Source organism: Pistacia vera, unplaced genomic scaffold (genome assembly GCF_008641045.1).
Source record: "Pistacia vera cultivar Batoury unplaced genomic scaffold, PisVer_v2 Contig105, whole genome shotgun sequence".
In the NCBI taxonomy this organism is placed as follows: Eukaryota; Viridiplantae; Streptophyta; class Magnoliopsida; order Sapindales; family Anacardiaceae; genus Pistacia; species Pistacia vera.
In genome coordinates, this window is record NW_022195082.1 from 46237 (window position 1) to 118325 (window position 72089).

The 72089-nt window shown below is 35.6% G+C and overlaps 2 protein-coding genes, 1 long non-coding RNA gene and 2 pseudogenes across 16 annotated transcripts in view; 4 read left to right on the top strand and 1 right to left on the bottom strand.

Moving 5' to 3' along the window:
• Positions 1-2840, top strand: part of LOC116128057 — a 3768-nt gene extending 928 nt beyond the window's left edge. For 2 of the 14 annotated variants that reach the window (XR_004127683.1, XR_004127680.1), the window contains exons 4-10: positions 167-403; positions 507-737; positions 936-1062; positions 1219-1448; positions 1765-1901; positions 2024-2546; positions 2620-2840. This is a non-coding gene — a long non-coding RNA (uncharacterized LOC116128057). The remainder of the gene's footprint in view (positions 1-166; positions 404-506; positions 738-935; positions 1063-1218; positions 1449-1764; positions 1902-2023; positions 2547-2619) is intronic. The other 12 variants (XR_004127685.1, XR_004127688.1, XR_004127691.1 and 9 more) reach the window with 12 other exon arrangements.
• Positions 2841-22373: 19533 nt separating this feature from the next.
• On the top strand, positions 22374-25234 carry LOC116127699 (aspartic proteinase Asp1-like). The gene is given in 9 exon segments (XM_031413338.1): positions 22374-22507; positions 22594-22711; positions 22864-23087; positions 23762-23790; positions 23793-23985; positions 24075-24213; positions 24428-24625; positions 24716-24788; positions 24893-25234. Coding segments are annotated over 9 exon segments (1218 nt in total). The 3' UTR covers positions 25003-25234.
• Positions 25235-25291: 57 nt separating this feature from the next.
• On the bottom strand, positions 25292-26855 carry LOC116127887 (NAC domain-containing protein 2-like). Its single transcript, XM_031413548.1, has 3 exons — positions 26601-26855; positions 26031-26305; positions 25292-25947 (listed from the first exon to the last, which is right to left on the bottom strand). Exons 1-3 carry the CDS (start codon positions 26764-26766, stop codon positions 25507-25509), a joined length of 882 nt encoding a protein of 293 aa, XP_031269408.1. The 5' UTR covers positions 26767-26855; the 3' UTR covers positions 25292-25506.
• A 2874-nt stretch (positions 26856-29729) lies between these two features.
• LOC116127706 lies at positions 29730-37520 on the top strand (annotated as a pseudogene).
• A 2992-nt stretch (positions 37521-40512) lies between these two features.
• On the top strand, positions 40513-45686 carry LOC116127715 (annotated as a pseudogene).
• Positions 45687-72089: the final 26403 nt, after the last annotated feature.

Consider the following 72089-nt stretch of genomic DNA (forward strand, 5'->3'; position numbering starts at 1 on the left):
AGGAGATACTAGAAAAAGGAAATGAACTTCAATTGGGTTTCTTTTAACGAACCAGTAGTTTTTAATTTGATATTTAGATGTGAACATTGGTTTGAGATGCTTAATTTTATCATCAGATCTCACAAACTTCATATGATGTTAATGATGGTTGAATTTATGTTTGCAGTAATTTGGGTGTGAGAGTTTACATAAACCTGCTTGCAGAAGTTCTGGTTAAAGAAGGAAAGAAAGAATGAGTCAACCTAAAATTAAATGCTGCGTCGGTAAATTTGAGGTGGGAAGAACAATTGGTGAGGGTACATTTGCAAAAGTGAAGTTTGCAAGAAATTCTGAGACTGGGGAACCTGTGACTCTTAATATCCTTGATGAAGAGAAAGTTCTCAAGCACAAGATGGTTGAACAGGTCTCTAAATTACTCTCTGGATGGTTACTGTTTCAACTATCTTCATAGCAATTTATTTCATGTTTTGTCAAGTTATTAATATGCTCTATGCATAATTTTGCAGATCAACCAGGATATTTCCACAATGAAGTTGATAAAGCATCCCAACGTCGTTCAATTATATGAGGTACCCACCCTTTATCACGTGTTTGGTCTGGTTGTTGCTCTTTTAATTTTATCAAGTCCTGATTAGAACCTTATAGAAAATCAGTTGAGTTATGAATTTCATTTGCAAAGAGTTTGGTTAATAATTTTGTTTGTTTTCAGGTGATTGGAAGCAAGACAAAGATTATAGGTATATTTTACAGTATGCCAAATATACCATAACTTTGTGGGTGCTTGACTGGCTACAGTTGAAGCCTGTGTTGTGTGGCTGATATGAATCATTCCTGCCATTATTGTTTTATATTCTCCTGAATATGCCTATGCAATCCTTTAACATGCTCAGAATCAAGTTTTATTTTTTCTTAACTGATATCCCATGATTTTCCAGGGGGCACAGAGTTTTGAGCTTATTTGAAGGTTGAGGTGGGTTAGTTTTTGGCTTGTTTTCATTTAGAGTCATGGCAGTTTGCTGTGATCTTGAAGTGGATGTCAATGGGGAAGAGACTTTGAAAAAGGTAATTTTTTTTTTCCTTTTGGTAGTAGAATTCCATGGCTGTTAAATTCTCATGTTCATGTAATTTGTTTTTCTGTTATTTTTCCATTCAATTTTTACATTAACCATGAATTTGTAACCTGTACCCTCCACCATTAAATTTGTACCTACATTGCAGCGAGGTGGGGCAAGGGTTTCATCCACTGACTTCTGTTCTTTTCCTCTGGCTACTATTGTCATCACAATTTTCGCGAGGTGATAGACAAGGCGTTTTTCGTGTCTTTTCTTCCATTTAGTGCTGTTGTTATGAGGCTTAGATGTTCATACCTCTTCATTTGCTCTATTCAGATCTTTTGAGAAGGACTAAAAGTTGCTTTTATTTCACATAAATTTTACCCTTCTTTGCTGGTATAGTAAATTCATTTTGTTTAATTACCATTCCACAATTTATTGTCCATAATGACCTGTCTTCTTTTTTTGCAGTTGTTATTGTTCATTCCTTCTTCATTTTTCCTTTCTTTGTTTCGTCTAATTCAATGAGTGCATTCTTTTATATCAAAATTTAAGTTCATTAGTTTCTTTATGCATTACAATGATCTAACAGTCTTAAATTTGAGCATGATTTTCATTACCTCAAAAAGGATACTAAATTGATGAATTTCTTGGGTTTTGTGATTGTTGATTTATTATTTATGCCAAGAGTGGATTGTGACTTGATTTCTAGATTATGCAGCTCACGTTCTCTGTCAAAAAAAGCAAATGAAGCTGACTTAGTGGAGCAGTGGAATGACTCAAGTGATGCTACACTAGCAGCAAGAACATGTTGGAGAGATTGAGATCTGCTCACGCTGTCTTTTAGCTGTAAGTGTAACAGTATCTTATCGTTTCATTGAGATTTTCTCTTTTGTTTTGCAAATATGATTACCTTCTTTGACAATATGCACATTGATACACAAATAAAATCTGATGTCAAAAAACAAAAGGAATTCATACATTTGTTGATCAAAGAGGTGGAATCAGCAAGCTTTTCAGAGATATCTGATGTGGAGACATTTGTTAGATGGCAAGATGGGGAGTTATCGTCCTTGATTGATGAAAGGGCAGTGTTGAAGCACTTCCCACAATGGCCAGAACAAAAAGTAGGTGCTTTAAGAGAAGCTGCTTTCATCATTTGAGGACAACCACAAAGAGTCTTTGGCTTAGGCAACAAGAAGGTTGCAAGCATTGCAAGACAGGGGAGCATGTATAAGCTGAATTACTAAAACGTAGTGATGAAATTTGATAGTATAAATTAATATTATTGCATGAATAAATATGAAACTTGCAAGTTGGCGCAAATTGTTAACAACACAGAAAGAACGAGAGAAAGTAGCAGTAAAAGATACAGGGATTTTCAGATCCCATGGGAATGGATGTTTGATACAGGACTCATTGGCTAGGTCCATTAACGAATGTTTGCAACAACTGTTACTTCAAGGAGTTGGATTTGCCAATAAAGTACACCAGGTAAACTCAAACTCCCTACATGTTAAATCCTTTCATTCTCATCATGTCTTTTACCAACAGTCAGAATGTTCAGTTTGCAGGTGGGTTTGACACAAAGATCATAAATGCATTTGAAGAGCTAAAGAAAGTGTTTGAATTTTCTAATGCTCTCCTTGCATTTAGGTTTTGGGGATTTCGAATGTTGAATTAGTAGGTCATCAATCTTAGATGATTTGTATAGACATCCACTACCATTGTACCAAACATTATATACCGAGTTACAGCAATAAAAAGTTTGACATGTCTTAGCTTCAAAAGCCAATATGAGAATATGTTTGTTAAATTTCAAATATGTTCATCAAAAAGGAAATCCTATGAAGACCAATTAAATTTATGAATCTATAATGAGTTGGAGGAGCGGATTCAATTAATATCGTGGGGTATTGTAATAGTATGAAGTTGAAATCAAAGAATAATGTGTAATGTAACAGAATAAAGATATGATCAAACCTAAAAGTCTACTAAATAAATTTAAAAAAAAAAAATTGATCTAACAACCATGCATAATATAGGAAACTTATAACATGGTTTAATTTCTAATATAAAATACTGAATAGTGGTAATTAAAGTCATAAGTAATGTAAAGCGTTAAACTTATACTTATAGGGCGTTTGGATTATATAATATTTTATTATGGGGTATATTATATTAACAGAAAGAAATATCACTTTGAAGATTACTCAGAATGTTTAGAAAATATGTTTGCTTGGTTCAAATAAATTAATGAATAATATGTTTGGTTGAGAGGATAAATGGGTGGGTATATTATATTGATTACTAAATTGCCCTCCTTTTTAAATATTAATATAATAGTATTTTTTATTATTTTTTGAATTATTTTTTTTAACTCCCTACATTTGCAATTTTGCTAAAACACCTAGCCATATAAAACTTTAATTTGTAGCAAAAGCACCCTTACACACCCCAAGCCACTACCGACAGCCAGTCACCATCGTCAGTTGTCGCCAAAAGTTGACGGAATGGCGCACGACTAGCCGTATATGGCCAGTCATGCGCCTGCAAAGCCTTAAATGGCGATGGATCACAAATCCATGACCAAAAAATAGCCAGATCTATGGCCATTTCACGGCCAAAGATTTGGCCTTTTCATGGCCAGATTTGGCTGTTTCTGGTGGTAAAGGCCTTATTAGCACATGATTGGCTAGATCTCGCCAGTTGTGCACCGTTACGGCGATTGACGCCAGCGGTAGTCTTGGGTGGTTAGGGGTATTTTGTTAACTTTTAAACTTTTTTGTGACTAAGGTGTTTTAGCTAATTTCTCAAATGTTGGGGGGGCCTAGGTATTTGTTATTTGGTAGACATTTGAGGCAATTGTGTCCGAAATGGTTTTTAATTAAAGGCAAAATGGGTAGAAAAATCAGATTACCCTAGTAATGTTTTAATAACACCCCCTAACAAGGTAATAAGATTATCCCCTACATTACCAACAATAAACACTATCTGCAATAAAAGATTACTGTAATAATTTATTACTTGCAAATCAAATACAAGAATTTTGTAAAATAAACAAAGTTACCCATGTTATCTTATTTACCCCCGATCCAAATGGTCCCATAGTAATAAATTTTTAGGTCAAAAAATTATATTTACTACTTCATTTTATAATAAATAGTATAATTTAATATAATTTTCTAATTAATGTTTTTAAAACTTTTCCTTTTATAAAAATTTAACATTTTAGTCTCTCTTATAGAAATGAAGGAGTTACCTTCCAACGTTTTTTTCTTCATAATATCATTCAAAACTATACATAGTCTTTATATAATCATTCTATTCATAATATGAATGCTATAAATCTCAAGACATTCCTAATTAATAATATTCAAATATATTATATATTAGTTGTCAAATCTAAAAATATATGAAATATAACAAAGTAAACATAACCCTATTTACATAGATATTGTCACATTAAATTCAATAACAATTTATAAAAAATAATAAATTATCGACAAACTTATTTACTAATTATATTTTACCACATGAAAAACAACAATAATTAAAATAAAATTATATAAACATACCCTCATCACGTGCAGGTTTTCCATCTAGTTAAAGTACAATAACTCAATCATTTAAAATAGAATTAAAAACATCAACCCGGGAGATTTGATTTAATAACAAAATCTCCTTTCCACAATACCAAAAATCCTCTTAACAACCTCTTCCCTTGTGGTTAAATAGTAAACCCCTTAGTCACTGTGTTAGCTATACTTAACTTAGGAGAGATACTTACCACATTTGTACAATTATCTTGCTCCATTGGATTATCCCAATGTGAGTCTAAATACTTCATATACCTAAAAAAAAAAAAAAAAAAACAAAACAAAAGAGGTCCTAACATTAGTAACTGTGAATGAGCCATTAGAGTTTATAATATTATGAATTAATAGAATTTTATGAAATTGTTCTTTTATTATTTATTTTAATATCTAAAATTTAACTATAAAATTATGTATGTTATTTCAGAAATTTAAATTTAACTATAAAAAATTTACGATGTATTATTATTTAAAATAATTTATGATAAAATTTAAATAGAAACTCTGACTCTATGTTGAGGTGGAGAACCAGAAAGATACTGAAGAGTGAAGATTCAGGAGTACATCATTCAAAATATTTGTATTTAACGCTTGAACCCGAAGAAGAAGAAATCAAAGACCCTAAGGGTCTACTTGAGAGTTTTTTTTCATTGGTTTTGAGGGGTTTTTAATTAGACCGGTTTTGAGGTGTTCTAAAACCATTACTTGCCAGATTTTTTATGCAATGGTTTTGACTGACTCAAAAACCCCCCAGAACCAATGTAGTGTATATTTTACGGGTTTATAAAATACTTCAAATCGGGATGTTTTGGTTGGTTTTAAACTTTTATTCCACAAATACTCTATCCATTATAAAACTATCTCAATTATATCCAAAAAAAAATTTAAACATATTACACGTGTCTCCAATCATATTAAATATAAAATAACTTTAAGCAATCATAAATAAATAAATTTATTAAAATCTCATTTTTAGATGCTTTCTTGGAGAAGTGGAGCTACAATTTTTTAATCATTCCAGATGTTGCAAAGAATGGCAGAGAAAGATAAGGAGACTTTATCACATTTGAAGTTATAAAATACCAATAAGTAGAAAACAAATAAAGAACTCTTACCTTGTAATTGAAAAAACAAAACTCTTAAGTACTGGTTGAAGTTGGGGTATTTTTATAAGCATATATGTAAATTTATCATTTTAAAAAACTGTCAGAATCCCTGGAAAATAAACTCTCAAGCACTAGTTGGGTGTTTAAAAAACTGCTACTAAAAACCCCTCAAAACCGTTACGATGGTTTACCTTCATAACTACTACCATGAAACTCCCAAGCGGACCCTAAATTCTCATGACAAAAACACCTTTGACTCTTAAATGGTTCTTTACAAGCTTGCTTCGTCTTTCTCTTTACACTTTTCTTTTTAATTTATATTTTTAATGTATCGATATAACTAACTTTTCAAGATTCAATCTTCAGTTGTTTATTAGGGCATGCACCCGTTAACATTATACTTTTTGTTCAACTTTTATTTCAGTTTTTTTTTTTTTTTTTTTTTTTGGTTTCATTGTAATTAATTGTTGCAGGATTCATTGAGAAGATTCGTTGAGAAGTAGTAGACAAGTCCAAGCTATGGAAATTGATACGTTTGCAAGTCTTAAAACACAACATGAGTGGACAAGGAATTACAAGTCCTAAAACACTTGCTAATTCAATTGAATTGAAGAATTTCACTCCAAGTCCTAAAACAGTTGGATTGTGGAATGTGGAAAGCAATGGAGGAAATTCCGCCCAAGCAAGTTTCAAGGAGGGAGAGAGTCCAAACATTTCGGCCCAAACCATTCCAAGCCCAAGCTCAACAAGGAAAGCGCAAGCCCACCAAGAAAGAAGCCCATGAAAGAATCAACATGAAGAGGTGGCGGAAATGTAGATTGAAAAACATGAAAGATTGGATTAATCGGATTCAAAAATTTCAAACAAAGTTTGAGAAACATCATACCTTCTCCTTTGCTTAAGGTTGATGAAGCCAAGACTCAAAGAGATGTGTCCTCCACACTTTAACACCACCTTGAGAGAGTAAGAGAGTGGCCGAACCCTAAGAGAGAGATATTGAATTTCCTTTTGAGTGAACAAAGTGAATGAATGACCTAAAATGCAAGCATTTGCATTTATATATACATGAGCCATTTTGCAATTAGTTGTTTTTCACTTCTATGCCCCAATAAAGTCTTATTTTAAAAGGAGCCCAAGAATTTATTAATTTACCCTTTGAATAATCAATATTATTCAAGGGCCCATGTAAACTAAACTAGTTTACATTAACAACCCATAAGTTTACCCCTTTTCCCTTTAACTATTAAAATGTTATTTTCGTTCATTTCATTTATCTTAACGCTTTAAGATATAATAATTAAATACTATTAATTATTGCTTGACCATTTTAACCCTTAAAATGTCACAAACAATTTTCTATGCAATTATTACCATAGAAATCCCGTCATTACCCTCAGAATGTGCTAGCCCTCTTCGGATAATCATTTCTCTCTCTTATCCTTCTCTAACTTCTTAAGGCTATTGGTGTGACTATGTAGGTCCACCGTGGATTAGCTGTGAGCCAATTTTGGATGAATCTGAAAACATGTCCGGAGGCCCAACGACTTTGGTAAACATCTAGCAATGTGTCATAGTCCCTAAACTAAGATGAAGAAATACTTCATCGAACCCATTTCATATCATATGTACTATGCAGGTAAAGTCATTCCATTGATATATCTTGATCGAGCACAGATTCATGGAGCGTCAAAATCCTAAACTCGATCTTCTACCGAATCGTCGATCAATATGTTCGAAACTCGTCATCACGAACTTGCTTTCGTATGACTAATAATAGACCCTGGCCAGAGATTCTGATTTTCGACATTTATCGATGTTCGACCAGGAACTCAAATCCGGATGGAGTCAACGGTACTCCTGATCCTATATTTCCGAGTCAATGGATCCCTTCTTGACCATCTTTCGTTTCCGCATATGAACAACGCATGACCAAATAGGTTTTATCATACGAAACATGACTAGTCTCGTACTTATACATCGTATGAATCACACGCATCTGTATCAAATTTGACCACAATGTCTCAGGTCAAAGGACTACATCGTACACTGATATTACCAAACAATAAATCATTGACTACATGCTTTTCCAAGTGATTTGTCGTTATTCGGCCACATTCGAAAAACCAGTTCACCAACCACAAATCCATACTAATGCCCGAGTGACATGACTATTATTGTCATCCGTACTTATATCAACTCATGATATATTTCGGAAGCATCCAATATGCCTACTATGCAATATAGTTTCCCAAATTATATTGCTTCCGTAGAGAACCTTTTTGATAATTCATTTACCGATTAAATGAATCATTTGGACAATTCATATATGTACTTTATTTTAAATGCATGACTGAATAAATGAAGCAATTTATATATATGAATTGAAGAACTATTTCTTCTATTATTTATGATATATTGATACAAGACAAAATGCTCTGAAACCGACAACACGAATGGTTTCTAGGGCATACACTAATATATTCTAACAGCCCAAGTGTTGAAGTGGTCCAATCCGGCCCAAGTCTCATTCCAAAGGGGAAGATCCACGTGAACCCTTATTAGATCCATTTGCATGATTCTCAAGGTCCAAACTCTTACACCCTTATTAGTAGACTTAATTAGGATCATTGATCAAATTTTGATCTAATGAAGTAAGCTTATTTTAACTAATGGGGTGGTTAAAGACATAGATCCTAGAATTAGGGAATTATGTCTCTTTGCATTAAATAGACATAGCCTTGCTTTTTGAATAAATGGCTTATAATATTAGTTAAGTTTATTTTCATTTTATTGTATTTATCAATTACTTGTTTATCCTTGTATTTCCCTATATAAGGGTAATTATTTCATTGTAACAATTAGCTTTTGAAATATATGAAATTGGTTTATCCATTTGAGAGAACTTTTTGTTCTTGAGTGTGAATTCTTTGTCCAAGTCTTGGCAAGGGATTTGGTGGTGAATTAAGTCAAGCTGGTGGAGCAATCCTTTAGACTTGAAGTGTTATTACTTGTCTTGGTCCAAAAATTGCAAGTAAGTGTTTTGAACTCTAATATTTGTGTTTTGCCGAATTTGCTTGGATTTGTGGTATGTTGTTGCGTTGTATTGGTTGGAAATGGATCAGAAACTCAAGATGACGATTCACTTGTTTGTCTTCTTAACTTCATCTTTATTTTCTTTAATGATTTTTTCATTTAATTTATCAAATAAAATTTTATTTTTGTTTACAATTAGCTGGATGATGAATGATGCTTTTTTTCTTTTCTTTTTTTTTTTTCGTTTTACACAGATTGGCAGAATTAGATTAGTGTTGAAAATTAAACCTTATGGCTGCGAGATTTGCTCAATTTAAGATTATTTTTGAGTTTTAACTGAAACTTTTTGAATTTTGTGAAGTTTGCAGTATTTTCTATTTTGATTAGTTGAAAAGGTTGATGATTCACTTAAATATTTAATGAGTGATGTATCACATAACTTGAATGAGTGGTGTTGCAAGGCCTTTTTTTAATAAGTAAAAGACCCTAATGATGAAGGTATTTCGAAAGATTTAAAAAATTTCAGATAATGTAAATTTGTGATAAATGCCATGGATACATTTTACTTAAACTACTCAAGAAAATTTTTAAAATAATTTCTCAAATTCTGGATTCTTGCTGTGTATCAGACAACTAGAGAGTAAATAGATAATCAATTTCTTAAATGTCTCTTAATTCAGGTGTGTAGTCATTTTTTCTTTCTTCCCAATAGTCATTCTAGCATTTTGGGTAATGTGCCAAGAAATTGAAGAAAAATGCTTTTGATATAATGCAATTAGCATGACATACACATTCCCATATTCCTGTCATGTATTTCTGATATTCAGCTACTGAGTTTCAAAAAAGTTTGTATACCTTTCTTGTCCAAGAAGAAAAGAGTGAGGGACTTGGAAGCATATTTTTATAGGTTTTTTCATTGATCCATATATGTTTTCAATTGCAAGTTCTTTGGTAACTTCTCGCAGTTGCTAAGATCGGTTTTAGCTTAGGGTTCTTTATCAACTTCCAGGATGTGTTTGATGAGTTTGTTGATTTATTGAGCACTTCATACCAGGGAAGAGCTTTGTATTGGAGAAGTTATAGGCACGCATTCATATAAAATGCTCACTTGTAATAAGCCAATGTTAACATTTACTTGGTGAGAAAGTGGCTTTCTGAAAAGGATTGATTGACAACCAATCATTAGTGAACTAAATTGCTCATTAGTCATTTCTAATCTCTGATTTAGGAATCAACTCTTGTATGTATTTATGATATCTAAACATATAGATTCTTTTATTATATCTGGATGTATGTGTGTATCTTGGATTGCTAACCGTCAGATTTGCTACTTCTAGTGTCATCTAATTCTCTTATTCAGTGTCCTGCTCCATAAGCATGTAACTGGACTCTAGTTTATGCATTCATGACAATTAGATGGTATATAGTTTAGTCTTTGGGCATTCCATTGATAACTCATTAAGTTTGTCTTAGGAGATTTCTGAATTCCATAGTGATGACACATTTTATTACGATGCACAGAGATCGAAATTTGAGAATCTAATGAGGCTAATTGAAAGTACTTACCCATCCTTACGCCTCCACAAGAAGGAAATTGAGAGACAGTTTAGCAACCTCAAGGGCATCCCTGATCACCCTTCTTATGCTTATGTACTTATTCTATCTTCTCATTTTAGATTTTTTTGGGAATTTTTCATGATTTTACTTTTCCCTATGTTATGTTGGGTTAAACAGATTTGTGGTCCATATTTTTGTAAGAAGTTGAGATTAGAGTGACAATAGAAGCAGTTGGACTGCCGAAGAATGCTTAGAAGAATTCTGGAGAGGCAAGAGAAGCAACACCCAGTTGCAGAGTATGCCAGAAAAGAAAAGAAGAGAGAAATACCTTCTTGTATTTGATATATCTTTTATGTAAAATGTTGTACAATTTATACAATTGTAACAGTAATATGTAAGGAAGTCAAATATACAAAAATAAATACAAATCAACATATAAAAGGAATGGAATAAATCCAGTAACACTATCCATACTTAGGCCATATCAAATATTTCCAATTGTCTAAATATGACGTTTATCATTATTCACATGTCAACACTCCCCCTCAAGCTCATGGTTTATAAATGTCATAAACTTCGAGCTTGCCTAATAAATGTGAATGTTGTCTTTGACATAAAGATTTTGTGAATATGTCTGCTGGTTGCTCTGTAGTCCAGATGTGTTCTGTTTGAATCATTTCTTCCTGTATTTTATCTCTAACAAAATGGCAGTAAATCTTTATATGTTTCATTCTTTCATGGAAGACTGGGTTGGCTGCGATGTCGTTTGTTGTCACAATATAGTTTGACTGGTGTTTCCACTTGAAGATTTAAATCCTTTAGTAAACCAAGAATCCATGTGATCTCACATGTAGTTTTGGTCATGGCTCTGTACTCAGCCTCTGCTGATGAGAGTGAAACAATGGTTTGCTTCTTTTTCTTCCACGAGATGAGACACTCTCCAAGTTTTATACAGAAACTAGTGAGAGATCTTCTTATCATTGGGCATGAACCCCAATTTGAGTCACAGTACGCGGTGATTGATAATCCGAGGATTATACTATTTCATTTAGGCTTTTTGGCCGGATTTTGGATACTTCTTATTTCGTTTGTGCCTGAATTGCAACTTAATTTCACATATTTTATGTTTCAGGCCAAAACATGCACTTTGACCAAATAATGAGCGGAATTGAGTTTCTGGACCCAGAAGCAAGCGAATCTCAGAATTTGAGAAAGTTTTGAAGCGGATTTGAAGCACTATAAAGCTTGTCCCCATTGGAGAGCATCGAAGATTGAAGATTCAAGCAAGGAAGCAAGCAGAAGGCAATTCCATAAATTCAGAATTTTTCAAGAAGGTTCACTGCGGCGATAGACTCTCGGCATGAGATTTCAACTTAACTCATTGCCGCGGCGAAGAATATTCTTTGTCGCGATGAAGTCTGCGATTTCCAATTTTATTCAAAACGCACAGTTTTATTTTAGGAAAGTTTTTAGGTTATTAGACCGACTATATAAGAAAAACTTAGCCATTTTTAGAGGGGTTGTCATTGTTTAGAGTAAGTTTGACATTTTGGGAGAAAAAGGAGAGAAGAATTGAGATTGAACCTTGTGGATTCATCAAATAGGGTAGATCTTTGCTCTCTTTTCTTTGTTTCAACATGTTGAATGCTGTGTTTCCTATTTTTATTGTGATTTGTGTTAATTTCATTATGAACTAACTCACTTTGGGTTAGGGTTTTGATGTAATTAAGATTTCTATGGTTAATCAATAGATTATTGTTGCTTTTACATTCTGTTGCATGGATTGTGTAATTATTCGTGTTTTTATTGAATTTATTTGTTGAACATGATGAGATTGAGAAATGAATCATGTATGAGCTTCTTAGGGTAATCACCATTGTTGTATCGAATGCTAGAGATAGGTTTGAGAATCAATGAAATCAATTTAGGATTCCATTAGCTTAACGAACTTGGATCCATTAATCTTCAAATTGTTGGGTGCGGAAGCTTAATAGGGAAAAGTAGGAAAACATAGCTTGAGAAGATATGTTTTACACAATAGGGAGTTTAATTTATAATCCGTGCATGTGAGTGTAGAAGTGGCATAATTCGTAGATTAATTCACAGAGTCCTAATGAAGTCGCAACCCTAACCGTTTGCCTTACTTGATATTACTCTTGTTTTAATCTTGCTTTCATTAATGAGCATTTTAAATACTTAGTAAATTTTGTTTCCATCTTAGTTTAAATTTCTCCCGTAAATCCAAACACCTTTCGGTTTCTCCAACTTGAGAACAATTAGGAAAAATCAGTGCTTAACAACCAATCCTCGTGGGAACGATGCTTTACTTATCACTTTATTACTTTTTGCTACTAGTGTACTTGCTATACATTGTATGTTGTAGTTACAACGCATCAGTGATATTCATATCTCATTTTCTAGGTAAGAGAAGTCCCAACCCTAGACAACCTTTTAAATACTTGAGTACCTTAATTGCTACATCCATGTGGGATTGTTTTGGAGCACGCATAAACTGGCTAAGAATTTGAACTGCATAGCTAATGTCTGGCCGCGTCATTGTGAGATATATGAGCCTTCTGACAAGTCACTGACAACTGGAACTATCTTTTAATAAGGGATCTAACTCAGAATTCTGATTTTTCTCATCATGCTCTTTTGTGGTGAGTTTAGCATTCTGTTCTATAGGAACAACGTTTGGTTTGCATGCTACTAGGCCTAAATCTGAAATGAGTTCCAGCACATACTTCCGTTGGTTGAGGGATAGTCCTTTTGAAGAGCGAGCAATCTCAATACCTAGGAAAAACTTTGGTGCTCCTAGATCTTTAATGTGGAATGTTTTGTGTAGATGTTCCTTAAATTCTGTGATTGCCTTCACATCGTTTCCTGTAATAAGAATGTCATCAACATAAACGATGAGACTAATAAAAGACATACCCTTGTGTTTGGAAAATAAGGCATAGTCATGTTTGGATTGGGTGAATCCAATAACTGTGAGAGCTTTTGTAAATTTTGCATTCCACTGCCTTGATGCTTGTTTTAGGCCATATAAAGATTTTCGTAATCTACATACAAGATTCTCCCTCCCCCTGATTGCAAAGGCCGGGAGGAATATCCATATAAATCTCCTCATCAAGATCCCCATGAAGGAAGGCGTTATGAACATCCATTTGGTAGAGTGGCCAATCATTGTGGCAAGCAACAGACAAGAATGCATGAATAGTGACATGTTTGGCCACTGGAGAAAAGGTCTCCTGATAGTCAAAGCCTTCCCATTGGGTGAAACCTTTTGCGACTAGTCGAGCTTTGTACCGTTCAATGGAGCCATCAGCCCGATGTTTGGTTTTGTAGACCCATTTGCAGCCAATAGGTTTCCTGTGTGAGGGCCGAGAAACATGATCCCATGTATGATTATTGACAAGAGCATTTAATTCTACCTCCATGGCCTGTCGCCAACAATCATGTTGTACGGCCTCAAAAAAGGAGTCTGGTTCCCGATCAGTGGAAATATTGCTCATGCAGGATTTGTACCTAGGGGATAATCTGTCAAAACTCACATACTTGGATATAGGATAAGGAATACCTTCCACATGAGAACAGATGTAGTCGGCTTGCCATACAGGAGGTCTGGAAACTCTGGAGGATCGCCGTAAGGGAATAACATCTAGTGATGGAATGTGGGGAATTGACTCTGCAGGTGGACAGCTGGAGAGGGATCTTAATCGGACATTTCAGTGATATAGAGAGATTCCTGAGGCTCATCTGAGTCGGTAGGGTCGTCATGCTGATCAGGAAGAATCGAAGGGTCAGAAGGTGGTGTGCTGTCGTAGGCAACCAAGATTAAAAACCTTCCTAACCTAACTACTGAACTGTAAATAGGGTAAGTAAGAGTCAATCCCACGAAGAGTGTCTAACCAAATTTTCTATGATGTGAATAAGGCTGGGGGGTTTTGAGTAAAACAGAAAACAATCTTAGCCAAAAACAAAAACAAAAACAAAAACAATTCAATTCGAAATCAATTAATATAACGAAACTTGGTCTCCATCAACATCCACCATTGGAATCTTACAACTGATCATTGATGCAAAAGTAAATCAATTCTTACTCTGAATATCCACCGTTGGAACTATTTTCCTATCTCTCCTTAATTGTAATTAATTAGGAAACAAGCGATCTTAATTAATCTTACCATTAAACAACCCTAGGCAAGCGCTAAAGATTTAATCTAATGGCAGCCTTAAGAATTAGAGAAATTGATGAAGCTAAACAACACAAACACAAGCGATTGTATTTAATTTAGTTGAATGTTCTTCTTAAGATTACTAATTCCTGACGCAGCAAATTATTAACCCTAATTGCTTCACAAGTTAGAGGGATCAAACAATTACGGATTTGATATCAAACTTAGCGGTAGATTGCAACAAATAATACACTAGTAGGCCTCCTAGTAATTAAATGCATCAATCATGAAGATATGCACAGAATAACATTCAATACTCAAACACGAAAATTGAACACTAAAATAAAATAGATTAGATCTCACAGTTGGTTGATTCCGAGGTCTCCGTTTCCGACGACCAAGTTACAAAAGTTTTAGCCGCTCATGGCCATAATCAAAACTCAAAAAAGAAAATTGCAGAGAAGAGAAAAGAGAGGCGTGGTCCCCCTCAAAAACCCTAATCTGATCTCTTTAACAAAAATCCAGTTCAAGTATTTGAATCCCACTAAATCTCCTAAAAGAAATATTCTAAAATCCTAAAATAACATTAATCCTAATTTGATTCTAATTAATTGAAAATAAGATAAAGTCCTAAAATAAAATAGGAAAGTGGTGATTCTGAGCTGTAACTTGCGTGCCACATGTCCTCAAATCTTCCAATAATAAACTGCCCAATTGATTTGCATGACAAGGCAGAATGCTCCAGGACGTCCAATGCAGATGCGTCAACTTCAAGCTCGATTACAACCTTGATGCAGTGAGTATCTCTCAAAACTCAAAACATGAAAGTTGTAGATATATTTCTTAGCGTTCCATAGAATTTTCAATCATCCTGATCGGAGCTCGGATGAGAGAGTTATTCCCAGATTACAAAACAACGTCGAAACTGTCCGAATTCACTTAATTAGTTCCGTTTTGCAATTAACGCCTCCATTTGCATCCTAAATCAAAATAGAATAATAATGAGTACATTTAGGCAACAAATACCTATAAAAGACTAAACATTAAGGGGGGTAAATATGACATTTTGCATTCCCATCAGAAGGCTGTTGAACAATGGGAATTGGAACCATGGTGATTGGAGTGTCAGGCAAGGACTCCAACAGTACAGGCGGTGATGTAGGAGAGGATGTGTCATTGTTGGAGAAGGGAAAAGTTTCCTTATGGAAAACAACATCTCTGCTAACAAAAAAATTATTAAGGTGGGGGTCATAAAGACAATACCTTTTCTGGAGTAGAGGATAGCCCATAAAAATACATTTCCTGCCACGAGCAGCAAACTTGTCATGGGGTCCCACAATTGTAGAGTAACACAAACAACCAAAGACTCGTAAGTGAGTGATATCAGGTTTCTTTCCAAACAATAATTCAAAAGGAGTTTTACCTCCAATAACCCGTGTAGGCATGCGATTAATGAGATAGGTGGTAGTCAGCACACATTCGCCCCAAAAGGTGGTTGGGATACAGGCTTGATGTTTTAGGGCTTTGGCAGCTTCTAGAAGGTGATGGTGTTTATGTTCAACAACCTCATTTTGTTAGGGGGTGTAAGTGCAAGAACTCTCATGTAAGATCCCGTGGGAAAGGAACAATGAAGAACACTGTTTATTAAAAAATTCCAAGGCATTATCACTCCTAACCCTTTGAACCCGTGTGTTGAATTGTGTTTGGACCATGGACAGGAAGTTAAAGATGTGACTAAAGGCTTGGGCTTTGGATTGCATAAGAAAGACCGAAGTCCCATGAGAGAAATCATCTAGTATAGTTAAGAAAAATCTGAATCCATCATGATTGGGCACAGAGTATGGTCCCCAAATATCGAGATGGATAAGGGCAAAAGGTTGCTTTGTGGAAGATGTGCTAATGGGAAATCTTATTCTTGGTTGTTTGGCAATCGGGCAAATTTGACAATTTAAGTAAGGAATAGAAGCACTATGACCCAATCTTTGATGCAAAATTAGAGAATTTTTATTAATATTGGCAGTACAAGAGGATACTTTATTGCTAAAAATAGTTGAAAGAGGCTCCCAGTAATAGAGACCATGATGGGCCTTACCCAAGCCCATATGTTTGCCAGTCGAAGGGTCCTGAAACGTATACAGATTAGGATGGAATTGTAGTATGCAGTTATTATCTGCGTAAAATTTTGAGACAAATATAAGGTTAAAGTTGAAAGCAGGGACGAACAGGACATTTCTAAGAGTTATGCCTTCATTTTATTGTACAACCCTTGTATAAGTGGCGGGAGCAATGCTACTATTAGGCATCCTAATAGGTAGATGTGATATGGTTTTTGTGTGTGTTTGAAAATATTTCGAGTCACAAATTATATGATCACTAGCCCCTTAATCAATAATCCATAAATCACGGGAAATTGAATTACTGAAACAGAAAGAAGTACCTGCATAACTGGCGGAAGCGTTGTTTGTTGGCATTTGGTTCAACCTCTGGATGAGTTGAGTAATTTGTTCAGGTTTGATCAATGGTAGTTGGGCTTTGGATCCAGATGTGGTGGTGACAGTCACATTGTTGGCGATTGGATTGCCGTTTTTAGGACGACCATGTAATTTCCAGCATGTCTCCTTATTGTGGTTTCTTCTCTTACAGTAATCACAGTACATTTTTGTACCTGATCGGAATGAACCAGATCCATTGGATTTATTTTGAAAATTGCTCAAAAAATGACCATTTGACGAATTCCCCGAAGGTTGACCCGGTTGATCCCACTAACTTGGTTGACCACCTATTGGCCATTGGATTGCTTAAGAAGATCTGGGCCATTAATCCCTGGATATAAAAAAATTTCGTTTTCTTTGTCATTAGCAAAACCTAGCCACACCTCCTTCTTTTCTTCCCTATTTGGAACGAAAGCTTTGTGATGATTCCATGGAGGCCAGCCTTTGACTCTCATCTTGGATGGCTAATTGATAGGCACGACGGAGTGATGGTGGTGAAGTTGTGGCGAGCATCTGCGTTCGAAAGGGCAGAAAATTGTCATTCAATCCGATTAAAAAATGGATTAACCTATCCCGTTCTTTGATTCTTTGGTACTACTGGAGTGTTTCTGGCGATCCTCGTATTCAACAACAGCATCGAGTTCATTCCACACGACGGAGAGGCGGTTGTAATAGACCGTGATGTGTTGTTGTGTTGCTTGATATCGGCGAGATTCTTGCAAAGTGTGAACAGTTTAGCCAAATCTAATTGTCCATACATCTCCTTGATGAATCGCTAGAGCTCCTCGGTGATCTCTATTGGCGGCAGACCTGTAGCAACCTCTTGGGTAAGGGAGTTGTTGATCCATGAACAAACCAACATATTGCATCTGGTCTAGTGTTTTTGGAGATAGGGATCAGCTGGTGGTGCGACGATGCCGTCGATGTAGCCATCTTTGTCCTTGGTGATGAGGGCTCACTGGAAATCGGGAGCCCATGTTGCATAGTTCTCGGTGCCAGTGAGAACTTGTTTGACTAGAACAAGTTCTGGTCCATCGGAGGGTGAGGAGTAAAGGGGATCACCGGGCTCCGATCGACGTTGGTTTGGCTGGACGATTTGGAATTGAAAGGGAAACGAGTTTGGGCCAGTTTGACCCAAAAACCTAAATGGATATGTGTTTGGGTTTGGTCCGATTTGGGGATCTGGGTTGGATTGCAAATTTGGGTTGTTTTGGTTATTTGGATTGGTTTGTGTATCTTGGTTGGGCTGTATGTGTGGGTTGGTTTGAGTATGTTGGTCAAGGCCCATTTATGGTGTAATCGACTCTATTGGGTTTGTTGTTGGGTTCTGGTTTGGATCCATTTTCTAATGAACTAATCCTAAGATCTGTTTTGCAGGGAAATCAATAACAGAGGAGAGGCAATGGATTAGTGAAGTTGAGAAGCAAGAAGAGGATCTGGCTAAGGAACCTGGCTCTGATACCATGTAAGAAGTTGGGATTAGAGTGGCAATAGAAGCAGTTGAACTGTCGAAGAATGCCTAGAAGAATTCTGGAGAGGCAAGAGAAGCAACACTCGGTTGCAAAGTATGCTAGAAAAGAAAAGAAGAGAGAAATACCTTTTTGTATTTGATATATCTTTTATGTAAAATGTTGTACAATTTATACAATTGTAACAGTGATATGTAAGGAAGTCAAATATACAGAAATAAATACAAATCAACATATAAAAGGAATGGAATAAATCTAGCAACACTATCCATACTTAGGCCATATCAAATATTTCCAATCTTCTAAATATGGCGCATATCATTATTCACATGTCAACAATTTTGTGTTGTGTGTTCCATTGATGATACAAAGAGCAATCATAGAGTTGAATGAGCTCGGTGGTTCAAGTGAGGAAACGATATCGAAGTTCATTGAGGCTGAGTATGAAGATTTGCCTTTTGCTCATGCAAGTCTATTGACTCATCACCCACAGAAGCTTGTTAAGAAAGGAGACATTGTTTGTACTTCCGGAAACTGTTGTATACTTACAAATGAGAGTTCTCATTTTTGTTATATGTTGAAGAAAGAACAGAAACATTTGAGGAGGTCTCAGAAGGGTTGGCAAAATGGCAGGCAGCATAAGGTCAAAGGAGTTAAATCACAGAAACAGAAAAAAAATTGAAGAAAGTCGGGAAAAGACTCAAGTGAATGGGACAATATGTAAAGGATTTGAAGAACAAAAGCCAGCTGAAGGACATATTGGACAACTGGAGAACAAGAAAACAAAGGGTATGCTGAATTGATTGAAAAACACAAGGAGGTTGAAGAAATACAATTTAAAGTGAATGACAAGCAAGTTGAAGCTGAACAATACAATGAAGGGAATGAAGAACATAATCAAAAGCAGGTGCAGCAGAAACAACAACAAAAAGAAATGAATTTACAGCAAATTCAAGTGCTAGTTGGTAGAAGAGAACAATCAAGCTGAAGATAAGAATCAGGCTGAAAATCATAGTGGAGTAGCTGAAGAAGAACAGAAGGAACTTAATAAAGAGGTAATGGAAGAAGAGCAGCAATAACAACAGCAAAAAGAGATGAATTTACTGCAAATTCAAGTGCTAGGGAAAACAATTGAAGTATTGGTAAAAGAGAACAACCAAGCTGAGGATAGGAATTAGGCTGAAAATCATACTGAAGTAGCTGAAGCACAGCATTTGAAGGAACTAGATAAAGAAGTAATGGAAGAACTGTGTCATGAAGAACAGAAAAATGAGAACCTTGAAGAGAAAAATAAAATTCAAGATCAAGAAAGCGAAGCTAGTGAAAAGCAGGCCCGATTACCAGAAATACAGATTGAAGGAGTGGTGGAACTGATTAATCCACAGCAGCGACTTTTGGATGTGCCTTGTGATTCATCATGTGGCGAGAATGAAAATAAACAGGTGCCGAATGAAAGGACAAAAACAGTACAAGAAGAGAATTCCCCTACTACAGAATCACACAGAAAGTTAAGTGGGGAGGCCAACATTTTCAAGCCAAAAGCAGGCCAATCTTATCTGGTAGGACTCGTTGAGCATTATCACAAATCAAAACGTGGTAGCCCAGAAAAGCCACCCAAATCTCCACCAGTTACAAGTTGTCTCAATGTTACAGGAGCTTAGCCTGGAGCATCAGCATCAAACTACTTTTAGTAATGAAGCTAAAGGACTTGAATACAAGGTAGCAATAGTGCTAGCTTCTATTACTTTCGTAGCCAATTCATTATTTATTAGCAAAGATGTCTCTAACACCGTAGTTACTAACTATAATATTGATGATTGGACACTAGCAACGACCAGAAAATTCAATTGAGGGAAGTCTTACAGCAGTGGAGCACCAATTTCAACCACAGTGGCAAATGCCATCAAATTCTCAACTAGCTGCAGATACTTGGTTGCAAAACAGATGCAGAAGCAACATCAACAGAGGGGAACAGGGCCATCCGAATGTGAACCAGTTCTTATGACTATTGAGGCTGATCATGATTTGACTCTTGCTTCCCTGAAATCTGAGTTGAAGCAAAAGTCAATGCCTTCTAATAAAAGAATGCTAGAACCAAATAAAGCATTTGTTTCTTGATGAACATGTATATTACTCTTGATAGTTATCCATTTTTATTTGTGTATGGTTTTTCTTTTGATGATAAATTTGAGATTTGGTTACAGTAAGAATTCACTTTCAAATGTGACCACTAAACCATAGAAATCATCTTCTATATAAAAACATTGCGGCTTAATCATTCAATTTCATCCATCTTATGTTGTAAAGTTATTTTTAGTGTATTATGAAGAATATAGCCCGTTTATGTTTTGGATTTACCATAACCTTTTTGAGAATTTGAATTTCAAAATTGAACCCATATGTTTGATATAAACAATTAATATATATTTGTTCTCTTTTTATTTATTCTTTTATCTCTCTTAAAATATAGATTTTTATCAAAATTAAGATTTATAATTTGATATAACCTTTTCGAGAAGCGAAATAAGTTGTAATTTGAAGATATTTTACAGGTGTATAAGTGATAATTTTTTTTTTTAATTTTCATTTCTTTTTATAGTATTTTCAAATAAAAATGTTGAACGCATTTTCATTTTTCATATTTTTAAATAATGTTTTCAAACAAATATATTGAATACTTTTTTATTTTTCACATTCCAAACATTTTCAATATTCCATAAAAAAAAAAAAGGAAACAATATACACCCATAGTTTTCTAAAATTCTCAAATCAATCAAATTTATATAAAAAAAAAAAAAAAAAGAGAGAAAGAGAAAGAGTATTATTAATACAAGGTCCCACGGAGCTAGATTTTGGCTGTATCATTTTCTTTATTAAAAATAACAATGGCTCTAAAGTCTTTTTATAATTTATTTGTATGATGTTATTAACTTATGATCCCACACCTTTTATCTTGTCAATCATCATTGAGTGACCTCATAGTAAAACCGTAAAATGAGGTTTTATGAGTTTTTGAGAAGTGATCGATGTGACTCTTATCTGACCGACAGTTTTAGAATATCTAAAAATTAATTGAAGTGCATACAAATTAACTCAAACACCTTGATAAAAAAAAAAAATAAATAAAAAATCTATCTTGTCTTAAAATGAACGAGTTCGGTGAACATGAAAAAGAGATTAAGTCAAGCTTCAAATTTTTCTACTATGCGACAACAGCCATATTTTTGTTGAAAATGTGTTCCAAAAGTTTCAAACATGCAAACCCAAGTGGGTAGGAAAATTCTAGGAAACTACTTAAATACCACCAAAATATGTTTGTCACAACTGTTTTTTATTTTACGAAAGAGTTATACGAAATTTTGAGTAGACCCAACCTTAGAAGTAGAGTTTTATCATCTTAAAAATCACTTAATTTCGCTAAATCGATTAGATTAAGTTGAATCCCAGTTCCCTCCCATTTATGTTTCCTCAAAAACCATAAAAGAATTCTAAAAATACTTGCTCAAAAGCGTTGAATTTTGATATAAAAATTAAAGAAAAGTTAGTTGACTTGTTCAAGTGGTTTATAAGATTCCAGTTCCAGTTTTGAGTGAAAATCCAAGAATAATAAACTACCCTTGACCTGAAGAAAAATGAATGAATGAATTATAAACTCAGTAGAAAGAAAAGGAACGTATATTAATTTAAACAAGCAAAGCAATACCCATGAATCCTTACTCTCCAAGTAACACCAGCCCCTGTTTGTATAATTATTCACCACAAAACCCCAAGACGAAAACTCCTATTTTGTTTCATTCACGCATTTCATCAAACACATATCATAAACCAAATTCATCCACAAAATCACTGAGAAAAAGAGAAATAGAAACTCAAACATGAGAAACGGGAAGATGGGGTTGGTTGTTTGGTTGATTTTATCTCTGGTTTTGAAGTTCTGTTCAGCTTCACCAACGTCCTCATCATTGATCAATAGAGTTGGGTCTTCCCTTTTGTTCCCAGTTCATGGGAATGTGTATCCTACAGGGTATGTCATTTTGAAACATAGAGTTTTCTTGAATTTAGCAATGTATTGATGTTGATGATATCAAAGAGGGTTTTTTATTTTTGCAGGTACTATAATGTCACCCTTTACATGGGACAGCCAGCAAAGCCTTACTTTCTTGATATTGACACTGGAAGTGATCTCACATGGCTCCAATGTGATGCACCCTGTGTGCATTGCACTGAGGTACTTGCTTCAATATGGCAACTTTTTATCAATCTAGATGAGTTCCAGGAGCCATTTTATATTGAATGCTGTGTTATATCATCATTGAAGCTTGTATTAGAAGTAGATAATTGGAGACCATGTCATAATTTTTCTTAACCAACTCTTTGTAGGCACCTCATCCTTATTACAAACCCAACAATGATCTTGTGGTCTGTAAGGACCCAATCTGTGCATCCTTACATGCACCAGGTGACCACAAATGTCCAGATCCAGGGCAATGCGACTATGAGGTTCAGTATGCAGATAGTGGTTCTTCTCTTGGTGTCCTTGTCAGAGATGCTTTTGCCTTCAATTATATAACCGGAGTCAGAATTAATCCCCGTCTAGCTCTCGGGTTGGTAACTTTGATTGTCTAAATTTTCTTTGTTAGAACTCAGATCATATTGTTGAACTCTTATCTAAGTTCTTTGGTCTAATAGTAATTTAATACTGTTTAAGAGCCAAGTTGACAAAGTGGTCTCCTGTTTGATCGTCCATTGCATCTTCAATTATAATGAATTGGTATTTGTGACTATGATTGTATTTTATTGTCTGTAATCTATGTGCCTTATCATAAGGAGATGTGTTCGTGCTAAAATATTACTATTGGGCATTTGTCTATCAATTTAAAATTCTGAATTTAGTGGCAGCTTAACAATCTCAAAATCATGGTATTTTTTTGGGCAAGTGCATGGAATTATATACCTTTGAATAGAACTTTCGTAGTAAACCTTTTATGCTGTCACTATAACTTGTGTGGATCTTTTGTAAATCATGTTGCTGTTGGGGTTGATGACCAACGGTTTTCTAATTGTTAAAAGGACTTAATTCGCCTATCTAGGTAGCCTGATTTCTTACCTATCAGATGGGAAGAAAACTTTGTCGTTCACCACTGAAATAACTCTTTTAAACTCCCAAAAAGGCGGCAGGGTAGCCTTTGTTTTACTGTTGTCCTTCAGATGCAATATAGGCAAGCAGAAATCATGGCTATCTTATTCTATAGTTTTTATCCTGATTTTTTGTATACAGTTGCGGATATGATCAACTTCCAGGTCCATCTATCATCCCTTGGATGGAATACTTGGTCTTGGCAAGGGAAGATCCAGCATTCTTGCACAGCTTCACAGTCAGAATTTAGTTCGAAATGTAATTGGCCACTGTTTAAGTGGACGAGGTGGAGGGTTCCTCTTCTTTGGAGATGACATTTATGATTCTTCACGTGTGGTTTGGACATCAATGTCACCTGATTATACGTAATTATCCCATACATGACCCCTTCATTGAGTTTCGTTATAATTCGTTTTCCTCCGCTTATAGCATCTTCTCTAATTATCAATGTCAGACAACACTACTCGCCTGGAGTTGCAGAACTCATTTTTGGTGGCAAAACTTCTTTGATAAAGAATCTACTTACAATCTTCGACAGTGGGAGCTCTTATACTTACTTCAATCATCTGGCATATCACGCTTTAACATCTGTGGTGAGTCGGAAGAACCTTCACTTCTTTTTAATGTGAAAACAAATATTTCGTATCAAGAATACGTAACAAGGCTTATACTATATGAGTCAATTACAAGTTTCTTTTATGTAATGATCGACTTCTCAGAAAATATATGATCAATAGTAGATATTTCTCTGCAATATTAAATTATCTTGACTTGAATCTTTTAGATGGATGTTTTATATGTTTATAGATGAAGAAAGAATTAAGTCGAAAGCCCTTGAAAGAAGCGCCGGAAGACCAGACGTTGCCACTTTGCTGGAAGGGCCAGAAACCATTTAAAAACGTACGTGATGTCAAGAAATACTTCAAGTCCCTGTCCCTGAGCTTCACACATGGGAAAACTAGAACTCTGTTTGAACTAACCCCTGAAGCATATCTCATAATATCAGTAAGAGACGCCTTCAACTATCTATAAACAGTTTTCTTGGTTTTTCAATGTTTGTTTAGTAATAACACTTGTTACAATGTGTTGTGTCAGTCCAATGGAAATGTTTGCTTAGGAATCCTAAATGGAAGTGAAATAGGGGTGCAAGATGTAAACCTCATTGGAGGTAAAGAGTTTCTATATGGTTATCATCTTCATAAACAGGGAGATAAATGTCATCATCTTACTGATGAACAACTGCATTTTTACATTGTGTTGTCCTATTAACAGATATTTCAATGCAAGACAAAATGGTGATTTACGACAACGAGAAGCAAATGATTGGATGGACCCCTGCCAACTGTGATCGGCTTCCCAGATCCAAATATGTTAATATTTGAAGGGGATGATGGTTGTATTCTCTTTGTATATATCAGCTATATTTATTTGAATTGGGGTTGTATGAATTGTATAAAGAAAGATAATTACCCCTAATAAGTCTAGAAAATGTAGATGATTTATGCAGATATCTATTTTCATTTGATTTATAAGTTGACAAGATTTCAGACTGTCAAATATACAACAGAAAGATTATGGCTAAAGTCCCCCAATAAAATATGAATACATTAATCTTGACTATATATCTATTGAAGTTTTGACATGTGGACCAATAATAACATAAAGAAAAGGTATTCTTAAAATCAACTATATTTATATTTCTATATAAAAAAATTTCTACTACAATGTTCCCACCAATTAAGAATTGAATGTCCTACCACTATTAACATGAGGAAAAGATCTCTCGAATCTGACATAGCCGATTTCTATGACTTTGAAAAGCCACCCCACACGTGCACATTCACAGACCAAGATTTCTGAATCCCAATTAATACTAAAAAATGTAATCAAAATGGTTTTTGAAGCAGCATGAACACGTCTTGTAATGGTGATAATTGCTCCATTTGATACTGCACTTGTGAACCAAATGGGTTATCCTGGAAGCTTTCCAAGTAATTGAATTGATAATCATCAAATGCGTTCTCTAACTCATTCCATTTAGCTTCACTTTGCACCTCCTTATCGCAGGTGATCTCTGGCGACGACAACACGTGCTCCGAGCAACTCGAATCCGTATGCAATCGCGGTAACGAGTCTGACGTGTCCATATGTAATAGGTCATTCATTGGTGATTGTTGTGGATGCATTGTCATATTTTGAGCTGAAAATTTAATGTCAGGCTTTTGTTCCTCCATTTCTGGTAGTTCCATTACTTTCCTATCCATAGGGTAATGCTTCTCCATCTTTCCCTTTTTGTTGTATAATCGACATAATACCCAATCATCAAGCTGCAATCAGTGGCAACAAAAACAATGTTAATCAATTCAATTTACTAATAAAAAACAAAAACAAAAAAAAAAAGATCAAGTACCCTTAAATTGTTCTTATTGGAAGGAGATCTATTAACATTAGCAGGGCGATATTCATGCATGATCCAATTAGTTTTGATTCCTCTAGGAGCTTTTCCAGCATAAAACACAAGTGCTTTTTTAATACCAACTGCTTTGGGCTTTCCAATGGGCTTATCCGCCCCGGTTGCCTTCCAATACCCGCTTCCCGCCGCCCGGTTCGGCCTTGACCCGTTTGGATATTTTCTGTCTCTTGGAGAAAAGAAATACCATTCTTTCTCCCCATAAGGCGCCATTTCTACCCACACAAAAAAATTCAACAAATTAATAAAACAAAATTAAAAAACCAACAACCCATGATTTCTAAATTAAAGGGTGTGTTTTAAAATATTCTTCAAAATAATTTAAAAAAAAAAAAAAAAACCACGAGGTCTTATTGTTTCCTGCTTCCCAAAGATTGCAGGTTTGGGAAGGGCACTTGACAAGCTCGGTGCTCCAACTCCGAAGCTGAGCTTGCGAAGCAAGTGTCTGGGGATTTCTGAATATCCCCCGGATTCTCAGGAAAAAAGAAAAAGAAAAAGAAAAAAAATTACCAGGAAGGTCCCATGGATTGAACTTGTAGAGATCAAGCTCAGCAATAATAGGCACAGCAATAGGCAAGCCGCCGCATTTTCTACACAAATAGTGATAAACTAACTCTTCATCAGTTGGGTGGAATCTAAACCCAGGTGGTAAAACAAGTTCTGAATATCCGTTCATCTTCTGCTATCGAACAAATATTTATTTTCTTTGCTTCTTCTCTTTCTTTCTTTCTTCTTCTCTGAAACTCTGGACGATGACCGAACATCAATTTGAAAGGCGTGATTATATAGGAGGTGTTTAACACAACACAAGACTGGTAATTTAGTCACGTGGGGATGGCGGGCCCCTGTGCGATGGGTTAATTGAATGAAAACGTGGAGAGGGTGAAGATAAAAAGAAGAGGAACAAGAACTTCTTACCATTTTCTTTTTCACAGCAAAGCTGACCGCAGCCTTTGGAAAGTGGCCACGTGTCTTCATTTTGATTAGGCGTGGGTATCCCACTTTGCCTTCTTCTGTCACTGCTTCCGTCACAAACTTTGTCTGTTTCTGTTGCTTAACATCTTTTGGTTGCCGCTGACTGTCGTCGTTTAGTCTTGGGTCAACACGTGATCCTCTGCATTTAGCTCTACGCTCTACTTTCTGTGGTTCCAATAATGGTCTGCCGCGTTGCTCTTATTATCCATTGAGACGAATGAAGATATCAGTAAAAGGATAAGAATTGACTTTTTGTGTCATGTCGAATTATTCAACTCAACTATTCAATATTCATCTTTTGACGCATTATATAATATTTTTAATTGAATTATAAAAAATTACTGTAATTGCGTTGGAGTTGAAAATGCAAAAGGAGGTTACTTGGATAACAAGAAATACGTCATGTTCAAAGGGATACACGTAATTAAAAAACGTCATCAATTGAGATGCGACTAAATGCATCGCATGAACTGAGTTTGGGTGGGCCATGCTTGTTTCCTCTTTGACGTGGGCCGTGACACTTTTTTTCGTTTTATTTATTTATTTATTTATTTTGTAAATATGCACTACTAGTAGAAGAATACACTGTGTTTTTGAATTGAAGTGTGTTTTAATAAGTTGTTAGATCAAAATAAGATTTGTAAAATATGATTGATCAGATGTGTTGTCTCGACTCCCGTAGTCCATTATGGAATGTTGACCGAATAAGAAATAGGCTGGGGGAACTAAAAGGGTGGTGACGTGGGGCATGAGGTATTTCATATTTAGAATTGGATAAGCATGGGGAAGGAAGTTCCTTTTAGTAATTAGTAGTGAAGGATTTATGTGGACAACAATGTCCCCATGTTCTGTCAAACTGCGCCGACAACAAATTGCTGCCTTATGTTTATTTTCTTCTCTTTTAGTTACATAGAGATGGACTTTATATTAAATTATCTTTTTAGATTCAGATTGATTTAATAAGAATGATAATATTGTTGATCTAACCCTATCTTTTACACGAGGAAGTGTTCTGGGCCCTACCCCTATGTAATTATATTATAGTCACGTGAGCAACGAATTCAATTCAATTTGGCAAATGGGATGAATTTGGATTGGACTGTCAAAAAGGCAAAGACTTATTTCATAATTGGTGGGTAATTAAAATAAACAATTTACCTCTTGTACATATCTCGACTCCTGAAAACGCAAGTTGAGATTTTATAAATAATATTAATAGTGTGGCCGCCGTCGTTTTAATGTCCAGTTAATGGTATAAAATCATAAAGGTCAGGATCACATAAGAATAATAAAACAAACAAGTTGAAATAATAAAATAAAAAGTAAAGAGTCCAAGTGAAATGAACTCAAGGAGGGCTCAGGGTGTCACTGTTGTTATGGTTTTCTAGGAAGCTTCTTATTATTAATGGTTCATGCTTCATAAACAGCTGTCAACCTTGACTTCAACATAGGGACATGCCAAACATCTTGGCTTGGATGCCTGCATCAATCACAATCAGGGCCTATTTATAAAGCTTAACAAAGTAAAGGTGCCCAATTTTCAAATAGTTAAACATTTATGTTCTCCAAAATTTTGTGGGCCTAGTGGCCGACGCCCCTTACATCTGACAAAATCTTAGGTTGGGTATTTGTTTTTAAACAACTAGCCCTAGCTCTGGTTTTTGTCGGCCCGGCCTGACTCACCGGGCTTTGAGCTCTGTTTTAAACCAGAATTGGGATTGGCCAACCCTTTTCTGCCATCCAATTGCAACTAGTACTAAGATTTTTTTTAGGTTATATTTTAAAAACAATATTATTAATTTACGTAATAACTTTTTCTTTTTAAAAAATAAAACCTAATTCTTGTAGAAGAGGTGTTCAAAGTCATTTCATCTTGACTATTTCAAAAATATTTTAGGGTTTATGATGTAGAAAATTTAAATTAGTAGCAAAAGATTTCGTCTAGATGGATTGTGCATAAAATACATTTGTGTCTTATTTAATAATTTTCATATAAGTATAAAATTATATTTAAGAAGAAAATTCAAAATAGTAATTAGGGTCAAATAAGATAAAAGGTAGGGTGTGTTTGGATCATATAATATTTTATTATAGAGAGATATTATATTAATGGAAAGATATATTATCTTGAAGATTATAAATGTTTTCTTTTTAAATACAATTTTATATTATATGAAAATTACTAAATAAGTTTAAGAAATGTATTTGATTGGTTCAAATAAATTAATGAGTAATATGTTTGGTTGGGAGGATAAATAGGTAGGTATGTTATATAGATTACTAAATTACCCTCATTTTAAATATTAATATAATAATATTTTTACTATTATTTTTTGAATCATTTCTTTTAACCTCCTACATTTAAAATTTTACTAAAACACCCCAACCATATAAAACTTTAATTTGTAGCAAAATCATCTCCACCCACCCCAAGCCACTATCGGTAGCCAGTTACCACCGTCGGCTGCCGCCGACAGTCGATGGAATGGTACACGACTAGCCATATATGGTCGGTCATGCACTGACAAAACCACCATTTCACGGCCAAATCTGGTCGTTTTTGGCAATTGATCACATATCTATAGTTGAAAAAGGCATTACCGACGCACAACTGGCCAGATCTCGTCGGTCGTGCACTATTACGGTGACTAACGCTGACAGCCAATGGTGGTGAGTAACGGCTGGCAGTGGTCTTGGGTGGTTAGTGATATTTTATTATTATTATTATTATTATTATTTTTTTTTTTTTTTTTTTTTGTGGCTAGAGTGTTTTAACTAAATTCTCAAATATAGAGGGGTTAGGCTAATGGTTATTTGGAAGACATTTGAGAGCAATTGTGTCCGAAATAGTATTTAATTAAGGGCAAAATCAGATTACCTAATAATCTTTTAATAACAACCTTAGGGGAGGGTATCAGATTACCCCAACCTTACCAACAGTAAATACTATTTATAATAAAAAATACTCGTAATATTTTATTATTTACAAACCAAACACCAAAATCTTGCAAAATAAACAAAGATTACCTTCGTTATCTTATATGCCTTCAATCCAAATGCACCTGTAAGGGCCAATAACATCACTCATTAATAAAATATTTTATTCAAAATAATGTGATGTACTCTACATTAAATAAAACTTACTAAAATCATTGCCTTAGTTAATGCAATGTTCCACAGCATTAGTTTCAAAAAAAATAAACATTACCAATTAATTTACTATTTATAACTTAAATATGAAATGGTCGATCAAACTATAATCAACACCAATCAATGGTGTTGATTATCATTACCATTGTTGACCGACATTGATCACCGTTAACCCGATGTTTGATTGGTGTTGACTAGTGTTTGATGGTGGTCGATCCACGTTGGCCAATGTTAGCCAATGTTGATTGGTGTTAGACTACTGTTTTGCCTTTCGTTGATCATATTGACCATTAATCCGCTCAACTTTTGAACTTCTTATTTTTTTAAAATGTATGAATTGGGTTCTTGCTTTCTACTCTTTAACTAACCTGACTAACTTGGAACCCCAGGCACGGTAACATTACTTGCAAAACAATTATGGGTTGGGTTGAGCCCATGAATTCTACATTTCACCAACTACAAATTTATCATAATAACTTTACAAATGAGTTTAATTATTTGAGACGAGTTATAATGTAGAGCTACTGATAGTATTAGGCTTTTCTCTCTACTCATTTTAGCCAAAAAGCTCACCAAACTCTCACAATCACACTAAATACGTTCTTCCAAAGTTTACACGCTTATATATTATAATATATATATATAATACACATTTTTTTTTTTTTGAGAGAGACAACAGAGAGATTGAGTTAATTGTTGAAGATATGTGGTGGTGGTGGGGGGGCAGCGTTGTGGTGGTGGGATAGTTGGAGGGGGAGAGAAGAGTGAATATGATAGAAGATCTCTCATTATTGGCCAAAGAAAAATTCTCTTTTCAGGTTCTACACTATCCCCGTAGTACTCCTCAGGTAACTTCTTTTTTGCATAACCTTTCTACTCCATTGTTGCTTAAATATGTCAATCATATACTCCTTAATTTCTATCATGCAAGTCTTGTTCTCTAACTACCAGAATATATAATCTCCAAATTCCCATTCTGTCTGTTAGCTGCTTCCTTTCATAAATGTGTATCAATATTTTCATTCTTTTCTACATTTATAGTCGTCTACCTTTGCATAAAATAATCAAAAAAACATATAAATAAAAAAACATTATTTCACAACAGAAAAAAAAAAAAAAAACAACATTAAATCTATAATAAGCTATTAACCATTCTTTACCATTAAAAATAGTAGACAATAAATGCATTTGAAGAAACATTTGCAGTCTGTTATGACAGAAATTTTAATATAAATTTTGTGTTTAGGTGTTAATTAGCACCTAATTTTTGGGCTCAGAATTTTGGTCATAATTTTTAACAGTTCATTCTTTGTTTTCCAAAAAAAAAAAAAAAAAAAGAGCATGCTTTAATCATAATATTCACGGGCAGCTGCATTTTCAACTCAATACTGATGCTCACAATCACATGCTTCTCAAAACTTTTTATTTATTTATTTATTATTATTTTCTTGAGTGAGATAATTACATCACCCTCTAGGTTTTGCTTCTAGTATTGTCTACATCTTGTATTTTAAATTATTAGGATAAACCCTTCTAAGCGTTAACTTATATAGGGACATAATGGATAATTCAACATGTAATTCACTTGTCTTTATATAAAAGATGTTAGTTTGAGAGGGAGATTTCCTAGCGAGAACAAAAAATTCTGAGTGAATAAAGTCTTTCTTGTGTTGGTTTGGATTATCAAAATACTATTAGGAATGTGAACCTCAAATCACTAAACTTTTTTTTTCTTTCGAATAGTTAAGTTAGCCCATAATCACTGTCCCTTTCATTTTGAATAATTCAAAACATACAAGCAGCTTTGTTTGCACATGGACATTGTCACGAGCTCTATTGAATTTTCTGGGCAGCTTTAATGAATTTTGTTTTCATTCCTTTTATATTTTAGCATAACAATCTGATTCCAAATATTTTGATGGATGTAGATGTGGCCAGCATTGATAGGCAAAGCCCAAGAGGGAGGACTGGATGTCATTCAAACTTATGTGTTTTGGAACCTTCACGAACCACAACCTGGCCAGGTTAGTTTTTTATTTTATATATTAATTAACCCCTTTTTCTCTTTTAACTAATTCATATTACTATACTATAGTATGATTTCAGTGGAAGATATGACTTGGTTAAATTCATCAAGGAAGTTCAAGAACAAGGCCTTTACGTTTGTCTCAGAATTGGACCCTTCATTGAGAGTGAATGGACTTATGGGTAACAATATCCAATTTTTCACCTTTAAGCTCCACATGCATATATAAATTCACTAATATTAACACAATACACAAAAATTAGTTAGATGAAAATTAATTTATTTAGGGTTAATGAAAGTTGTAATAATATCTGAATGTGATGATATCAGGGGGTTTCCATTCTGGTTGCATGATGTGCCTGACATTGTTTACCGATCTGATAATGAGCCATTCAAGGTTTGCCTCCCTGCCTTTCCCCTCTTAACTTAACATCAATTTCGGCTTCTGCAATTTTCAATATCATCAATGCATACCCATTCATCTTCAAATATATAATTTCACTTTTCACAAACTAATTTACATATTTAAAAATATATTTCTCACATGCTATCGAGGTATTTTAAGGCATTAGAGGATTTTCAATAACTATAATGAGTTTTCTAATAATTTTGCTGGAGATAAGCAGCAAGGATCTCTTGGAGCAGTATGCTAATTTTCCTTTTTGAGTTTCGAAATTCTGTTTGTTTCGGTGATTTAAATTTCCCACTTTGCATAATAATTTTGCAGTTTTACATGCAAAACTTTACCACCAAAATAGTGAACTTGATGAAGGCAGAGGGTTTATATGCTTCACAAGGAGGCCCTATTATACTCTCACAGGTAAAAAAAAAAAAATGAAGTTCAGTGGATTTTAAAATACATTCAAAACTTTCTATCATTGCAAAATCTGAAAACTAACATGTCATATAGATTGAGAATGAATATCAAAATATTGAAGCAGCTTTTGGTGAAAAAGGACCTTCATATGTTCACTGGGCAGCAAACATGGNATCCAACAACACAACCCAGCCCTTGTTCTACTCAAACACCAGAAAAACAAGACAAAATCCAAAACTCGTCCATCTTACTTCCTTAGTTAAGTGCAAATCCGTCTAGATTTCACCAATATAGTTTCACCTTATGAAGTTTCCTCTGAAATACAAATCCCAAGAATGAACGCCAAACCCAAACCCTTCCAAATACTAAAGGTCCTTAAAAATAAATAAATAAATAAAACACTCATCCCATCTTCCACCCAGCATCTGCCAAAAAACTACTCAAAAGAATGCCAAAATTATCTTTCACAAACTCAATACTTGTATTCAAGACCAACCCAATTTTTTTTTCTTCAAAAATCACCTCAGATTCATCCAAGAGTAGCCTAGGAAGTTTTAAGAGCATAAAAAGAACAGAGAAAAACAAAATGAAAGAATCAAGAGAAATCACTGTGGAATCTTTGGAGAAATCACCCACACCTTCGGCTGGAAAAAGTAAAACTTAAAAAGAGATTAAAAAAAAAAAAAAAAAAAGGGTACAGATGAGAAGAAAATTGATATATAAGAAAAGATTAATATCACATCACAAAGTTATTTTCTTTACTACTACTAGAAGCTAGAGGTGTATTTTGCAGTATAATAAGACTTGTAACTGCCATTTTGATATATACAGAAACACAATATTTGATATGTGAGGAAATAAACTATTAATAGATGATAATTAGAATCAAAACAGTATCAATATGCCAATGTCACAAAGCTAACTGATGCCTTTTCCTTTTGAAGCTATCAAGTATATGGAGGAGAACCATATATAAGATCTGCTGAAGACATAGCGTTTCATGTCATCCTTTTTATTGCAAAAAATGGAAGCTACATAAACTATTACATGGTATGAGTCTGAAAATACAATCTATCTTCTCTAGTTTAACAAAGTTTACCATTCCGCATCACAACATTGTATAAGCTTCCTTCACATGCAATCAAAACTTAAACTGAAAAAATACTTCAAAAAAGTTTCAACCATATTGATAAGATTATAATTTGTAACATTCTACTTCCAATCTAGTACCATGGAGGAACAAATTTCGGGAGAACAGCATCGGCATACGTCATAACAAGTTACTATGATCAAGCTCCATTAGATGAATACGGTAAGTTGTAATGTACTCATTATGGATCTGATTTGCTTTAAACACATAACAAATTCAATAACTTCAACAAATGCAGGCTTAACGAGGCAACCCAAATGGGGACATCTTAAGGAGCTGCATGCTGCAATTAAGTTATGTTCTACACCTTTACTGCAAGGAGTGCAAACTAATATCTCTATAGGCCAACTTCAAGAGGTGTAGTTCAATCATTTTTATTGCTTTTCTCAATTTAGATTCTTTCAAAGTAACACAAATTGTAACGATTATCAATCTGTTAAAACTTAGGCCTATGTTTATCAAGAAGCAGCTGGAGGATGTGTTGCATTTCTTGTCAACAACGACGGAAGAAATAATGCCAGTATACAATTTCGAAATGTCTCATATCAATTGCTTCCGAAATCCATAAGTATTTTATCTGATTGTGAAAATGTAATCTTCAACACTGCCAAGGTAAGTACAGAAGCTAAATGCAACTAATTATTTGTCATGATATATGCATTTGTGTTCACAACCATCCAATAAATGCATATAAAATGGCTGCTTATGAAGCATTTCCTTATAGCAAATGCCAGTTTTACACCGAATTCAATAAGACATAACTCAAAACTATCATGCATGACTAAAAGGCATTGTTTTCCTTTTCTAATATGTGTATGTAGATCATCATAAACAACAATTTAAATGAAATCTTATCAAAAGACTTTAGAGATTTTAAAGAAACTAAATATAAGTTCTTATGGTAGATAAGGTTATTGTTCACTTAGATAATGCTGTAATAGGTAAATACAGAGTACAATGAGAGAACTACGACCAGAAGTCAAACATTCGATGATGTAAACGGATGGGAAGAATTCAAAGACAGCACTCCAAACTTTTTAGATGCTCCACTCAAATCAGACACCCTATTAGAGCACATGAACACAACCAAAGACAAATCTGATTATCTCTGGTGTACTTTCAGGTAAATTCATTTCTGTTAAAACAGTATGCACACACAAGAAATAACTCAAATGGTACAGAGATTTTTTAAACATCCATTTATGGTAACAGCTTTCAACCCAATTCCTCTTGCACTGAACCAGTACTTCATGTTGAGTCCCTCGGACATGTTGCACATGCTTTTGTCAACAACATATACGCAGGTAAGTTACATCATTGCAGTGAAACTAAAGATTCTAACTCTGTTCACTTATATTTTCTATGTATTTTCTTAGTCATTCACATCAGCTGAGACACATTTTCAGGGGCTGCACATGGAAGTCATGATGTTAAGGGATTTACCTTGGAAATTCCAATCGAGTTAATTGATGGGATGAACAATATTTCCATACTCAGTGTGATGGTTGGGTTGCCGGTATAATTTATGCTGCACTTTGTAAGTTTCTTATCACTATATTGATGATCAGACATGAAACTTGACAAGTTTTGTTTTATATGTACTATATCAAGGATTCAGGAGCTTTTCTTGAGACAAGGTTTGCTGGCTTAAGAGAAGTAGAAATACAATGCACTGAAAAGGATTTGTATAATTTCACTAATTATACCTGGGGATATCAGGTAACTTTCTACTTAAAATGCTTAAGGAGTACTTATCTCATAAACTATTTCACAAGCATGTTTGAGTTCACAAAAGAGCATAACAACAACTCTCATTTATACTGGATAAATACAGGTTGGGCTATTGGGGGAGAAGTTACAGATATACAACAACCAAAATCTGGGAAATGCTGAGTGGAGTAAATTTAATCTCTCCAGCAAACAACCACTGACTTGGTACAAGGTAGAATTGATGTCTAATAGCATTAATTTAGCAATATCTTTTTAAATGATATAGACTCTTGATATATTTAATAATCTGAGCAGACTGTATTTGATGCACCTATGGGAAGTGATCCAATTGCCTTAGACCTCAGCACAATGGGGAAAGGTGAAGCTTGGGTGAATGGACAAAGCATTGGCCGTTACTGGGTTTCATTCCAAACTTCTAAAGGAAATTCTTCGCAAACTTTGTAAGTTTCCTCAGCCTTTATATATTCTACAGTATAGACATAACAACACAAAAATCACTAGTACTTGAGTCTAGTGTAAGCTGACACACTTGATACATTAAATAAAGGCAGCACACACACACACGTTCCTGCTCACTATTTCAACACTCAAAGTATTTGTGTTTCCTTAAAGTATCAGTAAAATCTCTTTCAACTATAATTAAGGGGTTTCAAAGTTACCATAAATTTTTTTGAAGGGGGTTCTCTTTCCACTGCAAATTTAATGATCTTAAAGTACAGCAAGTTATATATGACAGAATTTAAGAGCACCACTTTTTTTGTCACCAATTATGACAGAATTTTTGAGCCATTACATTAAGATACTTTAGATGATTGAGATTCAATGCAATTTGCATACTTAATGCCCATTGAAAATGATGTAACACAGCTGCAACCTCTACCCTTTGAATGCATTAATCCAATGGTTCAAAAAAATGACGAATTGAGAGAAAAACTGATAAAGGAAAACCAAAAAACAATAAGGTAGGGCAACTTAAGTTAGACTTTACTGTAAAAAGCAAGAGACTAAAGATTTGTTTGGTACATGTAAAGCTTTTGCAGTAGAGCTTTTACATGTCCCTGCTTCTCTTTAACATGAATCTAGCTGATGTTGCATAAGCTAAGTGTTGTACATATATTTTCTTTATCTTTTGAACTTAATTCTCACCGCGTCCTGATCTTAAAATGAGTCATGCTTGAGGATGTGAAATGTGTCTACATGATTAGTGTTATAAACTAGCCAATCACTCCTACAATATAAAGCTGAAGTGTCATGACATTTTGAATTCTTCTGAATCACATTGCAACAACATGAAACAATTATAATAATGGATTTTGTTTTCTTTAAAGTAATATATCAATATTTTGTACCATATTTTTATTGTAGGTATCATGTGCCGCGATCCTTCCTTCAAACCACTGGAAATCTTCTAGTTTTACTTGAAGAATTCCAAGGGGATCCACTCCAAATATCCTTAAATACCATTTCAGTAACCAACTTACATCAACCTATCTCCAACTATCCAATTCCTCAATAATATTTGTGTAAATTTGTATAGTATCTACTCAATAATTTATTTCAAACCTAGACATCTATTGAATATTCTCACCAGGGACTAATGTCAAAAGCAATACACTACTACTTAATTCTAATCCTCAGTTTAAATATAATTTGAAAAGAAATGAGCAAATATTGATGGAATTAATGCAGAAACTGAAAGGGAACAAGCCAATGATAAGAGGGATAAGAAGATAACTGACTTAATTTCTCAGTAGTCTCATAGATTTGCGTCTCGGAGGGACACCGATGGAGGCCCATATCTAGCCGCTCTGTTTTCTAATCTCATTCAAGGGAAGACGGCTGCAATGGGGTTAAATCTCAATATAATTAATTGAACATGGTGTCAGTTTTGCCGACAGATAAAACTTACGTCACTCTTTTACACAATTTTATTACATAATTTTTATTATATGCATATATATTATAACTACATAAATTTTTAATTATTTTAAAATTTTAATATTATAATAGAATTTGTGTAGTTGTAACATATATCATATTTATAAAATCGTATAAAAAAATAATATAAGTGTAACATTACTCAAAACTAATAAAATTATATAAGGAGAGAATTCATATTCAAAGTCGAGACCTCGAAAAAGCCTATTAGGATCAAATATTAAGTTTATTTCTCTGAAAAATAATATAATCATTGATGATAGTGTATCAAATTTATACATTAAATAACATAATAAAATCTTGACTATTTATTAATTTTAATTTAATATTAATCAATAATCAAGATTTTATCACGTTATTTAAGATATAAATTTGATACACTATCATCGGTGACGCCTAACAGTACCCTAAATTTTTTACTTCTAAGAGGGGGAGAACGACATGTTCCCAGCCAAGGTTGGGCGAGACGACCCTGTCCGAGTTTCAAAATGACCCTTCCCATCCACCGTCACATTTCGTTGGGAAAATCCGTTCTGAATAAGGATAGGATGGTCAATTTATATAAAACGCAAAAATCGAAATTTTAAAATTAAAATCTCGGTCAGTGTAACTTCGCCTGAATAGTTGCCATGTGTCCCACTAAAATTGAGTTACAAAAAAGAACAGGTTCCTTTTCTTTTCGTTCTCCTGAAGCTTAAGCAGTTAGGGTTGGTGATTGGCGACTGGTGACGATGACGACAGAGAAAAAAAGGGTTGAAAGCAGCGGCTAGCTACTGTTTACGACGACGAATGAGGAAAAAAAGGGTTGGAAGCGGTGACCAGCGACTGCTTACGACGATGACTGAGAAAAAAAATACTCGGGAAGGACAAGTGAAGGAACACTGGCGACAATGGATCATTGAAGGCTATTTGCGACCGAAGGAAGCGGCAAAACTAACTCATATTTAACCATGTTTCATTCATCCCAAAACCACCACCACGTATGTGTTGCTGTTTCGCAATCATTACTGTCCTCAAACGAATTGAAATTTTGTTGGGTTGTCACTTTAGCAAATCCCACGTTCACCTAACTGGGAAATATTTAATTTTTATTTAGTTGTAATATCCGTAAAATTGTATTTAAGAAAATAAGATAAAGTAGGGTGCGTTTGGATCATAAATATTTTATGATAAGAGATGTTACAGTAAAACCTCTTTATTGTGATACTCTATATAGGAATAAACTTACATAGTCATAAAAATTATATTTCCAATTTGTAATAGTTATAATAAGAATAACTCCCCTTGTAATAAGTTTATAATTTTTCTAATTCTTGTTTTAGGAATAAGTTGCCTCCACTATTAATATTATCTGTATATTGCAAAAATATATATGTATGTTACATTATGTTTAAGATGAATAAAATATTATCTAAATTGTTTGGGCAATAATTTATGTTTTATATGTTACTTACATGAACATTTTCTTGTTAAAACCAAAATATGTCTAGCTTCTTAAGTTGTCTAGCTTCTTTTTTTTTTTTTTTTTTTTTGTGCTATGGTTTTTAGCTAATTCTCAAATATAGAGGGGTTGGGCTAATAGTTATTTGATAGATATTTGAGAACAATTGTGTCCGAAATAGTATTTAATTAAGGGCAAAATCAGATTACCTAATAATCTTTTAATAATAGCCTTAGGGGAGGTATCGATTACCCCAACCTTATCAATAGTAAACACTATTTGTTATTACTTGCAAACCAAAAACTAGAATCTTACAAAGTAAACGAAGATTACTTTCGTTATCTTATATGCCTCTAATCCAAACGCACTCGTAAGAGCCAATAACATCAATGATTAATAAAATTTTTATTCAGAATAATGTGATATACTCTACATTAATAAACTTACTAAAATCATTGCATTAGTAAATGCATTTCCATAGCATTAGTTTCAAAAAATTAAACATTACCAATTAATTTACTATTTATAACTTAAATATGAAATGGTTGATCAAACTATAATCAACACCATCTTAATCATTGGTGTTGATTATCATTACCATCGTTGACCGACATTGATCACCGTTAACCGATGTTTTGATTGGTGTTGACTAGTGTTTGATGGTGTTGTATCCCCGTGGCCAATGTTGATCGGTGTATAGACTACTGTTTTTGTCTTTCGTTGCATATTGACCATTAACCCGATTAACTTTTGAACTTCTTATTTTTTTTAAATGTAATGAATTGGGCTCTGTTACAGAGTATGTGTTGGGTTCTTGCTTTCTACTCTTTAACTAACATAACTACCTTGGAACCCCAGCACGGTAACATTACTTGCAAAACAATTATGGTTGGGTTGAGCCCATGAATTCTACATTTCACCCAACTACAAATTTATCATAATAACTTTACAAATGAGTTTAATTATTTGAGACGAGTTATAATTAGGCTACTGAAGTATTAGGCTTTTCTCTCTCTACTCATAAATCAATATTAAGCCAAAAAGCTCACCAAACTCTCACAATCACACTAACATAAGTTTCTTACAAGTTACAAGCTTATATATATATATATATATTTTTATGAAGAGACACAGAGAGATTGAGTTAATTGTTGAAGATATGTGTGGTGGTGGGCAGCAGTTGTGGTGGTGGGAATGTTGGAGGGAGAAGAAGAAGTGAAATATGATAGAAGATCTCTCATTATTAATGGCCAAAGAAAAATTATCTTTTCAGGTTCTATTCACTATCCCCGTAGACTCCTCAGGTAATCCTTCTTCTTTTTGCATCCTTCTACTCCATTGTTGCTTAAATATACTCCATTAATTTCTATCATGCAAGTCTTGTTCTCTAACTACCAGAATATAATCTCCCAATTCCCATTCGTGTCAGTTAGCTGCTTCCTTTCATAAATGTGTATCAATATTTTCATTCTTTATAGTCGACTACCTTGTGCATAATAACCTATCTAACCATTCTATTACCATTAAAACATAAGTAGACAATAAATGCATTTGAAGATAACATTTTGCAGTCTTTGTTATGACAGAAATTTTTTATATAATTTTTGTGTTTAGGTGTTACTTAGCACCTAATTTTGGTCATAATTTTTAACAGTTAATTCTTTTGTTTTCAAAAAAAAAAAAAAAAAAAAAAAAAAAAAAACAACAAGAGCACGCTTTAATTGTAATATTCACGGGTGGGAGTCGGTATCAGAGCAGCTGCATTTTCAACTCAATACTGATGCTCACAATCACATGCTTCTCAAAACTTTTTATTTATTTATTTATTATTATTTTCTTGTGTGAGATAATTACATCACCCTCTAGGTTTTGCTTCTAGTATTGTTTACATCTTGTATTTTAAATTATTAGGATAACCCCTTCTAAGCGTTAACTTATATAGGGACATAAGGATAATTCAACATGTAATTCACTTGTCTTTATATAAAAGATGTTGTTTTAGAGTTGTTAGTTTGAGAGGGAGATTTCCTAGCGAGAACAAAAAATCTCTCTTTCTTGTGTTGGTTTGGATTATCAAAATACATTAGGAATTGAACCTCAAATCACTAAACTTTTTTTTTTTTTTTTTTTTTTTTCGAATAGTTAAGTTAGCCCATATCACTGTCCACTTTCATTTTGAATAATTCAAAACATACAGCAGCTTTGTTTGCACATGGACATTGTCACGAGCTCTATTGAATTTTCTGTGGCAGCTTTAATGAATTTTGTTTTCATTCCTTTTATATTTTAGCATAACAGTCTGATTCCAATATTTTGATGGATTATGATGTGGCCAGCATTGATAGGCAAAGCCCAAGAGGAGGACTGGCAATTCAAACTTATGTGTTTTGGAACCTTCACGAGCCACAACCTGGCGAGTTTATTTTTTATTTTATATATTAATTAACCCATCAACTCCCCTTTTTCTCTTTTAACTTATTCATATTACTATCTATAGTATGATTTCAGTGGAAGATATGACTTGTGTTAATTCATCAAGGAAGTTCAAGAACAAGGTCTTTACGTTTGTCCAGAATTGGACCCTTCATTGAGAGGAATGGACTTATGGGTAACAAAGCAAATATAAATTCACTAATATTTATTACACAATACACAAAAATTAATTATTTAGGGTTAATGAAAGTTGTAATAATATGTGAATGTGATGATATCAGGGGGTTTCCATTCTGGTTGCATGATGTGCCTGACATTGTTTACCGATCTGATAATGAGCCATTCAAGGTTTGCCTCCCTGCCTTTCCCCTCTTAACTTAACATCAATTTCGCTGTCTCTCATTATTTTCAATATCATCAATGCATACCCATTCATCTCTCAATATATAATTTCACTTTTCACAAACTAATTTACATATTTAAAAATATATTTCTCACATGCTATCGAGGTATTTTAAGGCATTAGAGGATTTTCAATAACTATAATGAGTTTTCTAATAATTTTGCTGGAGATAACAGCAAGGATCTCTTGGAGCAGTATGCTATTTTCCTTTTTGAGTTTCGAAATTCTGTTTGTTTCGGTGATTTAAATTCCACTTTGCATAATAATTTTGCAGTTTTACATAAAACTTTACCACCAAAATAGTGAACTTGATGAAGGCAAGGGTTTATATGCTTCACAAGGAGGCCCTATTATACTCTACAGGTAAAAAAAAAATGAAGTTCAGTGGATTTTAAAATCATTCAAAACTTTCTATCATTGCAAAATCTGAAAACTAACATGTCATATAGATTGAGAATGAATATCAAAATATTGAAGCAGCTTTTGGTGAAAAGGACCTTCATATGTTCACTGGGCACAAACATGGGATGGCGAGCTTCAAACTGGAGTGCCATGGTGATGTGCAAGCAAATGATGCTCCTGACCCAGTGTTGGTTCTTTTTCCTTTATCATCACTAGCAAACCATGTACAACCAAGCAATTTATTATGCAATTACCTCACTGTGTATGTGTTTAATGAGTTTGTGATTGCTCACAACATGCACAAATCTGCAAAACGGATGAATGTGGAGAAACTTATTGCGGGCCCACCTCACACATCATTGATTTGTGACAGTATGACTCTTTTTTATTTTCCAAACTTATAATTCTTATGATCTGCACAAAAAAAAAAAAAAAAAAAAAAAAAAAAAAAAAAAAAAGAAAAGAAAAAGGGTACAGATAGAAGAAAAAAATTGATATATAAGAAACGATTAATATCACATCACAAAGTTATTTTCTTCTTTACTACTACGAAGCTAGAGGTGTATTTTGCAGTATAATAAGACTTGTAACTGCCATTTTGATATATACAGAAACACAATATTTGATATGTGAAAATAAACTATATAGATGAATTAGAATCAAAACAGTATCAATATGCAATGTCACAAAGCTAACTGATGCCTTTTCCTTTTGAAGCTATCAAGTATATGGAGGAGAACCATATATAAGATCTGCTGAAGACATAGCGTTTCATGTCATCCTTTTTATTGCAAAAAATGGAAGCTACATAAACTATTACATGGTATGAGTCTGAAATACAATCTATCTTCTCTAGTTTAACAAAGTTTACCATTCCGCATCACAACATTGTATAAGCTCCTTCAGATGCAATCAAAACTTAAACTGAAAAAATACTTCAAAAAGTTTCAACCATATTGATAAGATTATAATTTGTAACATTCTACTTCCAATCTAGTACCATGGGAACCAATTTCGGGAGAACAGCATCGGCATACGTCATAAAACTTACTAGTCAAGCTCCTTATGAATACAATGTAATTATCTATTTATCATGACTATGATCTGATTTGCTTAAACACATAACAAATTCAATACCTTCAACAAATGCAGGCTTAACGAGGCAACCCAAATGGGGACATCTTAAGGAGCTGCATGCTGCAATTAAGTTATGTTCTACACCTTTACTGCAAGGAGTGCAAACTAATATCTCTATAGGCCACCTTCAGAGGTGTAGTTCAATCATTTTTATTGCTTTTCTTAATTTAATTCTTTCAAAATACAACAATTGTAACGATTATCAATCTGTTAAAACTTAGGCCTATGTTTATCAAGAAGCAGCTGGAGGATGTGTTGCATTTCTTGTCAACAACGACGGAAGAATAATGCCATTATACAATTTCGAATGTCTCATATCAATTGCTTCCGAAATCCATAAGTTTTTATCTGATTGTGAAAATGTAATCTTCAACACTGCCAAGGTAAGTCAGAAGCTAAATGCAACTAATTATTTGTCATGATATATGCATTTGTGTTCACAAACATCCATAAATGCATAATAAATGGCTGCTTATGAAGCATTTCCTTAAAGCAAATGCCATTTTTACACCCAATTCAATAAGACATAACTCAAAACCATCATGCATGACTAAAAGGCATTGTTTTCCTTTTCTAATATGTGTATGTAGATCATCATAAACAACAATTTAATGAAATCTTATCAAAAGACTTTAGAGATTTTAAAGAAACTAAATTAAGTTCTTATGGTAGATAAGGTTATTGTTCACTAGATAATGCTGTAATAGGTAAATACAGAGTACAATGAGAGAACTACGACCAGAAGTCAAACATTCGATGATGTAAACGGATGGAAGAATTCAAAGACAGCACTCCAAACTTTTTAGATGCTCCACTCAAATCAGACACCCTATTAGAGCACATGAACACAACCAAAGACAAATCTGATTATCTCTGGTGTACTTTCAGGTAAATTCATTTCTGTTAAAACAGTATGCCACACACAAGAAAACTCAAATGGTACAGAGATTTTTTAAACATCCATTTATGGTAACAGCTTTCACCCAATTCCTCTTGCACTGAACCAGTACTTCATGTGAGTCCCTCGGACATGTTGCACATGCTTTTGTCAACAACATATACAGGTAAGTTACATCATTGCAGTGAAACTAAAGATTCTAACTCTGTTCACTTATACTTTCTATGTATTTTCTTAGTCATTCACATCAGCTGAGACACATTTTCAGGGCTGCACATGGAAGTCATGATGTTAAGGGATTTACCTTGGAAATTCCAATCGAGTTAATTGATGGGATGAACAATATTTCCATACTCATGTGATGGTTGGGTTGCCGGTATAATTTATGCTGCACTTTGTAAGTTTCTTATCACTATATTGATGATCAGACATGAACTTGACAGGTTTTGTTTTATATGTACTATATCAAGGATTCAGGAGCTTTTCTTGAGACAAGGTTTGCTGGCTTAAGAGAAGTAGAAATACAATGCACTGAAAAGGTTTGTATAATTTCACTAATTATACCTGGGGATATCAGGTAACTTTCTACTTAAAATGCTTAAGGAGTACTTATCTCATAAACTATTTCACAAGCATGTTTGATTCACAAAAGAGCATAACAACAACTCTCCATTTATACTGGATAATACAGGTTGGGCTATTGGGGGAGAAGTTACAGATATACAAAAACCAAAATCTGGAAATGCTGAGTGGAGTAAATTTAATCTCTCCAGCAAACAACCACTGACTTGGTACAAGGTAGAATTGATGTCTAATAGCATTAAAATTTAGCAATATCTTTTTAAATGATATAGACTCTTGATATATTTAATAATCTGAGCAGACTGTATTTGATGCACCTATGGGAAGTGATCCAATTGCCTTAGACCTCAGCACAATGGGAAAGGTGAAGCTTGGGTGAATGGACAAAGCATTGGCCGTTACTGGGTTTCATTCCAAACTTCTAAAGGAAATTCTTCGCAAACTTTGTAAGTTCCCTCAGCCTTTATATATTCTACGTATAGACATAACAACACAAAAATCACTAGTACTTGAGTCTAGTGTAAGCTGACACACTTGATACATTAAATAAAGGCAGCACAAAAAGAAAAAGAAAAAAAATTACCAGGAAGGTCCCATGGATTGAACTTGTAGAGATCAAGCTCAGCAATAATAGGCACAGCAATAGGCAAGCCGCCGCATTTTCTACACAAATAGTGATAAACTAACTCTTCATCAGTTGGGTGGAATCTAAACCCAGGTGGTAAAACAAGCTCTGAAGATCCGTTCATCTTCCTGCAATCGAACAAATATTTATTTTCTTTGCTTCTTCTCTTTCGTTCTTTCTTTCTTCTTCTCTGAAACTCTGGACGATGACCAACCATCAATTTGAAAGGCGTGGTTATATAGGAGATGTTTAACACAACACAAGAATGGTAATTTAGTCACGTGGGGATGGCGGGCCCCTGTGCGATGGGTTAATTGAAAGAAAACGTGGAGAGGGTGAAGATAAAAAGAAGAGGAACAAGAACCTCTACCATTTTCTTTTTCACAGCAAAGCTGACCGCAGCCTTTGGAAAGTGGCCACGTGTCTTCGGTTTGATTAGGCGTGGGTGTCCCACTTTGCCTTCTTCTGTCACTGCTTCCGTCACAAACTTTGTCTGTTTCTGTTGCTTAACGTCTTTTGGTTACCGCTGACTGTCGTCGTTTAGTCTTGGGTCAACACGTGATCCTCTGCATTTAGCTCTACGCTCTACTTTCTGTGGTTCCAATAATGGTCTGCCGCGTTGCTCTTATTATCCATTGAGACGAATGAAGATATCAGTAAAAGGATAAGAATTGACTTTTTGTGTCATGTCGAATTATTCAACTCAACTATTCAATATTCATCTTTTGACGCATTATATAATATTTTTAATTGAATTATAAAAAATTACTGTAATTGCGTTGGAGTTGAAAATGCAAAAGGAGGTTACTTGGATAACAAGAAATACGTCATGTTCAAAGGGATACACGTGATTAAAAAACGTCATCAATTGAGATGCGACTAAATGCATCGCATGAACTGAGTTTGGGTGGGCCATGCTTGTTTCCTCTTTGACGTGGGCCGTGACACTTTTTTTCGTTTTATTTATTTATTTATTTATTTTGTAAATATGCACTACTAGTAGAAGAATACACTGTGTTTTTGAATTGAAGTGTGTTTTAATAAGTTGTTAGATCAAAATAAGATTTGTAAAATATAATTGATCAGATGTGTTGTCTCGACTCCCGTAGTCCATTATGGAATGTTGACCGAATAAGAAATAGGCTGGGGGAACTAAAAGGGTGGTGACGTGGGGCATGAGGTATTTCATATTTAGAATTGGATAAGCATGGGGAAGGAAGTTCCTTTTAGTAATTAGTAGTGAAGGATTTATGTGGACAACAATGTCCCCATGTTTTGTCAAACTGCGCCGACAACAAATTGCTGCCTTATGTTTATTTTCTTCTCTTTTAGTTACATAGAGATGGACTTTATATTAAATTATCTTTTTAGATTCAGATTGATTTAATAAGAATGATAATATTGTTGATCTAACCCTATCTTTTACACGAGGAAGTGTTCTGGGCCCTACCCCTATGTAATTATATTATAGTCACGTGAGCAACGAATTCAATTCAATTTGGCAAATGGGATGAATTTGGATTGGACTGTCAAAAAGGCAAAGACTTATTACATAATTGGTGGGTAATTAAAATAAACAATTTACCTCTTGTACATATCTCGACTCCTGAAAACGCAAGTTGAGATTTTATAAATAATATTAATAGTGTGGCCGCCGTCGTTTTAATGTCCAGTTAATGGTATAAAATCATAAAGGTCAGGATCACATAAAACAACAAACAAGTTGAAATAATAAAATAAAAAGTAAAGAGTCCAAGTGAAATGAACTCAAGGAGGGCTCAGGGTGTCACTGTTGTTATGGTTTTCTAGGAAGCTTCTTATTATTAATGGTTCATGCTTCATAAACAGCTGTCAACCTTGACTTCAACATAGGGACATGCCAAACATCTTGGCTTGGATGCCTGCATCAATCACAATCAGGGCCTATTTATAAAGCTTAACAAAGTAAAGGTGCCCAATTTTCAAATAGTTAAACATTTATGTTCTCCAAAATTTTGTGGGCCTACTGGCCGACGCCCCTTACATCTGACAAGATCTTAGGTTGGGTATTTGTTTTTAAACAACTAGCCCTAGCTCTGGTTTTTGTCGGCCCGGCCTGACTCACCGGGCTTTGAGCTCTGTTTTAAACCAGAATTGGGATTGGCCAACCCTTTTTCTGCCATCCAATTGCAACTAGTACTAAGATTTTGTTTAGGTTATATTTTAAAAACAATATTTATTAATTTAGGTAATAACTTTTTTCTTTAAAAAAATAAAACCTAATTCTTGTAGAAGAGGAGTTCAACGTCATTTCATCTTCACTATTTCAAAAATATTTTAGGGTTTATGATGTAGAAAAGGAAATAGAAAATTTAAATTAGTAGCAAAAGATTTCGTCTATATGGATTGTGTATAAAATACATTTGTGTCTTATTTAGTAATTTTCATATAGTATAAAATTGTATTTAAGAAGAATAAGATAAAAGGTAGGGTGCGTTTGGATCATATAATATTTTATGATAGAGAGATGTTACAGTAAAACCTCTTTATTGTGATACTCTATATAGGAATAAACTGTACATAGTCATAAAAAATTATATTTCCAATTTGTAATAGTTATAAATAAGAATAAACTCCACCTTGTAATAAGTTATAATTTTTCTAATTCTTGTTTTAAGGAAAGTTGCCTCCACATAGTAATAATTATCTGTATATTGCAAAAAAATATATGGTATGTTACATTAAATGTTTAAGATGAAATAAAATATTTATCTGAAATTGTTTGGGACAATAATTTATGTTTTATAGTTACTTAGCATGAACATTTTCTTGTTAAAACCAAAATATGTCTAGCTTCTTAAGTTGTCTAGCTTCTTTTTTTTTTTTTTTTTTTTTTGTTGGCCTATGGGGTTTTAGATAAATTCGCAAATATAGAGGGGTTGGGCTAATAGTTATTTGATCGTTATTTGAGAACAATTGTGTCCGAAATAGTATTTAATTAAGGGCAAAATCAGATTACCTAATAATCTTTTAATAATAGCCTTAGGGGAGGGTATCAGATTACCCCAACCTTATCAATAGTAAACACTATTTGTTATTACTTGCAAACCAAAAACTAGAATCTTACAAAGTAAACGAAGATTACTTTCGTTATCTTATATGCCTCTAATCCAAACGCACTCGTAAGAGCCAATAACATCAATGATTAATAAAATATTTTATTCAGAATAATGTGATATACTCTACATTAAATAAAACTTACTAAAATCATTGCATTAGTAAATGCAATGTTCCATAGCATTAGTTTCAAAAAATTAAACATTACCAATTAATTTACTATTTATAACTTAAATATGAAATGGTTGATCAAACTATAATCAACACCAATCATTAATCATTGGTGTTGATTATCATTACCATCGTTGACCGACATTGATCACCGTTAACCGATGTTTGATTGGTGTTGACTAGTGTTTGATGGTGTTGATCCCCGTTGGCCAATGTTGATCGGTGTTAGACTACTGTTTTGTCTTTCGTTGATCATATTGACCATTAACCCGATTAACTTTTGAACTTCTTATTTTTTTTAAATGTAATGAATTGGGCTCTGTTACAGAGTATGTGTTGGGTTCTTGCTTTCTACTCTTTAACTAACATAACTAACTTGGAACCCCAGGCACGGTAACATTACTTGCAAAACAATTATGGGTTGGGTTGAGCCCATGAATTCTACATTTCACCAACTACAAATTTATCATAATAACTTTACAAATGAGTTTAATTATTTGAGACGAGTTATAATATAGAGCTACTGATAGTATTAGGCTTTTCTCTCTACTCATTTTAGCCAAAAAGCTCACCAAACTCTCACAATCACACTAACATAAGTTCTTACAAGTTACAAGCTTATATATATATATATATATATATATATACACATTTTTTTTTTTTTTTTATGAGAGAGACAACAGAGAGATTGAGTTAATTGTTGAAGATATGTGGTGGTGGTGGGCAGCAGTTGTGGTGGTGGGAATAGTTGGAGGAGGAGAAGAAGAAGTGAAATATGATAGAAGATCTCTCATTATTAATGGCCAAAGAAAAATTCTCTTTTCAGGTTCTATTCACTATCCCCGTAGTACTCCTCAGGTAATCCTTCTTCTTTTTGCATAACCTTTCTACTCCATTGTTGCTTAAATAATGTCCAATCATATAATACTCCATTAATTTCTATCATGCAAGTCTTGTTCTCTAACTACCAGAATATATAATCTCCAAATTCCCATTCTGTCTGTTAGCTGCTTCCTTTCATAAATGTGTATCAATATTTTCATTCTTTTATAGTCGACTACCTTGTGCATAATAACCTATCTAACCATTCTATTACCATTAAAACATAAGTAGACAATAAATGCATTTGAAGATAACATTTTGCAGTCTTGTTATGACAGAAATTTTAATATAAATTTTGTGTTTAGGTGTTAATTAGCACCTAATTTTTGGGCTCAGAATTTTGGTCATAATTTTTAACAGTTAATTCTTTTGTTTTCAAAAAAAAAAAAAAAAAAAGAGCATGCTTTAATCATAATATTCACGGGCAGCTGCATTTTCAACTCAATACTGATGCTCACAATCACATGCTTCTCAAAACTTTTTATTTATTTATTTATTATTATTTTCTTGTGTGAGATAATTACATCACCCTCTAGGTTTTGCTTCTAGTATTGTTTACATCTTGTATTTTAAATTATTAGGATAATCCCTTCTAAGCGTTAACTTATATAGGGACATAATGGATAATTCAACATGTAATTCACTTGTCTTTATATAAAAGATGTTNGTTTTGAAGGAGTCGATTAGTTTGTTTCGTAATTCAGACAAATTGAGTTTTGAATTTGGTTTGATTGATAAATTTTAAGGAATTTTGGGGGTGTAACTATCATAATTGAAAACTATTAGAGGTGAAACTGCAAAAACTAAAACCTAGAGAGAGAAAAAATAAGTACCCGCAGGTCCACTTGTACCTGTATAGGGTAGGGTAGGGTAGGGTATAGGCCTAATTTTTTGGACCCGTATAACTCGACCCGTACCCGTGATGACCAAACCCCAACCTGGCCCACCCACCCGTTTTGCCAGGTCTACATGCCCACCCTTTTCCCTTCCAATGTGAGATCCTGATATTTCACCACGCTTTTGCAAGCAACGTCTACAACGGCCTCTTTAACCCTTGGGTGACTATGCAGATCCCCTTTCCCTTGGGCCTCTATGCCCTTTCTTAGGGTAGCAGCCCGAGCCCAAAGTCAACTTGCCATGGGTTAGCCTGCCACATAGGCAACGTCCACATTGGTGCAAAATCATACTATGATACCAATTGATAGAAACCCACTCTAATAACTCAACAATTGGGCTGGGCCATGGGTCTTTCATAGGTTTAGGTAAAACTCTCATTAGAAAACCGGCTTGCCAAAGGAGGGTGCCTAAGCCTTTTATAACCCACATGCCCACCATTTTCCCTTCTAATGTGGGATCCTAACAGTTTTGTTGTGTTTTGTATATAGTGTGATGTGAATTGTGTCTCAGAATTGGTTTTGGGGCACAATATAGGGATTATAGACATCCATTTGGGCGAATTAAAGTGGGTATTGCATATTGTGGAGGAATTTGGCTTGAATTTATGGTTTACATTTGTAACTTTGCCGTGTGGTTCAATTTTTGTAACAAGTGTTCGTGCAAATGGTTGATATTGCTGACTTACAAGAGGCAGTTGGTTCTAGATTTTCTTCGCGGGAGTTGATCTTTTGGGGATGTTTATAAAGCATAAGTGTTTTTATTGAGATTGTGATGGATACCGACTTTGAAAATGACACACACTCTCTACCTTCTCTCACACACAACAGCTCAAACACACACAACAATCCAAATAACAGTCAAGCCAAGCAATAAACTAAGAAGAATAGACAGAACAATCAACAAAAAATGAAGATAATGTTGATATTCAATGAAACAGTAAAATCAAACAAAGCCAAAAGAACAATTGGACTTCGAGGGCCAGAACCTCCTAGACAACACACACATAAATTTCAGAATACCCTATACACACTCACGTCCCTCTTTTATTCCTGACACTCTCAGATTTTACTAACCAACTCTGCCACTTGTTAACCTTAGTAATTACCCTTTTTACCCCTTTCTTTTATACCATTGAGACATCTTGGGTCCATCATTACCCTCCCCAAGAAGTGTCACCTTGTCCTCAAGATGGAAGAAAGGAAACTGGTGACAAATAGAGTCATAGCTCCTCTAAGTGTTATCCTAAGGTAGTAAGGTTTTTCCCCTTTATTAGAACCTCGTAGCTGCCATTCAACAACTGACACTTTTAGAGAGCTTGTTCAGGTTCCACATTGAGTACCAAGTTGCTGTCAAATCTGTAAGGAATTGAGTTGCCACAGGGTGGAAAGACACTTTCTTGAGTTGGGACACATGAAAGACATTGTGGATACAGGCTGTGATGGGTAATTGCAAGTGGTAAGCTACAAGACTGACTTTTTCAATAATTTGGAAGGGTCCATAGAACCAAGGACTGAGTTTTTCTTTGATTCAGCGAGCCAAGGACCTAAGGCAGTACGGTTGTAGCTTTAGGTACACTAAATCCCCTATTTCATAGTGAATTTCCCTCATCTTTCCATTAGCATACATTTTCATGGCATTCTGAGCCTTAGCTAAATTGGTTTTTAGCTTGTCCAGAATTAGGTTACATTCCGTTAGTTGTTCATCAATTGCCTCAACCATAGAACTATGTTTAGCATGCATAAGGAGCAATGGTGGATCATGACCATAAAGGGCTCGAAAAGGTGTCATTCCTGAAGACTGATTGTAGGTAGTTTTAAACTAGAATTTGCACAGCTCAACCATTTAGGCCACTGACGTGGTTGCTGTCACACAAAACACCTTAAGTAAGTTTCAAGGCACCTATTCATAACCTATGTTTGCCCATCTGATTGCGGATGATAAGCTGTACTTATATGCAAGTGAGTCTTGAATTGTTTAAACATTTTCCCCCAAAAAACTCTCATGAAAACCTTATCACGATTTGATATGATAGTGCGAGGTAAACCATGTAATTTCACAATCTCATTGATGAATAAGGTAGTTATCTCTTTGGTTGCAAACATATTTAACCTTGTTTCATTCATCCCAAACCACCACCACGTATGTGTTGCTGTTTCGCAATCATTACTGTCCTCAAACGAGTTGAAATTTTGTTGGGTTGTCACTTTAGCAAATCCCACGTTCACGTAACTGAGAAATATTTAATTTTTATTTAGTTGTAATATCCGGTTTGCTTGTGAGTGTAAAATTTCTTTGTGTAATGTGTGGTTAATTTTTTTTTTTTTCTATTTTATTGGGATCCTTGGATTGTTTTTTGATTTGAGTTTTTGATAGGAACCCACTCCAGTAACTCAACAATTGGGCTAGATTATATGTCTTTTATGGGCTTGGGTAAAACTTTTTTTGAAAAATCGATTTGCCAAGGGAGGGTGTTTAAGCTTTTTATAACCCACATGCCCATAGACCTGGCAAAACGGGTCCAGACCCCGGGTCGACCCGTATCCAAATAAAAAATATAGGATGCGGGTCTAATATATTAGACCCATTTTTTTAAACTCGTACTCGGCCTGACCCATATTATTAATGGGTTATATGGGTAAACCCGCGAGTATCCACAGGTACCTTTTTTTTGTTAAAAGAAAACAGGATTTCAAATGAAATCCCTAACTCTAAAACAAATTAACAATTCTCTCGACTCTCAATCTCTCATCATACTCATTCATTCTCTCAACTCTCAATCTCTCATCCGTCATCCCAGTCCCATCGTCACGGCGTCGCCATCTCTGAACTCCTCTCTCTCACAGACTACGTCGTCGGCTCGTCATCTCCTCTCTCTCACCTCGTCGGGCGTCAGCTCGTCATCTCCTCTCTCTCTCTGTCGCAAGACTCACGGCTCTCCTCCCTACCATTGCAGTCGCAAATCGGTGAGTTGGGTTTCTTAAATTTGTGTGTTGGGTTTCTAATCTAACTGTATATAGTCTAGCTAATTTCGGATTCTCCGTTATAGACAATCTGAATGTTTAGCTAATAAACTCAGGTACTTTCTTTTCTTGATCCTTCGTAGTTAACTTGTTTTTCTTATTTGAGATTTTTAAGATTTAGCTTGTTCGATTGACCTCTATTTTTGAAAAGAAATAAACTGAATGTCTATAGTTTTGTTGATTTCAGATTCTTCATTTTTTGAAAGAGATAATTTGAATGTGTTTAGGTTTCCGTGATTTCAGATTCTTCAAGATTTAGCTCGTTTTGCTTATTTATGTTTTTATTTCATTTTTGAAAGAGATTATTTCAACTTGAGGTTGTCAATTTGTCATTATTGTAGGTTTAGGGTTTAATTAGCCGAGTTTGAATGTTTATGGAAATTTAGTTTTGAATTTGGTTGTGTGGAAGTCAGTATCGATAAATTGTTTGTTTATGAGGAGAATTTGAGTTTTGAAGGAGTCGATTAGTTTGTTTCGTAATTCAGACAAATTGAGTTTTGAATTTGGTTTGATTGATAAATTTTAAGGAATTTTGGGGGTGTAACTATCATAATTGAAAACTATTAGAGGTGAAACTGCAAAAACTAAAACCTAGAGAGAGAAAAAATAAGTACCCGCAGGTCCACTTGTACCTGTATAGGGTAGGGTAGGGTAGGGTATAGGCCTAATTTTTTGGACCCGTATAACTCGACCCGTACCCGTGATGACCAAACCCCAACCTGGCCCACCCACCCGTTTTGCCAGGTCTACATGCCCACCCTTTTCCCTTCCAATGTGAGATCCTGATATTTCACCACGCTTTTGCAAGCAACGTCTACAACGGCCTCTTTAACCCTTGGGTGACTATGCAGATCCCCTTTCCCTTGGGCCTCTATGCCCTTTCTTAGGGTAGCAGCCCGAGCCCAAAGTCAACTTGCCATGGGTTAGCCTGCCACATAGGCAACGTCCACATTGGTGCAAAATCATACTATGATACCAATTGATAGAAACCCACTCTAATAACTCAACAATTGGGCTGGGCCATGGGTCTTTCATAGGTTTAGGTAAAACTCTCATTAGAAAACCGGCTTGCCAAAGGAGGGTGCCTAAGCCTTTTATAACCCACATGCCCACCATTTTCCCTTCTAATGTGGGATCCTAACAGTTTTGTTGTGTTTTGTATATAGTGTGATGTGAATTGTGTCTCAGAATTGGTTTTGGGGCACAATATAGGGATTATAGACATCCATTTGGGCGAATTAAAGTGGGTATTGCATATTGTGGAGGAATTTGGCTTGAATTTATGGTTTACATTTGTAACTTTGCCGTGTGGTTCAATTTTTGTAACAAGTGTTCGTGCAAATGGTTGATATTGCTGACTTACAAGAGGCAGTTGGTTCTAGATTTTCTTCGCGGGAGTTGATCTTTTGGGGATGTTTATAAAGCATAAGTGTTTTTATTGAGATTGTGATGGATACCGACTTTGAAAATGACACACACTCTCTACCTTCTCTCACACACAACAGCTCAAACACACACAACAATCCAAATAACAGTCAAGCCAAGCAATAAACTAAGAAGAATAGACAGAACAATCAACAAAAAATGAAGATAATGTTGATATTCAATGAAACAGTAAAATCAAACAAAGCCAAAAGAACAATTGGACTTCGAGGGCCAGAACCTCCTAGACAACACACACATAAATTTCAGAATACCCTATACACACTCACGTCCCTCTTTTATTCCTGACACTCTCAGATTTTACTAACCAACTCTGCCACTTGTTAACCTTAGTAATTACCCTTTTTACCCCTTTCTTTTATACCATTGAGACATCTTGGGTCCATCATTACCCTCCCCAAGAAGTGTCACCTTGTCCTCAAGATGGAAGAAAGGAAACTGGTGACAAATAGAGTCATAGCTCCTCTAAGTGTTATCCTAAGGTAGTAAGGTTTTTCCCCTTTATTAGAACCTCGTAGCTGCCATTCAACAACTGACACTTTTAGAGAGCTTGTTCAGGTTCCACATTGAGTACCAAGTTGCTGTCAAATCTGTAAGGAATTGAGTTGCCACAGGGTGGAAAGACACTTTCTTGAGTTGGGACACATGAAAGAATCTGGGTTTTTGATAGGAGTTGGGCCATATGCCTTGGGCTTGAGTAAACCTCTATTTGGAAAACTGACTTGTTAAGGGAGGGTGTCTAAGCCCTTTATAACCCACCTACCCAGAAATCTGGTAAAACGGGTCCAGACCGACGGGTCGACCCATATCCAGATAAAAAATGCAAGGTGCGAATTTAATATATTAGACCCGTTTTTTTAAACTCGTATCCGGCCCAACCTGTATTATTAGCGGGTTATACGGGTAAACCCGTAGGTACCCCGTTTTTGTTAAAAGAAAACGGGATTACAAATGAAATCCCTAACTCTAAAACAAATTAACAATTCTCTCAGACTCTCAATCTCTCATCATACTCATTCATTCTCTCAACTCTTAATCTCTGATCCGTCATCCCAGTCCCACCTTCGCAGCATCGCCATCTCTGAACTCCTCTCTCTCACAGACCACGTCGTCAGCTCGTCATCTCCTCTCTCTCTCCGTCGCAAGACTCGCGGCTCCCCTCTCCACCATTGCAGTCGTAGATCGGTGAGTTGGGTTTCTTAAATTTGTGGGTTGGGTTTCTAATATGACTGTATATAGTCTAGCTAATTTCGGATTCTCCGTTATAGACAATCTGAATGTTTAGCTAATAATCTCAGGTACTCTATTTTCTTGATCCTTCGTAATTAACCGGTTTTGCTTATTTGAGATTTTCAAGTTTAGCTTGTTCGATTTACCTCTATTTTAGAAAAGAAATAAACCGAATGTCTATAGTTTTGTTGATTTCAGATTCTTCATTTTTTGAAAGAGATAATTTGAATGTGGTTAGCTTTCCGTGATTTCAGATTCTTCAAGATTTAACTCGTTCTGTTTATTTATGTTTTTATTTCATTTTTGAAAGAGATTATTTGAACTTGTGGTTGTCAATTTGTCATTGTTGTAGGTTTAGGGTTTAATTAGCCGAGTTTGAATGTTTATGGAAATTTAGTTTTGAATTTGGTTGTGTGGAAGTCAATATCGATAAATTGTTTGTTTATGAGGAGAATTTGAGTTTTGAAGGAGTCGATTAGTTTGTTTAGGAATTCAGACAAATTGAGTTTTGAATTTGGTTTGATTGATAAATTTTAAGGAATTTTGGGGGTGTAACTGTCATAATTGAAAATAATTAGGGGCAAAACTGCAAAAACTAAAACCTGGAGAGAGAAAAAATGGGTACTCGCCGGTCCACTTGTACCTGCATAGGGTAGGGTAGGGTATGGGCCTAATTTTTTGGACCCGTATAACTCGACCCGTACCCGTGATGACCAGACCCCAACCTGACGCACCCACTCATTTTGCCAGGTCTACATGCCCACCATTTTCCCTTCCAATGTGGGATCCTGACATTCCACCACGCTTCTGCAAGCAACGTCCACGTCGGCCTCTTTACCCCTTCGGTGACTATGCATATCCCTTTTCCTTCGAGCCTCTATGCCCTTTCTTAGGGTAGCAGCCTGAGCCCAAAGTCAACTTACCACGTGTTAGCCTGCCACATAGGCAACATCCACATTGGCGTAGAATCATACTATGATACCAATTGATAGAAACTCACTCCAATAACTCAACAATTGGGCTAGGCTATGAGTCTTTCATGGGCTTGGGTAAAACCCTCATTAGAAAATCAGTTTGCCAAGGGAGGGTGCCTAAGCCTTTTATAACCCATATGCCCACCATTTTCCCTTCCAATGTGGGATCCTAACAGTTTTGTTATGTTTTGTATATAGTGTGATGTGAATTGTGTTTAAGGATTGGTTTTGGGGCACAATATAAGGATTATAGACACCCATTTGGGCGAATTAAAGTGGGTATTGCATATTGTGGAGGAATTTGGCTTGAATTTACGGTTTACATAGGCATGGCAATGTTCCCAGAATTCCAGGGACTCGTCCCGCCCCGCCCCATATCCTCAGTTTTTTAGGGGATAGGGGCGGGGGTGGGGGGTGTATTAATCCCCGTCCTCGAGGATGGAATGGGGGTGGGTGATGCCTTTCCCCCGCCTCGCCCCACCCCACCCCGCCTCGTATATAATATATAATATATAAAATTAAAAATGATATATATATACTTTTCACCTAATTATACAATTTTCCTACCTATATAAACTCATATTTTCCCAATTTCCCCCACCCTAAACAATTGAACAAGAACAAACCCTAACCCATGTTGATGTATAATTAATTATGTTTAAACGATTAATTTAAAAGTTTGTTATGTGGATGAGAATTACCTATTGTGTTTGGTAATGCTCAAATTAATTTATGTTTATATAAAATTAACGGGGTGAGGACAGGCCTCCAACATTCCCTTTTGGGCTGGGGAAGGGGAATTCCTGTCATCCCCATAACGGGGATGGGGCGGGGGTGGGGAGTGATTTTGAGAGCGGGGATGGGTATGGTGGATGAGATCCCCGCCTCGCTCTATTGCCATGCCTAGGTTTACATTTGTAACTTTGTCGTGTGGTTCGATTTTTGTAACAAGTGTTCGTGCAAATGGTTGATATTGCTGGCTTACAAGAGGCAGTTGGTTTTAGATTTTCTTCGCAGGAGTTGATAGGGAGATGATCTTTTGGGGATGTCTATAAAGCATAAGTGTTTTTATTGAGACTGTGATGGATACCGGCTTTGAAAATGACACACACTCACCACCTTCACTCACACACAACAGCTTAAACACACACATCAATCCAAATAACAGTCAAGCCAAGCAATAAACTAAGAATAATAGACAGAACAGTCAACAGAAAATGAAGATAATGTTGATATTTAATGAAACAGTAAAATAAAAAAAAGCCAAAAGAACAATTGGACTTCGAGTGCCAGAACCTCCTAGACAACACACGCATAAATTTCAGAATACCTTATACACACTCACGTCCCTCTTTTATTCCTGACACTCTCAGATTCTGCTAACCAACTTTGCCAATTGTTAACCTTAGTAATTGCCCTTTTTACCCCTTTCTTTTATACCATTAAGACACCTTGGGTCCATCATTACCCTCCCCAAGAAGTGTCACCTTGTCCTTAAGATGGAAGGAAGGAAACTGGTGACAAATAGAGTCATAGTCCCCCAAGTGTTATCCTGAGGTAGTAAGGTTTTTTCCTTTATAGAACCTCGTAGCTGCCATTCAACAACTGACACTTTTAGAGAGCTTGTCAGGTTCACATTGAGTACCAAGTTGCTGTCAATCTGTAAGGAATTGAGTTGCCACAGGGTGGAAAGACACTTTCTGAGTTGGGACACATGAAAGACATTGTGGATACAGGCTGTGATGGGTAATTGCAAGTGGTAAGCTACAAGACTGACTTTTTCAATAATTTGGAAGGGTCCATAGAACCAAGGACTGAGTTTTTCTTTGATTCAGCGCAGCAAGGACCTAAGCAGTACGGTTGTAGCTTTAGGTACACTAAATCCCCTATTTCACAGTGAATTTCCCTCCATCTTTCATTAGCATACATTTCATGGCATTCTGAGCCTTAGCTAAATTGGTTTTTAGCTTGTCCAGAATTAGGTTACATTCCGTTAGTTGTTCATCAATTGCCTCAACATAGAACTATGTTTAGCATGCATAAGGAGCAATGGTGGATCATGACCATAAAGGGCTCGAAAGGTGTCATTCCTGAAGACTGATTGTAGGTAGTTTTTAAACTAGAATTTGCACAGCTCAACCATTTAGGCCACTGACGTGGTTGCTGTCACACAAAACACCTTAAGTAAGGTTCAAGTCACCTATTCACAACCTCTGTTTGCCCATCTAATTGCGGATGATAAGCTGTACTTATATGCAAGTGAGTCTGAATTGTGTTAAACATTTTCCCCCAAAAAACTCTCATGAAAACCTTATCACGATTTGATATGATAGTGCGAGGGAACCATGTAATTTCACAATATCATTGATGAATGGGTAGTTACCTCTTTGGTTGCGAAGGGTGTTGCAAAGTGATAAAGGGCTGTACTTTGTTAGTCTATCACCCCTAAATCTTATCTACTTTCCATGAGAGTCTTCCCATACTTGTGTCGTATTAGTAGGGCTGAAGTAATCCAACAGGATGTAGACTATCATACTTATTTGTTGCAAGTGGCAGTCTCCCATAACTTCTAAATGTCCCCTTTCTACCTTCCCAATAAACCATTGGGATAGCGTTTTTGTATGTTTTGAATAACTTTAAATGCCCTGCCGCCGCCGCCGCCCCCCCCCCCCCCCCCCCCCCCCCTCTACTAGAGAGGAGTGGAACTCTTGAAGGAGTAGCTTGACTTGCGGGCTAAACTTGGAAAAACTAAACGATCACCATAGAAGAGCTGGACGCAAGGTGGAAAGGCTAGTAACTTTTGGGATTAATCAATAGATCTTCACGATTTTTTTTGAGTTTAGCATCCCTTTGAATTGCATCCTTCCACTCTCTTTGTAAGCAAAATAATGTTTAGAGATAGCATTAAACTCAGGCAAATTTTTCCTATTTGGATAGTGCGTCTGTTGCCTTGTTTTCCAACTCCGGCTTATACTGAATTTTGAAATCTAACCCCAATAACTTGACCACCCATTTTGTTGTTCCTCACCTTGTAATTTCTGTTCATTTAAATAGTGTAGGTTGCATTGATCTGTGCGAATGATGAATGTCGGCCAAGGAGATAATGCTTCCACTTTTGGACAGCAAAACCACAACCACCAATTCTCTCTTGTAGACTGTTTCAATCGGGATTGTGAGGAAAACCCCTAGCTGAGTATGCCAGTGGCCTACCGTCTTGCATCAGTATTGCACCGAGGCCTTGTCTCGACACATCGATTTCAACAATGAAGGTTTTGGTGAAGTTGGCATGGCCAGAACAGGAACTAAAGTCAGGGCCTTTTTCAAAGCTTCGAAGGTTGTCTGTGCAACCTCTGTCTAGGTGAAGGCATCCTTACGTAGAAGCTCTGTCAACGACCTAGCACACACTCCATACCTTTTCACAAACTTCCAATAATATCCTATCAATCTCAAAACCCCTGAGGCTTTAACATCCTTTGGCACTGGCCACTGAAGGAGGGATCTAAAGTTGAAATTATGTGACCCAAGTACTCTAATTGTGCTTGTGTAAACTTGCATTTCTTGTTATTAACCACCAACAGTGTTTCAGCAACACTGGTGATGAGAATGCAAAATATCATTTTTACCCCCTTAATGTTTAGTCTTTTATACGTATTTGTTGCCTAAATGTACTCATTATTATTCTATTTGATTTAGGATCAAATGGAGGTGTTAATTGCAAACGGAACTAATTAATTGAATTGGATAGTTTCGACGTTGTTTTGTAATCTGGGCATAACTCTCTCATCCAAGCTCTGATTGAGATGATTCAAAATGCTGTGGAATGCTAAGAAATATATCTACAACTTTTATGTTTTGAGTTTGGAGAGATACTCACTGTATCAAGGTTGTAATCGAGCTTGAAGTTGACGCATACTGCACTAACGTCCTACAGCATTCTGCCTTGTCATACAAATCAATTGGGCAGTTTATGTATTGGAAATTTTGAGGACATGTGGCACGCACGTTACAGCTCAGAATCACCACTTTCCTATTTTATTTTAGGACTTATCTTATTTTCATATTAGAATCAAATTAGGATTATGTTATTTTGGGATATTAGAATATTTCTTTAGAGATTGAGTGGGATTCAATACTTGAACTGGATTTTGGTTAAAGGGATCAGATTAGGGTTTTTGAGGGGGACCACGCCTCTCTCTTCTCTTCTCTGGAAATTTTCTTTCTCTTTTGAGTTTTGATTATGGCCATGAGCGGCTAGAACTTTTGTAACCTGGTCGTCGGAAGCGGAGACCTCGGAATCAACCAACTGTGAGGTCTAATCTATTTATTTTAGTATTCAATTTCGTGTTTGAGTATTGAATGTTATTCGTGCATATCTTCATGATTGATGCATTAATTACTAGGAGGCCTATTAGTGTATTATTTGTTGCAATCTACTGCTAAGTTTGATATCAAATCCGTAATTGTTTGATCCCTCTAACTTGTGAAGCAATTAGGTTTAATAATTTGCTGCGTCAGGAATTAGTAATCTTAAGAAGAACATTCAACTAAATTAAATACAACCGCTTGTGTTTGTGTTGTTAGCTTCATCGATTTCTCTAATTCTAAGACTGCCACTAGATTAAATCTTGAGCGCTTGTCTAGGGTTGTTTAGTGGTAAGATTAATTAAGATCGCTTGTTTCCTAATTATTACAATTAAGGAGAGATAAGAAAATAGTTCCAACGGTGAATATTCAGGTATGAATTGATTTAATTTTGCATCAATGATCAGTTGTAAGATTCCGATGGTGGATGTTGACGGAGGACCAGTTTCGTTATATTAATTGATTTCGAATTGAATTGTTTTTGTTTTTATTTTTGCTAAGAGTGTTTTCTGTTTTACTCAAACCCCCCAGCCTTATTCACATCATAGAAAATTCGGCTAGACACTCTTCGTGGGATCGACTCTTGCTTACCCTATTTACAGTTCATAGTTAGGTTGGGAAGGTTTTAATCTTGGTTGCCTACGACAGCACACCTTGGAAAGCGATCTGAAGTGATGCAAGTGAGTTTGAATTTTGGGGCTGTATATTAGGATGTCGTCGAAGAAGACCAGTATTAATTGCCATAGATATGGTCTGAAAATGTGGTTCATCAGAGATTGGAATGTTGCCGGGACATTTGATAATCCGAATGACATCACAAGGAACTCATAATGCCCTCATGAGTTCGAAAGGTCGCTTGTTGCGTGTCATCTTCCTTGAGTCTGATTTGATGATAACTGGACTTGAGATCAAGCTTAGAAAAATGTGCACCATTCAATTCGTCAAATAACTCGTCTATGGTGGGAATAGGGAATTTATCCGAAATGGCTGTCTTGTTGAGTGCCCTGTAATCGATGCAAAATCGCCAACCTCCATCTTCTTTTTCACCAACAAGATAGGGCTTGAAAAAGGGCTTACATTGGGTTTTTATAATGGTAGAAGCTAACATCTCTCGGACGATCTTTTCAATTTCATTGTTTTGATAGTAAGGGTATTGGTAGGCCTTATGTTAGGAGGTAGGTTACCTTGCATAATTCTAATGGCATGATCCTGTTCTCTTGTCAGAGGGAGACTTGGATAGGATTCAAATAACACCTCATGATCCTCCAACAACTTACTGATTCCAATATCCCCCCTTGGTCCCATCATCCTGCTGCACTTGAAGGTTTACAAACTCAATCAAATATCCTTGACTGTCACTCTGAAGTGTCTTCATCATCCCCTTAATTACACTTTACACTCTAATATTCCTGTTTGAATTTCATCACTAGTTTCTCTAGTTAGTGGTAGTTTCCCCCAATGTTTCTAACCAAGCTACCTCCATATAACATTAGGTCTACTCATACAAAATGGGTGGAATGTTTGGATGATCTCAATGCACTGTAAATTCAGTCGAATATCAGGCACTCTCTTCGACATTTTACGTTGTAGCCATCACCCATTCACCCAAAATCTTCGTGGGCACCGACCTCCTTGTTATGAAATTGTGGAGGCGTCGCTATCCACAAGCACGATTACTCCTTACCCACAATTTCTCCCTTCAATTTTAGCATCTTCGGACTCGTAATCCCTATCACTGGCTAATCGAAACTCCATAACACCTGTGTCTCTTCCCCTTTCTCTTGGACTCAATCTCTCCCACAATGTTTTAGTTCCCTTCCAACTCGTCTCCTCAATCAATAGTACTTGAAATTGTTTCTCACCACACCTATGACTAGGAGAGTATTTGGCGTCACATCTGTAGACATCCCCCTTTCCCTTTTTTTCTAAATCTGCTTCATCAACCTCTATAGGGGAATTCACGCTGGGAAAGCTTGATCGAGATTTCATCGATGAGATGGAATTGAAGTTGGAATTAGAGATGAAGTTGGAGTTTATAAACAATTCACCTAGTTTCTACAAATCGATGCAGAGTTGGTTGGAAGAGTGATAAATTTTTGCCTAGGCTTTGTAGATACTCATCTAGTCTGGGTTGGGCAATGAAGCTTCGTGGGCTGCTATATGAATTCCCCTATTTGTTTTGTCGGCCTAGACTAGAATAGGTCTTCCTCAATGACTTGATTCCTTTCCTCCACTCTTTGGGTCAAGAGTGTTACTCTTGTTATAGAATTGGGCTAGGCCTAGAGGTTTGGTGCTTGCAATTTGATTTCAGCCCTCACTTTAGGTTCAACCCCGTTGAGGAAGGCTACATAACACATCTCTTTCTCCAATAGTCAGTGTCGCCACCTCTTTACACCTCCTTCGATACTCACCACCATCTAACTTTGTTTGGTTACCATTATCAACTCTAACGGACTGTTCTCTTGAGTCTCACTGAAACACTGCAAAAGCACCCTTAAAAGCTGACCAAGTTCTCGCCTTTACTCGTGACTCCGTCCATGGTACAAGTGGAGAACCTCCCCCTCCATACATAATGCCGTCATCGACACTTATGCTTTCAGAGATTTGGTTGATTGTGAAGTAGCGTTCCACTCAAAAACCCACCTATAAGGGTTTTCACTGGAGAAATGGGTAGCTCCAGTTTTTGGCAACCCCAGTCACGCCGGTTTGATCGTTCACCGCCTTGTTCCACCTTTCTCCACCTGTTTCCATCTTGGTACCGTGGTCTCCGTGAAGTCATGCTCAGTACAAACCCCTTGCTAATTCGGTATCCAAATAAGTGCCTTTGGCGCTCTTCTTTTTCGTCATCTTTCTGTTTGCATCCGAATTGTATATCCATGAGTATTCTCATAGTGTTCAGTTCTTAGTCACCCTAGCGACGTCTCTCTGAACCACCACCATCTCTTTCTCAACACTTTCTACTCTATTCTCCATCCTAGTACCGACCATAACCTAGTAAATCGACTTGCTCTGATACCAGTTGATGATACTGGCTCTAAAAATGACCCACACTCACCACCTTCACTTACACACAACACATCCAATAACAGTCAAGCCAAGGATAAACTAAGATAATAGACAGAACATCAACGGAAAATGAGATAATGCTGATATTCAATGAAACAGTAAAATCAGACAAGTAAAATAGCACGGACTTCGAGGGCCAGAACCTCTCAGACAAACACACAAAAAATTTTAGAATACCCTATACACTCCACGTCCCTCTTTTATTCCTGACACTCTCAGATTCTACTAACCAACTCTACACCTGTTAACCTTAGTAATTACCCTTTTTACACCTTCCTTTTATACCATTGAGGACACCTTGGGTCCATCAGATTGCTGCCAAGCATTTTGATTTATTGTAATGTATTCTTGGTCACATTGTTGATGGTACTTTTGGTTTATGTTATTGTTCTATGAAAGCTTGCTTAAGTATTATAACATGTTTTAATGGTGATAGGTGTTTCTTGCTTTGTTAAATTACAATGATTTAGCTTTTAGGTGTTCTGGATTATAAAAATGTTTTATGGAATAGCCATCTTTTTTTTTTTCTAGTGATTCAAATATTAAACATTCAATGGAAAGCCATCTCCGTACTTTTCCACATTTTCTTGACTTGAGATATTTGTATGATGATGGATATTTATGTAAAACTTGAATTGAATAGGAACATATTGCAGAAGTCTGTCACACTTGAGAAATTAGCTTTTAAAATTAAAGCCCCTTTGTGGTTCAAGGGAGTACTTGACTTTTAGACAACTGAGAAGTGTGATTAGATCTTAGATATGCACTCCACATGGTAAGTTTTATTTGTGCCTACTCCTTGGATATATAGTACTTTGTTAAATACGCTTGATGGTTGAGTTTAATTTCCTAAACCAGATTGTATCCTAATGGTCTTACCATGCCTTCAGTGTCCTACGTGTCCCCTATTAGATATTGTAGTAGATGGATGTCCTTAAGATGCATGGAAATTTTGTTTGAATATTGTTGTTTAAGTTTAGGTTTTGCACATTCTAATTATGAGGTATGCATATTTTTATTGGATATATGTCTTGTGAAATTTAATGTCTTATTTGCTTTTTATATATGCTGAAGTTTATCATTATAATTTGACGCTTATTTCTGCTCTGAGCTGGTGTTCCTGATGCTTTTCTGATTTGCAGCTTTGATAAGGAGCTCAACAAAGAAGTTGATATTAAAGTTATTTATTTGGAAGAATCGTAAGTTTTTCCTGTTGTTTATATTGTTATTTGTTTATTATAATGGCTTTCAGGTTAGGTGTTTTATACCAGTAAGGACTATTTGTTTATGATTTTAAATTCTTTGTTTGCTTATGAGCTCTCTCTATCTGGTGGTGCCTAAGAGGAATAACTGGAAAATGTGAAATACAGCAGCCATTCTTCTTTGATAATTTGTGATACAAATTGAAGTGCCTTGGAACAACCAACACCAACTTTAATTGAGACCTACCAAGTGCAAGAGGTCAAGATTGGCTAGAACCTACAAGATTGTGAATCGTCCTTATGGTGACGTATTGTCTAGAGCTGCTGTTAGGGAGAGGTACTGCTGTGAATACTTTAAGTTTTTGAGTTTTTATAGTTTTCTATCCACTGGTTAAATGTGATAAACATATTGGAAACATTTGATAGGATAATTCAAGCTTTCTGGGTGGAAAAGCAAAAGATTGTGAAGAAGGTTTTGAAGATCTGGAAAGCAAAGGAAAAGCAAGCTTCAAGGAGCTAGAAAGAGGGAGGGTGAAAGCAAAAATTTTTGGATTTTAAGAAATGAATGAGAAACTATCTTAGAAAGATCAGCACTCTTGGAGACCTGAAATGTTTCTGCTTTTTTGTATTGAATTCTCTATTTTTATTGGGTTTGAATTGACAAATTTCCCTATATATATATGCACTATAATTTTACAATCTGGATTCTTATTTAAGCAAATCAGTAATGCTAATTAGTTTTATTGGGTTAAATTGATAAAATTTCTTAAATATAAATGCCAGTTTAGGGTTGTAGCACCTACAAGGACAAACCGGTAATTTTAAACTTCATTGATTTAAAACATTATTTTTAATAAAAAAACTAAAGGGATAAATTGGTAATTTATGTTTTCATATATATTTGAGGGTATATAAGTAATTTCATATTTAAAGAGCAAGTATATTGGTAATCGACTTTGTTGACATGATAAAATAGTAAAAAAATAATTAAGTCAAATAATAAAGGGTATTTTCATATCTTTAGTCAAATAGTAACAGGTTTTCATAACAGAATATAATGGTGGTCGGGAAAGTACCGTTTTGAAACTTGATGGGTGGAAACTGTCGTTCTCCCTTTTGGGAGACTCATGGACTTAAGCCACTTTAACGAGTAATAGTTGTGGGTTATAGACTTATAGTGTGGAAGTGTTAAATTATCTAATAAGACTTATTAAACAGGTTAATTGCAACAATCACCCCTGAAGTGTTAAAAAGTGCAATCTATATGCTGATTTGAGGGTATTATGAAGAAACCAACCCTTAAAGTTTTAAACATTATATAGATACTACCGTTGGGACTAACATCATTACTAAATTTTGTGACTAACAGAGACAAATTTGTCTTTCACCCAATTTCCNCTTCCACTTTTGGACAGCAAAAACCACAACCACCAATTCTCTCTTGTAGACTGATTTCAATCGGGATTGTGAGGAAAACCCCTAGCTGATGTATGCCAGTGGCCTACCGTCTTGCATCAGTATTGCACCGAGGCCTTGTCTCGACACATCGATTTCAACAATGAAGGTTTTGGTGAAGTCTGGCATGGCCAGAACAGGAACTAAAGTCAGGGCCTTTTTCAAAGCTTCGAAGGTTGTCTGTGCAACCTCTGTCTAGGTGAAGGCATCCTTACGTAGAAGCTCTGTCAACGACCTAGCACACACTCCATACCTTTTCACAAACTTCCAATAATATCCTATCAATCTCAAAAACCCCCTGAGTGCTTTAACATCCTTTGGCACTGGCCACTGAAGGAGGGATCTAAAGTTGAAATTATGTGACCCAAGTACTCTAATTGTGCTTGTGTAAACTTGCATTTCTTGTTATTAACCACCAACAGTGTTTCAGCAACACTTGGTGATGAGAATGCAAAATATCATTTTTACCCCCTTAATGTTTAGTCTTTTATACGTATTTGTTGCCTAAATGTACTCATTATTATTCTATTTTGATTTAGGATGCAAATGGAGGTGTTAATTGCAAAACGGAACTAATTAATTGAATTTGGATAGTTTCGACGTTGTTTTGTAATCTGGGCATAACTCTCTCATCCAAGCTCTGATTGAGATGATTCAAAATGCTGTGGAATGCTAAGAAATATATCTACAACTTTTATGTTTTGAGTTTGGAGAGATACTCACTGTATCAAGGTTGTAATCGAGCTTGAAGTTGACGCATCTGCACTAGACGTCCTACAGCATTCTGCCTTGTCATACAAATCAATTGGGCAGTTTATTATTGGAAGATTTGAGGACATGTGGCACGCACGTTACAGCTCAGAATCACCACTTTCCTATTTTATTTTAGGACTTTATCTTATTTTCAATTAATTAGAATCAAATTAGGATTAATGTTATTTTGGGATATTAGAATATTTCTTTTAGGAGATTGAGTGGGATTCAAATACTTGAACTGGATTTTGGTTAAAGGGATCAGATTAGGGTTTTTGAGGGGGACCACGCCTCTCTCTTCTCTTCTCTGGAAATTTTCTTTCTCTTTTGAGTTTTGATTATGGCCATGAGCGGCTAGAACTTTTGTAACCTGGTCGTCGGAAGCGGAGACCTCGGAATCAACCAACTGTGAGGTCTAATCTATTTTATTTTAGTATTCAATTTTCGTGTTTGAGTATTGAATGTTATTCTGTGCATATCTTCATGATTGATGCATTTAATTACTAGGAGGCCTATTAGTGTATTATTTGTTGCAATCTACTGCTAAGTTTGATATCAAATCCGTAATTGTTTGATCCCTCTAACTTGTGAAGCAATTAGGTTTAATAATTTGCTGCGTCAGGAATTAGTAATCTTAAGAAGAACATTNTCAGGATTGTGAGGAAAACCCCTAGCTGATGTATGCCAATGGCCTGCCTTCTTGCATCAGTATTGCACTGAGGCCTTGTCTCGACACATCGGTTTCAACAATGAAGGTTTTGGTGAAGTCTGGCATGGCCAGAACAGGAACTGGAAGTCAAGGCCTTTTTCAAAGCTTCGAAGGTCGTCTGTGCAATCTCTGTCCAGGTGAAGGCATCCTTATGTAGAAGCTCTGTCAACGGCCTATCACACACTCCATACCCTTTCACAAACTTCCTATAATATCCTATCAATCCCAAAAACCCCCTGAGTGCTTTAACATCCTTTGGCACCAGTCACTTAAGGATACAATCAATCTTGGAGGGATCTAGAGCTGAAATTATGTAACCTAGGTACTCTAATTGTGCTTATGTAAACTTGCATTTCTTTTTATTAACCACCAATAGTGTTTCAGCAACACTTGGAAAGTGATCTGAAGGTGATGTAAGTGAGTCTGAATGTTGGGGCTGTATATTAGGATGTCGTCGAAGAAGACCAGTATTAATTGCCATAGATATGGTCTGAAAATGTGGTTTATCAGAGATTGGAATGTTGCCGAGACATTTGATAATCCGAATGGCATCACAAGGAACTCATAATGCCTTTCATGAGTTCGAAAGGTCGTCTTGTGCGTGTCATCTTCCTTGAGTCTGATTTGATGATAACTGGACTTGAGATCAAGCTTAGAAAAAATGTTGCACAATTCAATTCATCAAATAGCTCGTTTATGGTGGGAATAAGGAATTTATCCGGAATGGCTGTCTTGTTGAGTGCCCTGTAATCGATGCAAAATCGCCAACCCCCATCTTTCTTTTTCACCAACAAGATAGGGCTTGAAAAAGGGCTTACATTGGGTTTTATAATGCCAGAGGCTAACATCTCTTGGACGATCTTTTCAATTTCATTGTTTTGATAGTAAGGGTATTGGTAGGGCCTTATGTTAAGAGGTAGGTTACCTTGCATAATTCTAATGGCATGATCCTGTTCTCTTGTCAGAGGGAGACTTGGATAGGATTCAAATAACACCTCATGATCCTCCAACAACTTACTGATTCCAATATCCCCCCTTGGTCGCATCATCCTGTTGCACTTGAAGGTTTACAAACTCAATCAAATATCCTTGACTGTCACTCTGAAGTGTCTTCATCATCCCCTTAAAGGATACTCTAATCTTGCTTAAAGAAGGATCCCCTTGAAGTACTACACTCTAATATTCCCGTTTGAATTTCATCACCAGTTTTCTCTAGTCAGTGGTAGTTTCCCCCAATGTTTCTAACCAAGCTACCTCCAATATAACATCGGCGCTACTCATACAGAATGGGTAGAATGTTTGGACGATCTCAATGCACTGTGAATTCAGTCGAACATCATGGCACTCTCCTCGACATTTTACGTTGTAGCCATCACCCATTCTCACCCCAAAAATCTTCGTGGGCACCGACCTCCTTGTTGATGAAATTGTGGGAGGCGTCGCTATCCACAAGCACGATTACCTCCTTACCCACAATTTCTCCCTTCAATTTTAGCATCTTCGGACTCGTAATCCCTATCACTGAGCTAATCGATAACTCCATAACACCTGGTGTCTCTTCCCCTTTCTCATTTGACTCAATCTCTCCCACAATGTTTTCGTTCCCTTCCAACTCGTCCTCTTCAATCAATAGTACTTGAAATTGTTTCTCACCACACCTATGGCTAGGAGATTATTTGGCGTCACATCTGTAGCACATCCCCCTTTCCCTTTTTTTCTTAATCTCTGCTTCAGTCAACCTCTTATAGGGGAAATCACGCCGAGAAAAGCTTGATCGAGAGTTCATCGATGAGATGGAATTAAAGTTGGAATTAGAGATGAAGTTGGAGTTTATAAACAATTCACCTAGGTTTCTACAAATCGATGCAGAGTTTTGGTTGGAAGAGTTGATAAATTTTGCCTAGGCTTTGTAGATCTCATCTAGTCTGGGTTGGGCAATGAAGCTTTGTGGGCTGCTATATGAATTACCCCATTTGTTTTGTCGGCCCAAACTAGAATGGGCTTCCTCAATGACTTGATTCCTTTCCTCCACTCTTTGGGTCAAGAGTGTTACTCTTGTTATAGAATTGGGCTAGGCCTAGAGGTTTGGTGCTTGCAATTTGATTTCAGCCCTCACTTTAGGTTTCAACCCGTTGAGGAAGGCTACAATTAACACATCTTCTCTTTCTCCAGTAGTCAGCGTTGCCACCTCTTTAAACCTCCTTCGAAACTCAACCACCATCCAACTCTGTTTGGTTGCCATTAACAACTCTAACGGACTGTTCTCTTGAGTCCCACTGAAACACTGCAAAAGTACCCCTTAAACGCTGACCAAGTTCTCGCCTTTACCCGTGACTCCGTCCATTGGTACTAGTGGAGAACCTCCCCCTCCATGCATGATGCGGTCACCGACACCTTATGCTTTCAGAGATTTGGTTGATTGTGAAGTAGCGTTCCACTCAGAAAACACCCATAAGGGTTTTCACTAGAGAAAATGGGTAGCTCCAGTTTCTAGCAACCCCAGTCACGACGGTTTGATCGTTCTTCGCCTTGGTTCCACCTTTCTCCACCTTGGTTTCCATCTTGGTTACCGTGGTCTCTGTGAAGTTCGTGCTCAGTACAACCCCCTTGTCTCAATTTGAGTATCCAAATAAGTGCCTTTGGCACTCTTCTTTTTCCTCATCTTTCTTTCGCATCCAAATTTGTATATCCATGAGTATTTCTCTCATAGTGTTCATAGTCTCAGTCACCCTAGCGACGTCTCTCTAAACCACCCCCATCTCTTTCTCAACACTTTCTACTCTATTCTCCATCCTAGTACTGACCATAACCTAGTAAATCGACTTGGTCTGATACCAGTTGATGAATACTGGCTCTAAAAATGACCCACACTCACCACTTTCACTCACACACAACAATCCAAATAACAGTCAAGCCAAGCAATAAACTAAGAATAATAGACAGAATAATCAACGGAAAATGAAGATAATGCTGATATTCAATGAAACAGTAAAATCAAACAAAGTAAAAATAACAACTGGACTTCGAGGGC

Bases quoted from the DNA above. Each gene is read 5' to 3' on its own strand.
- LOC116127887 (XM_031413548.1), bottom strand. From the start codon at position 26,766: ATGAACGGATATTCAGAACTTGTTTTACCACCTGGGTTTAGATTCCAC. The intron at 26,306-26,600 runs GTAATTTTTTTT...TTGTGTGGGTAG, and splicing joins CAATCCATGGGACCTTCCTG to AAATGGCGCCTTATGGGGAG. The intron at 25,948-26,030 runs GTACTTGATCTT...CACTGATTGCAG, and splicing joins CCAATAAGAACAATTTAAGG to CTTGATGATTGGGTATTATG.